Source organism: Lycium barbarum, chromosome 4, assembly GCF_019175385.1.
Source record: "Lycium barbarum isolate Lr01 chromosome 4, ASM1917538v2, whole genome shotgun sequence".
In the NCBI taxonomy this organism is placed as follows: Eukaryota; Viridiplantae; Streptophyta; class Magnoliopsida; order Solanales; family Solanaceae; genus Lycium; species Lycium barbarum.
In genome coordinates, this window is record NC_083340.1 from 29805845 (window position 1) to 29877933 (window position 72089).

The 72089-nt window shown below is 36.4% G+C and overlaps 2 protein-coding genes and 1 pseudogene across 4 annotated transcripts; 1 reads left to right on the forward strand and 2 right to left on the reverse strand.

Moving 5' to 3' along the window:
• Positions 1-11706: 11706 nt before the first annotated feature.
• Positions 11707-20106, reverse strand: LOC132635759 (cytochrome c oxidase subunit 5b-2, mitochondrial-like). Of its 2 annotated transcripts, XR_009580732.1 has the most exons (7): positions 19925-20106; positions 19793-19872; positions 17855-17905; positions 14476-14542; positions 14228-14307; positions 13946-14094; positions 11707-13042 (listed from the first exon to the last, which is right to left on the reverse strand). XR_009580732.1 is itself a non-coding variant. In XM_060352270.1 (6 exons), the coding sequence occupies exons 1-6, from the start codon at positions 20064-20066 to the stop codon at positions 14041-14043; spliced, it is 474 nt and encodes a 157-aa protein (XP_060208253.1). In that variant the 5' UTR covers positions 20067-20106; the 3' UTR covers positions 13410-14040. The 2 variants fall into 2 exon arrangements, 1 of the variants encoding a protein (XP_060208253.1); XM_060352270.1 differs by lacking the exon at positions 11707-13042 and having other exon boundaries at positions 13410-14094.
• Positions 20107-22168: 2062 nt separating this feature from the next.
• On the reverse strand, positions 22169-35734 carry LOC132635761 (ABC transporter F family member 2-like). 2 transcript variants are annotated; one of them, XR_009580733.1, is made up of 6 exons: positions 35041-35730; positions 34148-34194; positions 32549-32709; positions 23189-23399; positions 22692-22802; positions 22169-22594 (listed from the first exon to the last, which is right to left on the reverse strand). XR_009580733.1 is itself a non-coding variant. In XM_060352271.1 (6 exons), the coding sequence occupies exons 3-6, from the start codon at positions 32674-32676 to the stop codon at positions 22590-22592; spliced, it is 444 nt and encodes a 147-aa protein (XP_060208254.1). In that variant the 5' UTR covers positions 32677-32709; positions 34148-34194; positions 35041-35734; the 3' UTR covers positions 22169-22589. The 2 variants fall into 2 exon arrangements, 1 of the variants encoding a protein (XP_060208254.1); XM_060352271.1 differs by having other exon boundaries at positions 22169-22631; positions 22740-22802; positions 35041-35734.
• A 32862-nt stretch (positions 35735-68596) lies between these two features.
• Positions 68597-71186, forward strand: LOC132637355 (RNA polymerase sigma factor sigC-like; annotated as a pseudogene).
• Positions 71187-72089: the final 903 nt, after the last annotated feature.

Consider the following 72089-nt stretch of genomic DNA (forward strand, 5'->3'; position numbering starts at 1 on the left):
AAATATGCGCAATGCCTCGTCGAGTCGCTTCTAGCATAGACCTCCGAGACTTCCACTTCTCATACTCTACTCGATGGATGGATAAAGCCTCGGTAGCCTCAACTTCGTCATGGGCTCGATCCAGATCGGCCTGAGCTTTTTTCAGTTTGATCTCCAGCTCGACCTTCATTTCACTCAGAGTATTGAGAACATAGTTAGAATCTTGGAGCTCGGTCTGAAGTCCATCATTGTCTCGAATAGCAGCATCAATCTCACTATGGAGTCTCTCATTAGCCTGGGCCTGACTTGACTTTTTCTTGGGCAACCTTCAAGGCTTTCTTCTCGAAGGCCCTTTTGGACTCGAGCTGAGTGAAGTGCTCTTTCATGTTTGCTGTCTCGCCCTTAATGGAGTCCAGTTCCCGCCTCAGTTGGGCAATGGTGGCCTCTAGCTCCCCGAGCTTTGTGATGTTTTGGGAGTTCCCCCGGCTGAGTTGCTTATTGTCCTCCTCTTGGACTTTATTATTTTAGACTGAATCTGCAAGGTAATTTTTCAACCGAATGTTCTCCTCCTTGGCTGCTTGAAGTTCGGCTCAGAGGGTTGAAGGATCGATAATTTGACTTACCTGATCTTCTTTTTGCTGAAAAAAAAGTTTGAACTTCTCGGTTTCTCGGCTTTGGGCATCCAACTAGGCCCGTAGATCATCCACCTCTTGTTGAGCTCATAGAAAACCTTCATTCTCGAGCACGACGGACTGCGAAGAAGGAAACAATGTTAGAAATCAACAAGCATTGAAGATTACTCCAAATAAATCAAGTCTGCTAGAAGGGAAAAGGCTTTACTCGGTTGCCGGTTAGCATACTCTCGTTAAGAAGGCATTGCCACGAGAGTCCGGTCATCTTCTCTTTATCAGACTCCGACACAAGAGAACGAAGATAATTGGCCAACCCTACGGGGCGGGATAGAAAGCAGCAGTCTTCAGGGATGGTGACGGTAACCGACCTAGTTCTCCTTGACTCTATACTTGGAGACGGGAAGATATCTACAAGCCGAGAACTCGAGCCAGATTTTGTAGTCCGGGTAGCCCTCTTCGATATTTGTAGAATGGGGAGGTGTCTGAACCCGGAGGCATCCGCCGTTGCAGCGGGGCTATTGGCAGTCCCATCCTTGGAGAACATATGACCAAAACTCCTATTCCCAGGTTCGAGCAGAAGGAGGAAGAGAGGTTGTTTCGGCCCATCTATCCCTTTTGGCCATAGGCTCCGCCTCAGGGGAGGTGTCGACCCCAACCTTGATCTTCTTGATGGCCCTTAAAGAGAGCGGAGCTTGAAGAAATTTTGTTAGGGGGATTGAAGGGTTCTCAGCCCCTCCACATGCGGCAGAACCGATCAGATTGGCTGCGGTGCTCCCCTCCGGTACCGGAGTAGTCTCTTCCTCGGTAGCAGCAGTGATAAAGGGGTCGGAACTAATTCTCGCGACCAAAACATCGTCATCAGTGTGATCCCTCAAACCCCGAACTTCGGATGCACTCGCTGCATCTTTTGAACTTTTCTTCCTTTTATGGCCTCCCGATGATGTTTTCAGGGGCTTGGAAGACCTGAATTTTCTTTTCTTCTTTTCAGCCTCGGCAATAAGCCGATTTTGAAGCGTCGAACTCTAAACCCGGCATGGAGGGTTTATCTGCAGGTGCGAGCCGAAGAGTCGAAGAACCTCTTGGCAAACCTGACTATCGAAGTGGTTAGTTCAGAAAGGAGTTGAACGAAAGGAAATGACGCGAAGCAAAGGAAAAAGAAGAATAACATGATTTTGTGTTGTCCACCTTTCATAGGACAGATCTTTCTATGTCTGCTCTTGGTGCGGATGTTGGCTTATGATACTCTCGATCCACGTAGGAAAGCGGGGCATCGCGTTCGGAACCTATCCGATGGCTGAAACATCAAAAATAGTTAGAGGAATGGTCGAAAGCATTAAAAAAGGGAATAAGCTCTATAAAACTTACGTTTGTCATTCCACTTTTCAGGGAATGGCATGAACTCCGCTGGTATGATATCTGCGGTTCTAACCCGAACAAAACGCTTATACTAGCCTCGATTTCTATTCTCATTGACGCTGGAAAGAATGGGATTCCTCCCACATTTGGCGAGCTTTATTACTTCGCCACGAAAGACCTTCAGGCAGTATAGCCGGATCAGATAGTGCAGGGTAAAATCAGCATTCATGTTGTTGGCCAGAAAGCGGAGGCGGTCACGATCCTCCAAACATTCGGACCAATTTGCGCAAGGCACACATTATATGTCCAACAAATTTCGAGGATGATCGGCTCTATCGGAGGGTCGAGCTTAAAGTAAAAGGGTAGGTGTAGATATTTGAGTACCCCTCTCTGAAATTAGTGATTTCATCATCTACACCGGGGGAAATGATCTCTATAGGGAAATCGTCCCAACCACAGTCAGTTTGGAGTTTGGGGAGGTGTGTCGCTTTGATCGATGAAAGATAACGCCTGACGTCGTAGCCCCTATCAGCCTTTTTTATGACCGTCTCAATGATGAACTCATTATCGAAATTATATTTTGAAGGCATTATGTCCTTAGCCTGGGGTTCGAAGGAGCCAGCTTGAGCTTCAACCTCGGGGCTGGTGACGACCTCGATACCCGGGTGAGGGGAAGAAACCGTGGGAGCATCTTTGGAAGTAGAATCAGTGTTCATTGCCATTTTTTGAAGGTATGAAGATATGAAGGTTTGATGATTTAAGGATCTCTTCGAAGATTTGAAGATCAAATGTGAAGTTATGAAGATTTGAAGATCACAATATGAAGTTATAAAGGTTTGAAGACGAAGATTTGAAGAAAATTTTCCAGGAAACTAAGAAGGCTTTAGAATCTTGAGTGAAGTTTCTTGGAAAATCTTGAAGATTCAGAATTTTCAAAAGAAAATCTAAAGAGAAGTAAGAACAGAGCAAGAAATTCTGAGAGTAAAACAATCGAGTGGTGAAAAGTAAAAAGTAAAAAAATGAGATGTATCAACCTTTTATAAGGAAGGAGATGATAAATTTTGAGACGGTTATCGAGGGGGCGTCCAACCAGGAGAAGACACATGTTCGAAGTCAGAGGGACGTGACATGAAAAGACGTCTCGTTTCCCGCCTGTTTCCAAAGGGAAGCTTTCTAAGGAAGTAACCGAGGTTGTCGTTCCACTTCCCATCATTTCGGCAAACTTCGATCCGAGAAGTGTGGGGACTATCTTTATACGGTGAAAACCGAAGTAAATGTCGTGGCTATCCGGTACGAGGTCGAAGTAAAACGAGATCATTAGCCTCGGGTAAGATCAAAAGGGTCAAGGACCGAAGAGTTGTGAGCTTTTCCAATTAAGCGTCAGAAATCGAGGGAATGCTAATAGGCACAGAAACTCCGAGCCCGAGGGGAAGACACTCGACACAGGTTCAAAGAATCTGTTACGAGCCAGGTCACGCCCTGCCACTTGCGCCATAATTTGCCCTGACATCCGTACGGAGCGCCCTTTTTGTGGATTTTAGGGTTTTCCTAAAGGGTTTTTTTAGGTTTGTACAAAGGTCCATCTACTGTTTACTATAAATAGGGGTGAACCTCCTTCATTTGAGGGCTAGTCTTCCATACACACTAATACTTGTAATTTAAAAATTATATATTGAAGCTTTCTAGTGGTTTGGCTCGAGACAGAGGCGTTTTTTTCAAAAGCAGACCAAATTCACAGAGAAGAATACCTTGATTTCTTAAGTTACTTTCTTTCTTATTCATTGATATATTGCTTATTATCGCGTATTATTCTCACATAAATCACTAATCAAACCACATATCCTATAAACCACGTATAAATTAAATTGTTACCATTTTAAGGGAAAACAAAGGCATATATCTAGTACTGTATTTGTAAATATTTCATACTTATAGTACTTATTTAGATTCTATGCATGACAGCATGAGTAATAAGTGATCAGAAATGTAGGGAAATTTTCTTTTACTTTTCAAAAAGAAAATTGAAACATTTAATTATCTTAATTTCTACATGTTCTAATGGTTAAGCTATGTTTTATTTCATGTTTCCTCTTAATAACTAGGAGATATTGGAACAACTAGTTCGTTTGAGACAATTAAAGCCACGGTCAAAGTGTTAAGGTGAGTTAAAACCTAATCATAACTACTTTTTTCATAACGAGGACGATTTCTATTGAAATATGCATTGCTAAGACAAGGAAAGACGCGTTTTCACATTTTGTAAGAATGTTTTATGTATGTGTGATGATAAGTTCATGCTTGTTTTGAGAAAGTTTTAGCTTCGACTAATGATTTAAGTACTTCAATTAATTGTTAATATATCTATGATATTTTGCATCACATGATTTTGAAGAAATCTGATCTAGAAGATGAAATCCATATATGCTATTAGCTTGAGAGAGAATGTGCAGAAATGAGAAATGATTTCATATCATTGAAGTTAGTTACAAGGAGATATATATACATGAATATACAGCTGTATACAGCTGTCATATACTGCTTCCACTAACTACTACTTGCCACATCATCAACTAACTCTAACTAACTCTAACTAACTTGACTAATTCTCAACTAACTATTCCGGATATAATTAGGTAAGACTAGGTACAAGCTAACATTGTGGAATCTAATCCTACTAACTAATTCCATCATCTGCAATACTCCTCCTCAAACTAGGTGTACTGAAAATGTTCAGGACTCCTAGTTTGGATAGTAATGTGTCGTGTTGAATCTTCCCAAGTGCCTTGGTCAATAGATCAGCTTACTGCTGCTTCTCCTGAACATGCAGTCCTTGAGGCAATTCCATAAACATTTCCTCAGAGAGATCACCTTGCAGGAATGCATTGTAGACATCCATCTAATATATGTCCCAATTTTCAGCTGCTGCAAGTGCAATGATGATTCTGACTGTAACCATCTTTACAACTGGTGAGAAAGTCTCTTGGTAGTCTATCCCTGCAGTCTGGTTATAGCCTTTGGCAACCAGCCTTGCTTTGTACCTCTCAATCTCACCATTAGCTTGGTATTTGATCTTAAACACCCATTTGCATCCAATGGGAGACTTGCCATGAGGCAAAGGCATGAGCTGCCATGTACCATTGTCCTGCAAGGCTTGCAGTTCCTCCTGCATGGCCAAGATGCATTTGTTGTTTTTGACAGCCTCTTCATAGGTCTTAGGTTCCAAGGCAACTGAAGTTTTAGACAGGTAAGCTTGGTAGGATGGTGAAAGTTGATCATAAGACACATAATTGGCCATAGAGTGGGACTGCTGTCTGTCAGAACTCCTGCTAGTGGTAATATAGTCCTTATGCCAGATTGGGGGATGAACAGATCTTGTGGACTTTCTGATGATATGAGGAGGAACCACACGGTCAATCTCAGTAGTAACATCAGGTGAATCAATAGTCATTTGATCAGGAATTCCATCATCTGCAATAGTGTCATCATGGATTGATTTCATCCATTCAGTAGGCATAGAGTCATCTGCAGTATGATCATCATACTGATCATGTGTAGTCACTTGTGGTTGTGCAGTAGATACAGGTAATTGTTCACCCTGCAGGTTAGTGAAAGGGAACACATGTTCCTTAAAAATAACATCTCTACTTACTAAGAACTTCTTGTCTTGCAAGTCATAGAGTAGGTAACCCTTCTGTGTCATAGAGTAACCCATGAGAACACAAACAGTTGTTCTTGGGGAGAATTTGTCATGTTTAATAACTTTGGTTGCATAGCATAGGCAACTTATTGTTCTAAGGTGATCAAGTTTGGGTTTATGTTTGTGAAATACTTCAAATGGAGACTTCCCTTTCAGCACAATTGTAGGAAACTTATTTATTAAGTATACTGCTGATAAAACACATTCACCCTAAAACTTTATAGGAATTCCACCTTGAAACCTGATAGCTCTAGCAACTTCCAAGATATGCCTGTGTTTCCTCTCCACCACTCCATTCTGCTGAGGAGTGTGTGGACAGCTACTTTGGTGTATTATACCCAAGGATTCAAACAACATTTTACTTTCTTGGTTAAAAAACTCACCACCATTATCTGATCTCAACAACTTAACAGAACAAGAGAACTGAGTTTTCACCATAAAAAAGAAATTTCTCAATACAGTAATAACATCTGTTTTTAACCTGAGCAGATACAACCATGTCATCCTTGAACAGTCATCAACAAGAGTAAAAAAATACCTATATCCATTATGAGTGGCAACCTTGTATGGCCCCCAGACATCTAGATGAATCATATCAAATACATGCTTACTTCTAGTAGAACTTATAGGAAAAGCAAGTCTAGTCTGTTTATCTAGGGGACAGACTATACATTCATCACTAGCAACATTATTATGTTTACTACTTGCTAATAATAGTTTTCTGAGCACATTTATTGAAGGATGCCCCAGTCTTCTGTGCCAGATGACTTCTTCCACTTTATTAGTCTCTACTGCTAGCAACTTGACCTCCTCATTCATCAGTGATTTAGAAGCATGTTCCACCAGCAGATATAAACCTCCAGACTCTTTACCAATCCCCTTGACTCTCCCAGTTGAGAGGTCCTGAAAGACACAGAACTCAGGGAAAAAGTTGACAGAACACTTCAGTTGTCTAGTGAGTTGTGATACAGATAATAAGTCATACTTGAAGTTAGGCACAACCAACACATCTCCCAAAATTTCCCCTGTGTTCCATCTATAGCTACCAGTACTAGTTATTGTAGTGCATTGTCCATTAGGTAAGTAAACTTTGTTTCTACTTCCCTCAACCACTTTTGATACATTTAACAATTTATTTATGTTAGAAGTAATATGTTTGGTAGCTCCTGAGTCCACTATCCATCTCTTATTATTAGTATGTGTTGCAAGGGCTATTTCATTGCCAATCTCATTACTACTTTGTGCTTCAAAGGCAGCAATATTGGTACCTGCCATGTTGACTGTCATGTCACCTGCTGTTTCATGAGCTTCATCTTTGCTCAGCAAATTCAGTATCTGATTGTACTGTTCCTTTGTGAAAGCAGGTCCTAGTGCAAATTGATAGTCAGCATCTTGTCCCTGTACAGATTTTGCAACTGCACCAAATGGATCATTGTCTTCAACTGCATTTGCCATTCTAGTGTTGCCCCCTCCATTTCCTGATCTCCCCTTGTATTTGAGATCAGATGGATAACCAATGACTTTGTAGCATGTTTCCTTAGTGTGTTCTTTCTTTCTACACACTTCACACTGTAAGTTGAAGTTTCTCCCTTGCTTATGAAATACTGGTTTTCCTGCATGACTTCCTGTATAGTTTCCTGCATAAAGTGTTGTTGAAGGCTCACTCATATATGCATGTGTCTTTCCTGCATTCTTTGCACCATCTGAGCTAGCTGACTGATGTTCATTCACATGTCCCTTCCCTTTACTAGCATACAAAGTTGTTGAAGAAGATTCTCCCATATCTCCTCCGGAATATGAACCAGCTGTGATTTTTTTACTTTCATCAGCCATGATCATTGAGTAAGCCTTGTTGACTGATGGTAAAGGGATCATCATTAGAATTTGACTATGTGCTTGATTGTATGATTCATTGAGTCCCATCAGAAATGCATACAGTCTCATATACTCCAAATGTCCTGCATACTCTCTAGAGTTGGGACAGCCACATGATGGAGGTGCAATCAATGCATCAAACTCAGCCCAAAGCAATCTCAACCTTGTGAAATAAGCTGAAACAGATGAAGTTCCTTGTGCAATTGTGCATATCTCTCTATGCAACTGGTAACCTCTAGATCCATCAACTTTGTCGAACCTCTCATTTAGATCTGCCCACACAGTTGCTGCATCTAATGCATACATGATCCCACTCATGAGTTCCTTTGAAACTGAATGAACAATACATGATAGGACAAAAGCATTACATTTCTCCCATTGTTCTTCCAAATCACTACTGTAATCACTCTTTTTGCAGGTTCCTTTGACAAATCCAATTTTGCTCTTAGCTCTCAGATTGAGCAGCATCGATCTGCTCCATATTGTATAGTTTTCAACTCATTTGAGCAGAATCGTGGTCAAAGGTATCCTTGGAGTGTCAGAATTATGAAGGTGAAGAGGTTGATTACGGTGCTTCTCTACATCATCCATTGTATCGGTGCTCACCATTGTTCTTCACAGTTTCTGAACACACAAATACACAAACTGTAACTGATCGAATCTGCTTGAATCACTGATTAATTCGCAGCTCTGATACCATGAAGAAATCTGATCTAGAAGATGAAATCCATTTCTGCTATTAGCTTGAGAGAGAATGTGCAGAAATGAGAAATGATTTCATATCATTGAAGTTAGTTACAAGGAGATATATATACAGGAATATACAGCTGTATACAGCTGTCATATACTGCTTCCACTAACTACTACTTGCCACATCTTCAACTAACTCTAACTAACTTGACTAATTCTCAACTAACTATTCCGGATATAATTAGGTAAGACTAGGTACAAGCTAACATTGTGGAATCTAATCCTACTAACTAATTCCATCATCTGCAATAGATTTCCTACGGTTACCTGCCAGAGCATTAATTCAAAGTACTTTCAGACTTGTTGATGTAAAACAGGACCATGTGATATATTTAACATTATTAATAGAGTTCCATCAAACATAAAATCGGTACATACCTCTTGAGCATGAATCAGGCTCCCAAATTGTGGTGAAAAGTAATTGGTATCCGACCTATATATAAGCCATCCATCCGTCGAGCGAACCTTAACTAATATGTGTTGTGTGTACTTTTAACACTGTAACTCAATATTATAAATGACATTAATTAGTGAAATGAAACTGAAAAAAGAATACAAAGTCTTCGGCATTTCCTGGAAACAAACCAGTTGTCCACAAATATAACATAGACAGGAGGAAACGGCCACCGCTGGAAAGAGTACTCAACGGAGCTCACCAATTGCATACATAAAAGTTGCCTCTAACTTACCTGCTTTTGTCACCTACATTCTCAATACATGTCGCACGATGTAACAAGCTCAAACGGGTTAAGTACCTATGAAGGATACTGAAATTCAAGATGTAAAGCAGACAATTCACATAATTAAAACTAAAAGTGTGAAAGCTGAAGCTAAAAACTGGCTTATCTTTGAAGAAATTACTTATCAAAACTTTTCTTTTAAATGAACTTTATCAAGCCGTGCGTACGTGAAGTTCATGTCACATGCATATCTCCCCGACAATCAAATTGTGACCTTATTGTATGTGAAGATCTAACAACACGCATGTGGTAGTGTCGGCCTAATTCCCCTGCAATCATATTATGACCTTACAGTAAGTGAAGACCTGGCAACATATCCTGGGTAGGATCAGCCCATCTCCCCGGCAATCAATTAGCACCAGCTAGTGTAGAGAATCTGACTCTGGCCTCTGGTGGCATTCATGAGGTAGTTTACCCTTGACACTGTGACACTCGTGCTCGGGGAGATTGGCTACTTCTCCCTTCTGAATGTGATCACATTATCCAAATCTGAACTGAATTTAAGTAACAAAAATACTTACATACACAAGAAGTAATTAAATCACTTCTAAAGTTCTGAGCAAACTGATAAGCATATACAAATGACTTTATTCTTCAAGTGATCTATCCTAAAAATGTAAGGCACTAATTTAAGCACTTAAATTCATATGGCCCTTATGATGTTCAAATATGCAGGTTTCAATTCATTTTAGTCTGTTTAATCTATACTTAGTAACTCTTTAACCCCAACATCCTACGTGACATATTTAAGATCATAAGATTTAAAGGGTATTTTGGTACATTAAGCACATCTTTAATTTAAAATCACAAAAGTTAAAAGTCTTTTTTATTCTCTTAAACTCTGTGTTGAGTCAAACTAAGACAAACAAATTAAAACGGGAATATATATTTTGTAATTTTAGATTATTGATATATCTAAAGATATTATTATAAGTAAATTTATAAACTATAAAAAAGGTATATTGAATGAGATAGGATGGTTATCAATCAAGGTAAAAAAATAAGAGACCTTAAGATGTTACTTTTGAGTTTCTTCTTTGCAACCACTGTTTCACACATATGGTGGGAAAGAAATAGTCGAAGATTCAACAAGACGAATAGCAAGGCAATAATCAGAGATATAATCCTACAACTGCACTTGGTAGGACAAAGGCATTGCAGATGATCAGACTGTTTTAGACAGACTAAAATTGGTTTCCAAGTTTTATCAGACTAGATCTGTTCATTCAGTGATTCAGACGAGTCACAATAGCTTATTAGTGGTAAATTTTGAGAACATACCTTAGTCCGAGAGCTAGTTGTACATATCGTTACTGGTTACTTTTTTTTTTTTTTTTTTGACCAAAAAAAAGGTATATTACTGAATGAGATGTGGTATATTACACACTTATATGTGTCAAAAATCATATTATGGATTTTTATTTTATTTTTTAAACCTTTTTTTTTTATTACATATGGGGTAGGGGAAGGGGAAATGGGGAAGGGATTACAATGTGGGGATTCGAACCCTCACCAACAAGGTGACATTTCAGGTAGTCAATCAACTGAGCTACTAGTCAGGATCCTCAGGGATTAAGGGACAAAATATTATGTAATATATGTGTATATACATATATATCATATACGATAATATACTTGTTCATGGATCCGACTATGTCGGAGCTTTTTGAGGTAAACGATTGTTGTGTTTTGATATGCATTTAACTCTGGTACTATCGATGTAAGGAATCTCCTTATTTTTAGCTTTTCATTTATAACAGTTTCCTTACTCTTAGCTTTTAGTTGCACAATTTGTAATATCTAAATTTATTGTATAATTAACTCTTACAGGTCTTGTATTTATGAAAATTTCCAATTCAACTATATAGGCTACGGGATACCATTAGAGTTGGAAACAAGTCAATTAAACATTCAATCATAGTGATCCACTTTGGAAAATATAGAAATACCAAATATTGTGTTTTAATTAAAGTTTTTCCACGATTTACAAAATTTCACGCAAAATATTGGACATCAGCCTGTTATTTAACAAACAATCTCTATATACAGTTTTGTCAAATGGTGATATGGTGGATCACTAATATTTTAAGTTATGTAGAAGGTATGTTTTATTGTTTGAAAATTGTGTCTAAGTTCTATCCTCAAGTGGGTAACTTTCTTTTTCTTTGTGAGATTTGAGTTGTATATAAGCCGTTAATTACTCTTATTTAACTTAAAACCCAAGGGCTAAGGTGATCCTTGCCACAAATATTGTCTTGTCACCCACTACCAATTACCCTCTTAGAGTCCTACAGTGTTGCGCATGTAAAATACCTAGCAGGCTCGCAAGAAAATTTGAAGTCTGACAGCCTTCTTTGTACCTCATACATACCAATGGTAAAAAAGTCTCCATGAATTGCTTGATTGAAGGACAAAAGTGTACAAGAACATTTGAAGTAACTCACACAACATCTAACATGCAAAAACATATCTTAAGCTTTAGAACTTGCTAGAATAGCATCGGAGTTCTTTTATTTGGTCAATTGTTTCCTTCTAGCTACTCCTATCCATTTTTGAAGTCCGGGACTCAATCTCCTTTCCACTGGGGCAGACGCAATGTGGTTCTAACAAATTCAACTGAACCCAATATACTTTTCCGCGAAACATATATACGTAAAAAACAATCGAAATTTCAAAGAATACTAAGTTTTAAGTTTTGATCCAATAATTCCAAAGGTGCAATAAATTCAGTGGCGAGAACATAAATATTGAACTCGTCAAAATTTAAATCCTAAATCTACATCTACGGACTTTATGTTGGACTACCATTGCAAATATGTTGCCGTTTTATTGCCAATATCGCCATAAACAATATCCATGTTAGCTTCCATTAGCTTCTTCATGAGTAAGCTAGCCTTCTCTCGTGCTCTCACCGACCCTCTAACAGAAAGATCAGCTAGCACAGATGAAAACTCAGGCACCCTCAGGGCATCACTTATGCATCTCTCACTTTCGTCGAATAAACGGAGTAGAATATCAGCAGCTCCCTCTTTACTCAACATGCATTTTCCCTTCAAAATTTGCATCATTAATGGCACAATTTGGTCTGTCTCTTTCAAAGCAGTTAGTCCCTCTTCAAACCTTGCAAGCAAGCAGAGGATTGCCAATGATGTTCCAGCAAGATCCTCACAATCAGAATTTTCAACTAACTTGATCAGCACCGGAACTGCCCCTGCTCGGACAGCCACCGTGCAATTCCCGTGAAACAGCACCAGTTCAGCCAATGTGCTCAGGAAGTGATGGGAAGCAGGGCCTCGTGGTCTCGATATAGCCTTTATGAGAACCTCAACGGTTCCAGCCACCCCGAATTTTGCTTTGTTCTTATCTAGCATTGCCAAACTGCAGAGAAGTGAAGCTGCTATCCTACTTGGTTCAGCTGAAGTTGAAGATAGGATAACTGAGTTGAGAAACAGGATTTTGTCCATGTCTGATAGAGACTGCTTGAGATTAGGATTGAGCGAGAGGTTGAAGAGAATGGAGAGCGCGAGAAGTTGTGTAGTAGTTGATGACAAAGACATAGATGATAGGCTCAGCAAGGTAGAAACGGCACCTTCTGCTTGCGCTAACAAGTTCCGGTTTTGAGGGCTCACCTTTGTGATTGAAACCAAGGTTAGCAGAGCTTTCTGCCGATTCTCATGGGATTCAGACTGCAATTCAGAAAGGCATTCAGCAATTGTCCCCCCTGCTCTTGCCATTTTTTCTTCTTTTTTCAGATGATTCAACTCACCGATGGTCTATCGGAAACAATCTCTCAACCTTCTCAACAAAGGGGGAAGGTGTGCCTACACACCATCCTCCCCAGACCCCACTTGAGGGATTACACTGGGTTTGTTGTTATTGTTCTTGCTGTCAGACAATTCAACTCCTTTGTGGACCCCTAAGGGACATCAGGCCTTCAATTTAACTATATAATGACAATTTCGGACGGCCTCCAATCTTTGGATTCTCAACCTACAGGATATTTAACAAAGTTCCTTCGCACAACCAGCCAATACAATCATTAGTCTCTGCTAATACATGGATGGCAATTCTCTAGTATATGGACTTCGATGATAACATAGTTAATTTAATCAGAAGAAATAGTCAGCAACAGAATATGCAGTCTGAATATCACAATACACACCAATCCAAGGACAATAGGCCAACTGATAATTCATAACACACCAATCCAAGGACAAAAGGCCAACTGATAATTCTAACAAGGATGTCAGTAAATGAATCACCAATATACCAACCTCAATCCTAAGGTTTGATGATGCATTGAGTGAGCAGTAAACTACTCTTGGATCCATAGTGTTGTGCTACTTAATAACGATACCAGGGCAAGGTGATTTAAAAAAAAAATTTACTCCTCACCAAATACTAAGTTTCTATAAAGAAAAATTGAGCAGACACATCCTGCGATATACTTAAAAGGATCAAAGACCTGCTTTGACATTTTTACCCTCTTTAAATCAGTTGCTATGGCCCAGAACACCAAAAGCTGTTCATTTAACAAAACGAGCATTAAAATACCACACAAATACAAATATCAAGAAGAGGCTCATAGTTTGCAATTTAACCTATTTCACTTATGTGTTCCTCAGTTGACAATTAAAGCAACAACATTACAGTGATGAAATGGAAATGATTATCACAGCCTTGAAACAAAACATATAGTCAAATGCAAATAGAGAAGGTACTGCAGTAGTATGAGCTAATAAAATATTTGATCTTATAAAAGATGAACATTTGAAGTTGGCATAAAAAATAGCCAATCATTATTCAAGAATAATTCGGGAAGGGTTAAAAGAAAACCCAGCCTCTGGTATGACTAGTCCATTGAAGCAAAAATCAATCTAAATGTAAAATGCTCTAGCTAAAGTTTCAAGGTCAACCTCTTCATGAAGTAAGAAACAATTGTTTCTCCACCCGTTAATATTCTTCTCATCCTCAAATGAGCTTATTCTGACGGCAAAACCCATAACTCAACTTAATGGTCATCTCCATGCCCATCAGGAGGCCCTCCAGGCCCAACAACATCTAGCTGCAGATATCAAATTAAGTAGTTAATATGTGTAAGAACATTTCAGACAAATCCAATATCAGTAAAATGTTTCTTGAACACTTCAGAAGGATGCCTGCATCTGCAGAATGTAGTAAGGTGACCTCTGACCTACCTTGAAGCATTGAGAACACACGGGGTACTCATGAGGCTTCCCTTTCTCCAACCAAAACCAGACCACATCATGCTCGTCTTCTGTAAAACCAAAAAGGCCATAGCAGATTCAGCAAAATGAGGTTTCTCCAGTACATTTATGTTTGTATGCAGAAGAAATGAGAGGGGAAAGAGAACAAGAAGGCTCAAAGGTCCCCCTTATACAAAGCAAAACAAACACCAAAATGAGAAAAAGCGAAGCTAACTGACCTCCTTCACCACCAGGGCATCCAACTATCCTTTTGTCATAGACAGACTTAACAATTGCAGGTGCTTCCTGCAAACCAAAGGAACATGGTTGAGTTATTATTTCCAGGGTAGAAAATGTACTTACAGCATGCTGCTACTGAGTAAAGCTCGAAAGTTGTGCTCCTTAATACGACTTTGAAAAAAAGGTAGTTAAGTATTTAGGCAGTTATTATACTAGATTCCACTTGTACACTTGTGAAGTTGCGATGTTCGAGGAAGTTAGTTACATGAAATAAAAGATTGAGAGCCTAATAATCTAGCCAAAAGAGGTTTTGTCATTTGCAGTAGATCTATTTGTGTGAAAAGGATACAGCACCAGTGAATCACTTACACATACATTGTACGGTAGTCGGTAGCTAGGGAGTTGTAGAATCTGTTCAATATCAAATGAATCTTTCCGGAGAACACAAAGGAGGTCTTTGCAGCTGGTGAGGAAGAAAGACTCAAAAGCCAATTAGAAGAATATGGACTCTACCCCTCTAACAGTATTGAATGCTATGGAACGAGCGGAGCAGAAGATGCTTTGATGGAGATATAACCAAAGTGCATCAGCTGAACTACAATTGCTTGTACTTTTTGTCCGTTTGGTTGAATTTTGGTGGTGTTAATAATACTGTTTTAATCATCTGATTGATTTTGTAAGCATATTTGTAATATGCACCTCCTGAGTGCTTTTCTTTTTGGGCTCATTTGGTTGATCGTTTGGAATAACTAATCTCACCATAAATCCCGCATAAGATGATGCAATGTTTGGTTCGCCACGTAAGGGGGAAAAATCTATCGTTGCATATGTTGGTTGACGGTATTAGATAATATTTGGCATTAGGTTATGTGGGAATCTATGTTATATTTTATGCGCGATAGAATGTGGAACAAAAAATACATGTACTAGAAATGTGGGGGATAAACTATTTAAAGACAAAAATGGTTTTTCAAAGTTAGTGATTCATGTATAACAACCTCCTCATTAGTAACCATTGCATAACAATCCCTTCGTTATTAATCTCGCATAAATAATCTCTGCATTATAATTCTCGTATAACTAGTATGTGAACCAAACCCCCCTTAATGAAATATTTATCCTTTTGCTAAAAGAAAAGAGACCAAGATACTTTCTTTGGTGAGTGTATTGTTTGGGTTAGCAACTCGACTGTTCTATCTGGTACTTGGTACCTCTCATCAACACAGGTACGGGGTTACTCTGTCTATCAAGGCTTAGGCAAATGGGAAGAAACCACTTAGTATTTTCTTCTCTACTGGATCTGCAGCCCGGTCTTCAAGGTGTGCATCTACACTGACCACCAGGTCACAACCTAGGGTGCGAGATTGGGTATCTACCTTGAATTATTGTTGTCCTCAAACTTTTCTAGATACCATAAACAATATTATAGTGATGGAACTGAGGCAGTAGCCATCCTAAGTCAATCACCATCAAAGTCATTACAGAGCTTCTTTTTTCCTATATTTTTTGTATTAACAGTTAATTCTTGGAGGTGAACCTGACTTGCAGAGGCTGAACTGATTAAGGTTCACAGAAAATGTAACACAGCTAGTTCTGGTGTTTCAGAGAAAAAGGAGACCAACGAAAAGTTGTAGCAAGTTATAACTGTTGATATGCAAACTTAAACCACTGGTCACACAAAAATAAAGCTCACGGGGTTTCTTTAGCAACTTGAGGGGATTGGAAAAAGGGGGCTGGTAATCTTTCATGCTATTCATCCCGGTAATAGAAGTGTTGTATATAAAGACGGATAGAACTGTGACAGGGGTGTTACTTGAGGGGCTTCTCTGCAGCAATTGCCAGAACTGTACAATGAGGACTTCACTATCTCTTGTTTGATGATGACACTTTAGTTTTTTTGTGACACAGAAATTTACCAATTTGATTATCTTAGGTGGGTTCTTATTTAAAACCAAGCAGTGTAGGCCTCAAGATCAACCTCAGGAAGTGTGAGATCATTCTGGTGGGTGAAGTGGACAATATTAAGGGGTCGTTTAGAAGACCAGTTGTGGAAGGATTAGTTATGCAGGGGTTAGTTGTACAGGGATTAGATATGCAGGGATTAGTTACAAAGGGATTTGTAATACAGGGATTAATAAAGCAAGGATTATTATATTTCTTGTTGGATGTTTGGTTCGTTGTATTAAAAGTAAGTATACATTGGATAACTTAAAGTATAAGTTTTATTTTTATTTTTTAATTTTGCCTACTATTTATACCCGTGACCTTCTTTAGCTTTTCTTTTATTTGAAAACTGTAGTTACTTTCAAACTATTTAGGTGGAATTTAATAAGTTATTTTGTAGCCATTCTCAAATACATTTGTTACTAAGTTTTGATAATAAAACGAACCTCATCCAAAGATGGACATGCATGCCCATACAAGATGAAATCTCAGTCTAGCACTAATCAATGGAGCATTAAACACCAAACTAGAGCTACAGAAGGTCTTCGTCTTTCTAATTCAGAGAGTTCTGAACTTTTTTTTATTTTTTAAAAAGATATACGTATGAGTCTTGAGGAGAGAGGGTATTTTTGCCATTTAGTAGTTTTAATTCCCGCATTACTAATACACCTATTCTTATTCCACGTTTTACTAAGCATAAAATAAATAAATAATGTGTAGATTCTTGCATAATATATGTGGGTATTATTTTTTTTTTAAAAAGGAGGGAAAATTGCAACTAAACAAAGTACGAAAATTATCTTGAATTCAATGAGGGGAATTAGCTTCCCTATTTCAGGCAACCAAATGATTCCTAAGAGATTAGCAAATGTGCTCAATTGTAGGGTTGGAGCTCTTCCAACTACTTTTCTTAGTTTAGCCTTAGTCACTCCCAACCACTAAGAAGGAAGTAGTATGGAGCCCAGTGATTAAAAGATTTAAGAATAGGCTAGCGAAATACCAAGAGAAATAGAAGTAGAAAGAAGAAGGAAGTATTAAATAGGAGCACTTCGTTGAGCATCCTATGTACTTTATGGCATGGCTTCAAGCACCAGCCAGTGTCACAGTGTAAATTGGAATGGCTCCAAAGGAATTTTCTATGTGACTCAGCAAATCAGGCTAGTGTTCCCCTTGAAATCAAGAGGTTACAACTAAATCGGGTTACTTAGTCTAGACTAACCAACACCTAATTGGTCCATTCTCAAACTTACCCAGGCCATAAGACAAATACTAAATAATCTCGTACAAGTAACGTACAATATAGTCGTGTACATCATTAATCAACTTTAAGAAACATTCATTCCTTGTATTTCTTAATCTTAACCCTCCAGAACACCACAAAGAACAATCTCCAACATATGAAAGATGTAAAATGAAGGTCGATCAAATACTAACCTTGGTACCAAATGGGCCAATTGGATAATTCAACTCCAAAATGTTTCTGCCCTGAATTTAAAACGCAACCAGTCAAATCATCATTAAATATATTAGAAAAATGTGAATACTCAATAACTGATTTAAAGAATCATCAGTTCTATCAAAATAATAGAAGTGCTTAACTAGAAGAACGCAGGTGAAGTAGGTTCGGAGTGGCTAATTGGGTTGTTTAATGTCATCTTTAGGACGCCTAGAATGCCCGAGGAGTGAAGATGGAGTACGATAATTTTGTTGTAGAAAAACAAGGGTGTTATTTAAATTGCAACAACTATAAGGATATCAAGTTACTAAGCCACCTACGAAAGTGTGGGAGAGGGTGGTCGCGGTAAGGGTGAGGAGGGGTGTGCCTATCTCTGAGAACCAATTTGGATTCATGCTGGGCGGTCAACTACAGAAGCCATTAATCTTGAAAGGAGATTGTTGGAGCTGTACAGGGATAGGAAGAGGACTTACACATAGTTGTTCATTGACCTAGAAACAGCATATGATAAAGTTCCTAGGACGGTTCTATGGAGGTGCTTGGAGTCTAGAGGAGCACCTGTGGCGTACATTAGGGAAATTAAGGACATGTATGATGAAGCCAGGAGCTGAGTAAGGACAGTGGTTAGTGACACATAACGCTTCCCGATCATGAGGGGGTTGCACTAGGGATCAGCCCTTAGCCCATTTCTATTTGCCGTAGTGATGGACGAATAAATGCAACATATTCAAGGGATGTGTCGTCGTGTATGTTATTCGCATACGACATAGTATTGATTGACGAGACGCACGGTGGAGTTAACGATAGGCTGGAAGTTTGGAGACCGACGCTAGAATCTAAAAGCTTCAAGTTAAGCCGGACTAAAACTAAGTACTTGGAGTACAAGTTCAGTGACATAAAATATGAAACAGAGGTGGAAGTGAAGATTGATACACAGATCATAGCCAAGAGAGGAAGTTTCAAGTATCTTGGGTCTATAGTCCAAGGAAACTGGGAGATTGACGATGATGTTGCTCATCGTATTGGAACAGGGTGGGTGAAATGAAGGCTCGCATCGGGGGTACTTTGTGATAAGAATGTGTCACCAAGGCTTAAAGGTAAGTTCTTCAGAGTGGTGGTAAGCTCTACACTGTTCAAGAGCGCACACGTTCAGAAGATTAAGGCAGCGGAGATAAGGATGTGTTTGATGGATGTGCGGGCATACGAGGAGAGACTGGATTAGGAACGAAGTTATACATAACAACGTGGAAGATGCCTTTGTGGCGGACAAGATGAGGGAAGCAAAGCTGAGGTGGTACGGGCATGTGAAGAGGAGTTGTGCGGAGGCACATGTAAAGAGGTCAGGTTTTAGGAGAGGTAAGAGGTAGGTCAAAAAAGAATTGCGGGAGGTGATCAGGCATGGCATGACGCATCTTCAGTCTACTGAGGACATGACCCTAGATAGGAAGATTTGGAGGTCGGGTATTAGGATAAAAGGGTAGTAAGTAGCAGTGTATTGTATTACTTTTTTGAGGGAGAGCCAGGAGCTAGTCCCCTCTTCTCAATTACTCCTTATTTAGTAGTCTTACCTAGTATATAGTATTTTTTCCGCAATTTTACCAGTACATGTTACTTTGAGTGCTTTGTTTATCTTGCTATTTTGTTGTCGTTATTTTCCTTTCTATCCTGCTTGGGATTTTTCTTTTCTTTTGAGACAGGGTTTATCGGAAGCAAGCTCTCTACCCCTAGGGGTAAGTCCCCCAAAATCAATCTTCTTTTGCCGTACATAAATTTCACGTTTAATTAAAAATGAGTATAGGCTTCTGAAGCTGATGCTTAAGTTTACATTATACAATAACCAAAATTATATTCAGAATCCAAACCAAATAGTAGAGATAGAAGCAGGTAAAATCCAAACGAAAGACTAGTCCTAATACCTGAAGTTGAGCCTCAAGTTCTTCACGCTCATGTCCAGTAGCAATTGGCATAAAATCTTCAACTCTCTTCGGTAGTAACTCTGTGCTCAATCAAAGGTCAATTAGGTTTTAAATCTAAATTCAAATTATTACCGGGGTCGGAGAAGAGGGTAGTGGGTTGCTGAAACGACGTCGTAGCGGAGGGAGAAGGTGAAGAGTTGAGAGATCGACAAGTAATAACGCCCCATTTGGGGACTCTATGTTGGAGCTGCCATGAAAATACTCTCCTCCACATTGTTCCTTTTTTCACAAGTTGGGAATGGGGGGTATGGCAAGTATAGTGTGTACCTGATACCCTTTTATATTATTAATAAAACAAACAATTATACAAATATAATAATATATTAATTTCTTAAATCGTACACAAAATAACGTTCTTCTACCGAAGCCAGATTTAAGATAATTTAAAATAGAACAATAAACACAAAAAAAAAATTAATTAGAACAAATGTAAATAGCTTTCATATTTAAAGAGTAGATATTTAATTAGTGCATATTATTACTTTTTTCATCTCAATTTATATGACGGTGTTCGATTTCTAGGGTCAAATGAATTATTTGTCGACCATAATTTTTTCATGTCTTATATATATTTTGAATTATTAGTTATTGTAACTTTACTTTTTGCATTATTTATTATTCAAATATGTAAATTTTATTTCAAAATTTAAAAGTTTGAATCTCGAAAAACAAAGTGTCATATAAATTGATATAGAGAGAATTAACATATAGTCATTTACTACGTATTTAAGAGGTATGAAAAATGCATGTCTCAGAAAATATTCATCTTTTTAAAATCAAGGGTATAAATAGATTTTCAGTTTTTGTTCTCTTAAATTTCTTCACATAGTTACATAATGAACTTTTCACTTGTAATAGTTTTTAATAATTATATATATTTAATACAGTTAGTTACAAAATAAACACTTAACGACCTAGTAAAAATAATATTATTCAAGCTAAAACATTTGTGCAGATTTCTATAGTATAAAGGTGTAAGTGCTTGATTTTGAAATACTGCATTTGACTCATGTTATAAGGGTATTTAGCGTAATGTTTTTTTTAAAAAAAAGTCCCCTTTGAATGAGTTATTTTAGTATACATCTGTCCTAATTTATACCGTAGAATTTAAAAAACAAATAAGACTTTTAAAATTTATGTTCTAAAAAAAAATCATATTAAATATTTGTGTGACAGACAAACGTTAAATTTCTTCTAAGGTATTATTATTTTTTGTACAAATTAATAATGAAATGTGCCACATACAATGAGTAATTAATAGCTCAATAAATGTCTCTTATCTTTAAGGAACTATTTTACACCTACTCAACGAGAGAAAACGGCATAAATTTAATGGAACCTCCTGTTTGGAATTATTTTTGGTCTCTGGTATATTTTTCGGTGAAATTTCTATCATTTTGGTTTACTTGTAGTGTCTACTAGAGTGTTTGGTATAGCACGTTCGGAGAGTAGACGAAAAATTTCGATATTTTACATTAATCTTCTTCATAATTCTCATTAAATCTAGCAAGTATATGATTTATTAAATATTTGACGCAAATAAAAAAGGCTCATTTTTAACAAACTTGAAGGACAAAACTACTCATTAACACATTCAAAGTACGATTTTAAACTTATCAAACATAAGGGACCATTTTTGTTATTTTTCAACTCGACAAAAGAAAATATTACATGATAGAGAGAGACATGCAATCCTACCTCCAGAAATTTGGTATTAATGTTACTTACAAATGTTATTTTAGTTATATACTTCTTTTTACAAGAGATCACTAAAAATAACACATGAGATCGATAAATAAGGCACATGAAATAGAAAATCACATTTTCTTCTATTCAAATTGTAAGTGATCATCACAGATCTTTTTCTCCGTAATGAAGGTTGGACAATTCCAATCTTTCACGAACTTTGGCATTACATTCACTTTTTTGTAAAAATTTATCTGCGCGCACCACGTATTTACACCAAGTCAATAAATGCATGACACGTGTTGAACACCTATCACTTAATCATACTTCATTAATGTATATTTTCAGTTTATTAAATCACTAAACTATAGTAAATTACACAGAATTAATGTAAACACCCAATGCAGATGAGTATTTACCTTTTTTTTCTTTGCAGCGAAGTGCATCACATACAAACAAATGCAAAAACTAGAAAGCAACAGACAAGGAGCACTCGTCCTTTTATAATTTTGAAATTTAAAAAAAAAGAAATAGAAATAAAGTTTTTATTAACGAGATGATATCCTAACTTTGAGTGCCCATAGTTGTTCCTAATAAATGATCACTTAAAATTGATGGAATTACTTAGTAAATTCACATATATGTTTTCCATAAAACCCCTTAATTGCCATGTCATGTAGGCATTTTAATTAATCATGACACGTTTTAATCGATAAATACACAAGATCAAATCATGACAAATATGTCTTTGGTTTTATAAAAGGAAAAATAAAACGATTAAAACATTCACATGGACAAATGACAACTATGATCACTTCTATCAAAACAACAAAATGAAGATCGTGTGAAAAACTTAAATGCATCGCTGCTTTTCTGCCTCCATCTGTTGCCTACTGTTAAATTGTCATTTTCATGCATATACAGTAGGGGTCCTACTCCATGAAGTAACTAATAATAGTTCGTCCACTTCAGAAATGATCAACCTTTGTTATAACTGTTTATGATGATTGCAGTAGTTTCTTGTAATCATGGAATGTCCCGTCGAAAGGGGTCACCCTGCCCACAGAGACGGTCCAGAGTTGATCAACACTACCTGATGTTAAATGTAGATAACACGTAGCAGCAGCATTAAAGATCAGCAAAAACAAAATACCGTTATGTTTCCATTTAGCCAAGAACATTGACAGAAGTCTCATAGTACCATCAGTACGCCTCCTTGGAACAAGACAAGACCTTGTATCAGGGCCTCCACAGCGTCCAGATCCTACATAGAGCTCAAATTAAAAATTCGCATATATCGCTAATCTACCAAAAGCAAGCAAGAATATGTTCCCACTAGAACAAAGTGTATAATGCAATCACATTTGCAAAAGCTTTGGATAAACATCATACTGACTACTAGTAAATCATTTGTTTTAGCTGTTGAGGTGAAATGAAATGCATGTAACAAAACAATGAGACTAAGCATCCTTCCTAAAACCCACACACTAGCTACGAATATGGCCTGTTTGTGTGCCAGATCTACGGCTGAAAGCTTCCACTTTTTAGTACCAACAAAAATATGTCCAGAACGAATGAAAAGAATCACAATCACAGATGTACAAAAGAAGATGGTTAATAAGAAACAAAAACAGGTAAAATATGGCTTACCAAGTGATCTGATGGCTCATCAAGAAGCAATATGTGAGGCTTTTTGAAAGTTATCTTTGCAAATGCAATTCTGCTTTTTTGGCCACCTAAGATGCCATAGATCAACACATACTGAGTGAGGAAGGCAACGAAATTCAGTTTGGAGGGAGGAAGGCATACTGAGTGGACATCAATGGCTGCATTGCGAAAGCAAGTAACAATCTTCCCGAAGCTGTAAAAGTTCCAAAATGAGTATTGCAAAATATACTCAACTAAAGGCATCAATGTTTTCCAGTCAGATATCATCATAGCTTGGCAACACTAGAAAATCATGCCAACATATTGAATATCATGTATGACCAAGAAGGAGAGCAAACACTTGCAATGCTCCTAGATGTAAAGTGTTCCATACTCCCAAGAGAATAAGATCATACCCGTAAAACCAAAGACAGTCTCTATGTAACGAATGAACACAGCTTTCCACCCTACTTGCAGCTGCATGGTTTGAAAAACTATGTTTTAGAAATGTTACACCTCTCATTTTCATACGTTGAGTTTCGCCGAATGCTAATTGTCCTAGCCTTGGGAAGCAGGATAAAATAATTCGAGGTCATGGGGATAGATATGTCCATCTTGGGTATATAATGGAGAGAAACCATGTTTAGTAAGCCTTGGGAAGGTTTAAGACTCGTCGGATCATCGGAGTTAAGTTTCGGTGGAAGTTGGGTAAAATGTCACATTATGGCGCACTTTGCGGCGCAACATGCAAGCAGCAAACACGCTTTGCGGCCACGCAGTTGCACAGCAAAGTGGGACAGTGAAAATTGGTGTTGTGCGCGGTCTGCGACACAACATGCGGCTCACAAAGCACGCTTTGCGTCTAGCAAAGCTCGCCGCATGTTGTGTCGGTCCAGAATTTTCTGGACCACTATATATATAGATCAAACTCTACCCAAAAATCATATTTTCACCATTTTTGGTCATAGAAACCTCTAGAATATTCTCTCCACTCCTCATCCACAAGAAATCAAAGGAAAGCCAAGATCAACCACTTCAAATCCATGAAAACAAGTGTGTGAAACTTAGTAAAAGTTCATCTACTTCAAGAAAACCCAAGGGAAGTGAAATAGGATTTTGGTGCTAGAAGAGCATTTCCATTCAAGGCTTGTTCATCCATCATCCAAGGTAAGTTTCATGACCATACCGTGTTGTTTAAGATATTGGAAGGCTAAGAAACTTGAATTGTAGAAAGACATAGAAAATGGGTCATAAATGATTAAATAATGTCATTGTTGAATAGTGGTTGGGATGAATGATGAACGTTGGTATGTTGTGATCGTGAATACGTTATAAATGACATTTAGACTATGGAATAGGTATTATATGTGAGGAAACGCGATAATGAGCTATAACCATAATTGTGGAGGATTGAAGAGAAATGGTGAATTGTGGTAAATGTAGATAAATGATGATTGTTGGTTGCAATATTGTGAATGTTGATATGAACGTTGGGAGCTGATATAGAACATGGGAAAAGTAGTATAAACAAAGGAAATGCTGCCCAATTTTCTCTAGCGTTAGTAAGTCCGTTCTTATAATTGTTAGCTAATGTCGATACGAATTCTCTTGAAGGTAGAACGTGGGCATTAAAGGAGAACAAGCAAACGATAAATTAGCTAAACGTAAAAGGTATGTGTGGATAGTCCTTTCTTTCTATGGCATGAATTTGATGGTATGATTGTTCCTTCTTCTCTATCAATCCTCTATATCGCGGAAAACTAATAGCCCATGTTCATGAATAGCCATATGAGATGAGAGATATGTTATGAGTCCAATGATGATAAGCTTGAGTCTAAAGACTCTAGAGTTCATGTTATGATGTTCCTATAACGCTAATGATGTTGTATACACTCGCTAATGATGTTGTATACACTCACCTCATCCATTATTCCTTTCGAGGTGACGCAGAATACCATTAAGTTAAGTATGTCATGTATTGTAGACACTCACCTTATGTATTGTCCCTTCAAGGTGAGGCAGAGTACCATAAAGTCGATGATGTTATGATTTGTAGACACTCACCTTACGTATTACTTCCTTCAAGGTGAGGCAGGATGTTTGTGAATGCTCCATAATGGAATCGGGGGATCACGACCTTACGTCACCCCGATAAAGTATAGTTGTCCTTGAGTCTTCGTGTATGTATTGTGATGAGCATACTATGATGAGTAGATTATGATGAGCATATTATGATGAGCATATGATGATGATATTACACCGTACCTATATGGTCGGGAAGATATACACACCACTATAGTGGGCAGCTTATACCCCAGACGCGGGAGGCCTGGACGCAGGTTGCTTATTATTACACCGTACCTACATGGACGGGCAGCTTATACTTATACATTTATGTCTATATGATATGATGACGAGTATGAGTAAGATAGTATGATTTATTTCTTTTATGATTCACAGTCAGTTACAGATTGCTCCTCATTTGATACCTCCTCATTTCATTGATGTTTCATTATTGTTTATGCCTCTCATACTCAGTACAATGTTCGTACTGACGTCCGTTTTCTCTGGACGCTGTGTTCATGCCCACAGGTAGACAGGGAGGTGAGCTTGATCCGGACTCGCAGGAGCCAGTAGCTGATTAGAGAGCACTCCATTGTTCCGGAGGTGCTTATGATTATTCTTTTGTGTATATTCATGTATATGTATTTTTGGGCATCACGGGGTCTTGTCCCGTCCTTATGTCTAGCACTCTCGTAGAGGCTCATAGATACGCAGTGTGGGTCATATGGTCTCACGAAATTGTTATTACGTATATATATTATTTTGATGGCCGAGAGGCTTATGTATATAAAAGTAAGTATGTTCTAAAATGAAAGATGATTTTCTTATGAATTGAGTATAAATTTGATAAAAGGGTATATAATGAGTATGATGAGTAACAGAACGAGCGGTGCTCGGTGGGTAGCCCCGGGTACCCGTCGCGACCCCTAGTCGGGTCGTGACAAGAAACTTCCCAAAGGACAAGCCCCAAGCAGCATCAGACATCACTACTCTTCAAGTTGCTGGAGGAAAGCCCTTATTATCACGTGGACATAAGACACCAGTGCCACATCCATATTTTTCCTTCCTTTTCACCAGGCAAGAGAATATTCAGCAGCTTCTTAATAGAAATAGTTAAGAGTACCCTGTCCGTGAGTATAACACTGAACATGAGCTTCTGAAGGCATATCACATGAACGGCACCTGTAACTCTGAGAATACATATTGAAAGAAAAAAAAGTGAAGATCCTTTCAGTCACCTTAACCGTATCGTAATGTTTCTAGCATAAGCAAAGGGAGGGGAGAGTTTACTTGATCAAACAAATGGTCTCGTAGAAAATGACCCAATGGCTTATCGAAGTTCCCATAGCATTTAATACGAAAGAGATGAGATCTTTCAGAGACAGTTCCTTTCCGAACACATCGGGATGACAAGGAGACCAAAATGCTTTGATTGTCAGATGGAGATGGAGCAAACTCTTTCGAAGAACCCAATTTAACAGGAGTGTTTTTCCCATCTAGTTGCAAATGAATTTGGTTCACATCCATAGCATTGCAATCATTTTGAACATTCTATGAGAACATGCCTTGATCAACTTCCTGTGAAGGACCGAAACTAGTGGAAAGGAACTTGTATCCTTGGCATCATGGACATCGTGGGCTACTGATGCCTTTGCCCCAGAACACTCCATCATATGCAAGCGCAACAATTTTACCACAGTAAAACCAAATAACTGTTCTTGCGACTAATTTTTGTTTCATGGAATTATGCAAATACGGAAAAAGCTGGATTTCTGTTGAGCCTCAATTTCCCCCCTTCCTTTTTGCTATGTTTACTGGATACCCTTCACTAGTTCTTCCCTTTATTTATTTTTCTATGTAAAATGGAATGAAACTTCCACTTCAAGAAAATATTATAACTTCTAGTTCAGACCAACCTCAAGCAGACACTACTACATACAACAGACATTCAAGGGAAGGAGAAGCTTGTTCAACTTTTTACCAGGGCAAACCTTGACCTCAAACCTCAACCAGTTACTACTGCTCACAAAATAACATACACAATTATATTTCTGAAAGCTCATTAGTACATATCAGTTAACAAAGTACCCGACTGAAACGTGACAAGATAAGTAAAAGCACAGTCGATTTACAAGCACCACATGCTGGGTTGTCCTGACTCATAGTCTGCGTTTTAACATGTAGACATTACTTTCATTAGGAACTGTTTAACTTGTTTAAGCAAATAGACAAGCTCAGTTTCACTACCAACTGAAGTGTAACTCTCACAAGTCTTTTTTGGTAACTAAATGTATTATTTACCAACTGAGAAATTCTGTACAAGTCATAAAGATTCTAAAACCAGGACACAGTCCCCAGTTTCACTGATCAAAGGCAACAACTAAGACTATTGTATCAGTTAGCTACAAAGAGAAAGCTAATGGTAAAAATCAAGTTTTTGAACTCTTCTAGCTAATCTAGGCTTCAAACTGGCATGAACAACAACATCCTGTATAATCTTCCTGATTAAGACATCCTGAGGTCGACTTTTAAGTTGGAACACACTGGTTCCTCTCTTTCCACAAGGTGTATATGCGGCAAGAGAGGACTATTTTGCACATCTCCTGAGCAACAGTCCTACCATTGGTATTTGACACTTGACAGCATCTATGCAAGCTCTTTTGTCCATCTCTTGCAGCTCCTGTTATATCCCTGCCAAGTTAGGAGCTTACCCCATACAACAATTGAGTCGTCACATAGGAAAAACAAGTGGTCAATGCTTTCACCCACATTTTCACACAGAGGACACAACATATCACTGATCAGCCCTCATTTCATCAGTATATCCTCTGTGTATAATCTTCCCAGAATAACTAAGTATAGAATGAAATTCCACTTTGGTGCTCCACTATTGTTACATAGAATGACTTCTGAACTCTCACAAGTCATTAGCTACAAATTGTGATTCACCTGAGTGCATGGAGCCTTCATTGTTGTGTCCTTTATTCGTTTGCAAAAGGACAAACTAGGCTCTCAACGTAGAAGTTCGCATCAACACCGAATTTAAAGTTGGCGAGCTCTAGATACCTGATCGAGTCATCCTTTGGACTGTATATCATGAATCTTGATCCAAAAACAAGCAGAACTTCACCTTTATTTGACTTGCAAAAAAGAGGAGTCCAACTATACTTAGAAATATCATGAGAAAAATTGATGGTATATATTTTTGCCCAAGACTCTTTGACCCCATATTCCTTCATAACCCACACATCGGCGGAAGTGTTCTCATTGTCATTAAACATGCAAAGATCACTTCCCAACACTCCAAGTTTCACACAAAAATCTCTTTTTCCATAGCAAGGCTTCTCCAACTTTCCCCATTTCTCGTCAGCCAAATAAAAATAAATTATGTCCCCAAAAGAAATGATGTCCCCCTCATTACCCCAAGGATGACTATCAAAATTAACCCAATGAAGCTTCCTATTGACCAACTTAGCCAAACCAGATTGTCTCCTCCCAGCCTGGAAATCATCAACTATTTTCCAAGAGTCACTCTTTAAACTATATATTTCAACCTTAAGATCATTGTTAGTAGTAGTATACATCCGTAGTATTTTATAATCATCATGAAGCTTATCATATCCAAAACCATACACTTTCTGACCATACCTCTCTACAGCTTATGCAGTAACTTTCTTGAACTTCCTGATAGATGGATTCCATAGCAAATATTCATTTACATTAAGTTTAAGACAAATCAACACATTGACTGAATCCAAAATCTGAAAATTTTCTTTCAGGGACAATCCAAATCAAATGGTTCTACGACAGACTCATTAAGTAAAGACCGAACTGAACAGACATTATGATTTTTTGAAGAATTTTCCCATCTAGTTGCAAATGAATTTGGTTCACATCCATAGCATTGCTATCATTTTGAACATTCTATGAGAACACACCTTGATCAACTTCTTGTGAAGGACCGGAACTAGTGGAAAGGAACTTGTATCCTTGGGCATCTTGGACATCGTTGGCTACTGATGCCTTTGCCCCAGAACACTCCATCATATGCAAGCGCAGCAATTTTACCACAGTAAAACCAAATAACTGTTCTTCCGACTAATTTTTGTTTCATGGAATTATGCAAATAAGGAAAAAGCTGGATTTCTGTTGCGCCTCAATTTTTCCCCTTCCTTTTTGCTATGTTTACTGGATACCCTTCACTCGTTCTTCCCTTTATTTATTTTTCTATGCCAAATGGAATGAAACTTCCACTTCAAGAAAATATTATAACTTCTAGTTCAGACCAACCTCAAGCAGACACTACTACATACAACAGACATTCAAGGGAAGGAGAAGCTTGTTCAACCTTTTACCAGGGCAAACCTTGACCTCAAACCTCAACCAGTTACTACTGCTCACAAAATAACATGCACAATTATATTTCTGAAAGCTCATTAGTACTTATCAGTTAACAAAGCACCGACTGATACGTGGCAAGTAAAAGCACGGTCAATTTAGAAGCACCACATGCTGGGTTGTGCTGACACATAGTCTGCGTTTTAACTTGTAGCAAACATTACTTTCATTAGGAACTGTTTAACTTGTTTAAGCAAATATACAAGCTCAGTTTCACTACCAACTGAAGTGGAACTCTCACAAGTCTATTTTGGTAACTAAATGTATTATTTACCAACTGAGAAATTCTGTACAAGTCATAATGATTTTAAAACCGGGACATAGTCCCCAGTTTCAGTGATTAAAGGCAACAACTAAAACTATTGCATCAGTTAGCTACAAAGAGAAAACTAATGGTAAAAAATAAAGTTGTTGAACTCTGCTAGCTAATCTAGGCTTCAAACTGGCACGAATAACAACATCCTGTATGATCTTCCTGATTAGGACATCCTGATGTCGACTTTTAAGTTGGAACACTCCCTGGTTCCTCTCTTGCCACAAGGTGTATATGCAGCAAGAGAGGACTATTCTGAACATCTCCTGAGCAACAGTCCTACCATTGGTATTTGACACTTGACAGCATCTATGCAAGCTCTTTTGTCCATATCCTGCAGCTCCTATTATATCCCTGCCAAAGTAGGAGCTTACCCCATACAGCAATTGAGGCGTCACTTAGGAAAAACAAATGGTCAATGCTTTCACCCACATTCTTACACAGAGGACATAACATATCACTGATCAGCCCTCATTTCATCAGTATATCCTCTGTGTATAATCATCCCAGAATAACTAAGTATAGAATGAAATTCCACTTTGGTGCTCCACTATTGTTACATAGAATGACTTCTGAACTCTCACAAGTCATTAGCTACAAATTGTGATTCACCTGAGTGCATGGAGCCTTCATTGTTGTGTCCTTTATTCGTTTGCAAAAGGACAAACTAGGCTCTCAACGTAGAAGTTTGCATCAACACCGAATTTAAAGTTGGCGAGCTCTAGATACCTGATCGAGTCATCCTTTGGACTGTATATCATGAATCATGATCCAAAAACAAGCAGAACTTCACCTTTATTTGACTTGCAAAAAAGAGGAGTCCAACTATACTTAGAAATATCATGAGAAAAATTGATGGTATATATTTTTGCCCAAGACTCTTTGACCCCATATTCCTTCATAACCCACACATCGGCGGAAGTGTTCTCATTGTCATTAAACATGCAAAGATCACTTCCCAACACTCCAAGTTTCACACAAAAATCTCTTTTTCCATAGCAAGGCTTCTCCAACTTTCCCCATTTCTCGTCAGCCAAATAAAAATAAATTATGTCCCCAAAAGAAATGATGTCCCCCTCATTACCCCAAGGATGACTATAAAAATTAACCCAATGAAGCTTCCCATTGACCAACTTAGCCATACCAGACTGTCTCCTCCCAGCCTGGAAATCATCAACTATTTTCCAAGAGTCACTCTTTAAACTATATATTTCAACCTTAAGATCATTGTTAGTAGTAGTATACATCCGTAGTATTTTATAATCATCATGAAGCTTATCATATCCAAAACCATACACTTTCTGACCATACCTCTCTACAGCTTATGCAGTAACTTTCTTGAACTTCCTTATAGATGGATTCCATATAAAAAATGGTTCTACCCCAACCCTAAGACAAATTAACCCATTGACCGAACCCACAATCTGAAATTTGTCTTTTAGGGGACAATCCAAATCAGATGCTTCCATGACAGACTCATTAAGTAAAGACCTAACTGAACATACGTTAAGATTTTTTTTGTTAGGTCGATAAAGACTCGAGATAAGCCTGTGGTGGGTGTAATCCTTGTTATCAGCTGATAAACTGAGATGGGTGTTGATAAATTGAGGGCTAGATATTAAATCAAGCCAAGATTTTGAGACAGACCTGAATCAAAAGAGGATTTTTACAGGAAGTCTTAGGAGGATATCATTGATGAGTTCAAATGGAAGGGTGATCAAGATTGAGTCTTGAGGATCATTTTCCATTTGGGCTTTACTGGATTTGGATTCTCCACACGTGAAGTAGGAAACAATTCGGAGATTTACATGGTCCTACTAGTTATATTTTTATTATACTCTCTTCGTTTTAATTTATGTGAGCCTATTTAACTAAGCATGAAATTTAAAAAAGAAGAGATGACTTTTAAATTTATGGTCCTAAATGAGTCACATATATTTTGTGTGGTTATAAATCATTACATAAATCAAGAAGCAGCAAAAGATGGAAAATCAAGAAGCAGCAAAAGATGTACAGTATATGCTTTCTAAGAGAACTCATTGACCAATTATCGGCTACCAAAAAAAAAAAGGACTTTAAAAATCAATCTTGATGGAGACCCAGAATAAGATATCAGCAATATGAATATTGTATAGTCATAATTCGAATTGGGTCCACTGGAAAATGTTTTGAGTTTTAAGTGGACAGAGAAAGAAGGATCAAGAAAGCAGAGAATGGATGAGTGCTCTTTTTTTGATACTAAAAAGTGCCAACTCAGAGGCAATAAGTTTTGTTAATCTTGATGAATTTTATAGTAACTCATTTATGTCATGACAAAAGTTACTGTTTTCTTCCTTTTCTTAATTAGTGTCACACCCTAATATCCCTAGGGTGTGATGGGCACCCGATCCCATATCCGGAGCCGAGCGAACCCACAGATTCTTATTACAAACATAATTTCTTCGGACTCCGAAAATCAAATAAAAGTAAAATACATATTGAGCTTTCGAAATCTTTCTTTTATCGTTCTCAAAATTAAACAGAATCCGTAATTATATAAAATTTATTACATAACACAAAATGACATATCGGTTGATGGAGCCGCTTACAGATTGACGACCAATACCCACGACGCTGTCTGCAAAGTCTCTAACTTCGAACAAAACATCATAACATAATACTCTGACCTGGCAACACTCCAGGAACAAAACGGAGCTTGCCAACTTCGCTGGAACATCTTCTGTAATATTTTCCACTTATCTGGGTGTACCTGCGTGGCATGAAACGCAGCCCCCCGAAGAAAGGGGGTCAGTACGGAATATGTACTGAGCATGTAAGGCATGGAATACAGAAAAGAGAATCATAACTGAAACAATGAATTACCAGAATCAAGTATGACCCTTTTAGAACATCAAAGTACTTGCCTCTTCAAATGAAAATCATGCAAATCCATGTCATATATCATATGTACAGATAACGTGTCCCGGCCCTCCCGTGAGGGACTCGGTGGATGAGATAGTACATGTTCACATCATATGTCATATATGCGTAACGTGTCCCGGCCCTCAAGTGAGGGACTCGGTGGATAGAATCATGCATGTCAACATCGTATATCACATATGCATAACGTGTCCCGGCCCTCGAACGAAGGACTCGGTGGATGAAATCATGCATGTCAATGTCATATATCATGTTTACATATAACGTGTCCCGACCCTCTATTGAGGGACTCGGTAGATACATATAACGTGTCCCGGCCCTCCCTTGCGGGTCTCGGTGAATAAATCATCATATGCGATCCTGGCCACCATCCCCATATCATCATAACATCATATACATATAACGTGTCCCGGCCCGCAAGTGAGAGGGACTCGATGAACAATGCAGTGGAATACGCACGAGAACATGTCCTGGCCCGGGCTCAGTGAAATCCAAACTGAAACTTGCACGAACAGAGTAGTGCGAAACCATATGCACACAAATCAAGACCCGATATATACGTACACTTACCGACATCTGACGGCTCGGAAACAAGTTTCGGGTCAATCCGACTTCGTATGAGAAAGTTACAAACGTTTGAAGTACAGAACGTTCTATAAGAATTTTAGAGCAAACCTAAGATCTTTTCCGAAGATTAGGGACATTATAACTTGCAAAATTCTTTCAGAAACAAAGTTGTTATACTTATCTCGTTACTCAATCGTATAACAAACTGGATCATATCAGACATGCTTATATCAGAAGTGAATTAGAATCGTAGGCAGACTCGGAAACATATTAAATAGAGCTTCAGAAACAAATCTCTTCCGGATACCATATGGATCAAATCAAATATAACCTTTAGAATCATATGTACATATCAAAATATATTAAAGACTCATACCAGAATACTCATATCAGGATACTCACCTCAGGATACTCGTATCAGAATACTTATATCAGAGTATTTATATCAGAACACTTATATCAAAACACTTATATCGAAATACATATATCAAAATACTTGTGTCAGAATACTTGTATCAAAATAATTATATCAGAATACATATATCCATAAGTAAATAAGAATCATGAACTTATATCAAGAAGGGGATTAAGATCACAATCAAATTCGGAATCACCGAACAGATTTATCCCAAGAGCATATCACATCATACCTTACTTGGCTCTAGGACATGCCAAAGAAAGAAAGGGTAAGCCTTACATACCTGTGCCACGCCTTATTAGCTACGCTTATTTGTCCAAGCTTGCTAGTCTACATACAAAAGAATTCACATAATCATTAATCCATTGTCATCTACTTGTCTTAGCTTCTCAAATAAATTCACTTATATTCTGCCGAAATTTCGGCAGCACCTCCCCTGTAAATGTACCATCCCCGAGAATCTAACTCGATCAATTTTAATCAACAACAATCCGGGAATTCAACCCGGCCAACCATCACACTAACAATTTCAACAATCAACCCAAGATACATTCTAACATTAGCAATCTTCGTCACACAATCCAACTACACTTCATTCACATTTAATTCGATTCGCATAACATTCAAAATGACTCCATCGATACACTACTTCACCCGGCGCCTTACAAATGGAATAAGAACAATAACAACACATTTCCTTTTCTTCCAAATTCCACAAGAACACTAGCAATCTATATTTCAACAACATCATTCATTCTTATAATTATAAAAAAAATCATACTAATATCACATTAACTTCTTCCATAATCCGCCAACAATTACAACTTCATTCCAAGTCATGCAACCTTCATTTTTCCGTCATGAAATTCACAATACAACAACTAAAATATTAAATAGAATCAATTCACTACAACTTGCCAAATCACCTCTCATTCGGCCACTACAACTACATGCATATTTTCATGAATTTTCCATTCATTTCTATACATTACAACAACAACCAACATACTACACAAAATTAGTCCATCTTTCCTATACAACAAGGCATATCCACGACCAACACCAAACATATACACGGCCACTTACAACATCCATATTTTCATGACTTTTATTCATCTCTACATACTACAACATGCACAAACATCCATAACATATAAAAGGAGATTGAATTCTTACCTCTTCCACTTATCTTCTCTCTTGGCTAAAGTTGTGAACTTGCAACAAAGAGAGGGATTCTTGCTTTAACAATTTTACCATGTTAAAGAGGACCTTCTAATTGGTAGGAATGCTAGGAGAAATAATTTTTTTTGGTCAAAATTTCAAGGGAGCAATTTTGCTCCTCCATGGCCGAATGGCCTTAGTGGTTTTTCTCCTTCTTCAAGTTTGTTTTTCATCTTTCTAAAGATGAAGACAAACATGTCTTATTTATCCTTTTCTTCCACCATTAATCTATATTTATTTTTAAGCCCCTCAAGTATAAGAATATAAACACATGGCCTTATTCTTTTTTTTTCTCCAAAATTCTAGAATTCTCTATGGATGAGAAAAGATGATGAATTTGTCATCTTCTTAGTTGCATATATTAATTCCCATGTGGGCTTAGCCCAAGCACCTTGGCCGGCCACCTTGGCTATTTTTCAAGCCCAAACCTCTCTTTTCCTTCTTTTTTTTTTTTCATCCCAAGCCCATTTTATTCCATGACAAATGTTTGTTGTTCATGAAAACTATTTTCCAAATTTTCAAATTTGCCCTTGGCCTTTCTCAATGTTTCCGCATCGATATTTTCATAGACAACTTGTGTGCTAAACGAGATCAAGAACTTAGCCTTGCTCCTAATTTCCCGCGATTATCTTGAATTATCCGAATGTACAAAATGCGGGATGTAACATCCTCCCCCCCCCCCCCCCCTTTAGAACATTCGTCCTCGAATGTTCAACTGACCTTATGGGGTGTTGCAATACTTCGGGAGGGTCCCTCTCATAGTTATTCCTTCCTTCGTGCCCATTCCTTATCTTTCACCTTACTTTCTTCATAATCGAATTGCTCGGTCTTTACATGAGTCTTCATTTCATCTACAATATTGCAGTCCAGTTGCACTTATGGTAACTTATGATCCGAGTTCATTCGACTTCTTAGTTCACAACATCTTTGAGTCCTTACTACAACCTTTTCTTTATTTCCTTCTCTCACATTGTTTTTTGACACAAGTATACTTGTCTTTGATGCCTTCGTATTGGCGCTCGTTTCAGCCATCGTTATTCTTTGTGCACTTAGCTTGTAGACCTTTCTTGCTTCGTTTGTTACCTCGTAAGGCATATCACTATGTACTTAGGTACGACGCCTGTTGCCCGATAGGAGGGATTCAAATTATAACATAAACATGTCATAGTTCATGTTGGCAGAAAGCATTCTCTTAGGGTGCCTTTCATCCTTTAAGTCTGATATAATATATTTCTCCCCCCCCCCCCCCCCCCCCCTTTATAAAGGGCTCCTGATACGCCAACAGTTCTTTTGTGAAATTTTCGCTTATACCTTACTTCTCGTCTTTTCTTCCAATTCTATGCATATCATATCGAAACTTCTTATCCAAGTTTTTCTTTTACCCTCTGTCCACATTTCCATACTCTTTCATTCGCTATTAATCTTTTCACTCATTTAGCTCACTTACTCGTAGGTCTTCTTAACTATACGTTAGTGTTATAGTTGTGCATTCATATTCTTCGAGTGTCTTACCACTTTTGTTCTTCGCACAAAAACCTTACTGTTTACACTCCCTTAATCCTTTCCACGTACCTTCTTTTGAATCTTCATCCAAATAGTCTCATGCTTTACCGATAATTTCTCTCGGGGATTTCTTACCTTTCACTTTCTTCCAACACTTTAATCCCCTTGTTTTCCATTTACTCACACTCTTTCTTTTCCACATATTGTTGTGTTAAAACGTCCAATCTTAACCAATAGAGAAAATAACAACAACTTATCTTGTAACACTTGCACCATTTATTATTCTTTTGTTATTACTTGGAGTTCGGTATCCTTATTCAATTGGGCCTTCCATATCGCAGTACCGGTCGCTGGGACACACGTGTCCACTAATACAATCACAGATAAGGTATCATACATATCCATATATATACATGTAATTACTATCAACTATCCCACAGAATACTTCCAACCGTCATTCAAGCCTATCCTAATTCCAGAGCTGTGGAGTACTTTCTGTCTCTTTTCTAGTCTAGCCTGTCGCGTGCTATGTGGCTTATTATAATCTCCAACCATCCCGTATACGCTAATTTCCCTTTAGGTTACTCTATCTTTTCATTTGTCTCTTACGGCCAAATCTTTAGGATTTCTTGCATACTTCCCAGGGGGTCACCCATCCTAAAATTTCTCCCATCTTAGCACGCTTAACCTCGAAACTTTGATGAAATACAGTGTTATATCCCGCATTTTCAGAACATGAGCGTGACACGTGCTTCCTAAAAAAAAATTGACAATCATGTTGTTGCTACATAATTTAAACTCACGTTGATAGTGTTGTATTCAGTATTTTTGAACGTCGGATTATTTGTAAGCTGAGGTGGGGCCCACACGTCAAGAATTTTTTTTGGAACATGTGACAAGTTATATGAATCACATATGTAAAGTTAAACACAACTCATGAAGGACCCTTGGGCCAAATCAAAGTGGAAGCCCTCCAAACGAATATTTTTAAGAAAACGTTTTCGGGTGATCTAACTTTGAGGGGAAAAAACGGTATTATAAGTTTGTAATTTGGAAAAATACCAAGAAATAGAAGTTGTAGATAATTGAATTAGCTTTCCAACCATAGGTCGTGGATTACCAGGTGACGTCGGTACAAGGAGATATGAACGTTTTAAGGTCTAAAGGTCAGTGGGCTAGGCCCAACTCGGGACCAACCGGGTTGGCCCAAAAAAAAAAAAGAAAATTTAGGCCCAAAAGTGAGGGTGGCCGGCCATACCTGGCCCAACCCATGTCACTTAATTAATTTTCCATGTGATAAATAAGACTAGAGGGGATCATTAGCCTTAGAAACTTCAAGAAAATTTGAGAAAGAGAAAAACAACAAAAAGAAGGGAAAAAACTTGAAGGCCATACGGCCATGGCTTGCAAATTTTTGCCCTTTGAAATCTTGCTCCAAAAATTATTTTCTTGTGGTATTCCTACTAATTCAAGGGTCCTCTACAACGTGGTATAGTTGTTTCGGAAGATAGACCGCTTGTTTCGTCAATTTAACACTTTGGACAAGTGAAGAAGATAAGAAGAAAAAGGTAAGATTTCACACCTTTTGTCTTGGAAGAAATATATATAGATGTTGTGGAATGTAGAAAGGAGAAGAATTCATGAAAATATGGAAGTTGCATGATGAATATATATATATATATATATATATATATATATATATATATATATATATATATATATATATATATATATATATATATAGCCATGGGTATGTAAGTGTGTAGAAGGATGAACCAATTTTATTTGTTATGTTAATTGTGTTGTTGAAGCCTTGTAATGGAAATGGAAGGAAATGGTTCAAGTTGGTATGGAAAATTGTTGAAAATGATTATAGGAAATTATGTGATTTTAATGTAGTTTTTATGTAATTATGGAAGTGAAGTCTAAATGTGAATTATTATGTTAGTTGGTGGATTTGGAGGGATGTAAGTCCATATTAGCATGAAAGGTTGGTTGTTAAGTTGTTATGGGAAGTTTTGTGATTTTATGGTAGATTTATGTAATTATGAAAATAAAATTGTTAAGGTGAAAATTATGATTATTGTTAATGAAATTGGAGGACGAAAATGTGTTATGAATATTCATGTCGAAGATTAGAGGTTCCGGGTGAATTATGGTTTTGGTGAAATTTTTGTATATTTTGTGAATATTTTGTAAAATGATATGAAATGCTTCCAAATTGAATTGGAATGATTTTGATTAGTAATGAATATGAAAACATTGATGTTGGTTGGAAATGTGAAGTTAGATTGGAAGTTGTCGCATTATATAGAGAAGAATACTAATCATGCTAGAATGCGTTTTAATTCGATTGTTGATGTTGTTGGTATGGTTGTTGACATTTGGAGCCGAGTTAAATCTCGGAGATGCCTTATGTATAGGGGAGATGCTGCCCAAATTTCTGTAGACAAGTATTGGTTAAGATTGAACTCTTAAAGCCTTATGACTAATATTTGGTAAATGTGACCAATTGTAGATTTTGGACGAAACGGGATTTGAATTTAGACAAACGTAAAAGGCGAATAAGGTATGTAAAGCTGTCCCTTTCCTTCTCTTGGCATGTCCTAGGTGTACTAGGGTTGGATTTGAGCCTCGGGGAGTATTCTGTTCATAGAAATCCGAGTTTGAAAATGTCCCTTTTTCATTCAATAGAATTGAATCCTATATGCATGTTTTGTTGAAAGAATTGTGTAAGCTTTCACAAATTGCCTAGAAAGTTAGGGAATTTCCCTAGGACCTCCATGGGTGACTCTATAGGCTTAATATACGTACTTTGAGCCCATCGCTTCAGTTGACCCGAGGTGGCCCCACTATGCCCGATTTGTCCCGTATTGTATTATTGTTTTATCTTCGAGTAATATTAAAGGAATGTTTTAACCATTCTTCTAACTACTAAATAATAATTGTTTTAAATATTCCCTTGAGTCTTATAAACTATTTTGGAACATGGAAACGATCCCAGAAAGATGATTTCTGCGTAACTTGTTATGACCTCCGAAACACACTTACTATGATTATGTCCGATGTCATCATTACGATTTGTCATTCGATATGTCCTATTGAGTCTCTGTAAATGTATTATGTTTTATATTGCATTTAGTTTCTCACTACTCCACTCGTGGATGCCTCAATGCTGCTTTCACTGAGCCCGGGCCAGGATATATTATCACGCGTATTCCACTGCATTGTTCGCCGTGCCTCGATGTGAGGGGACAGGTATACATGTACATGGGTTGTGGAGTATGCTGTGCCATGTACACACATTCTAATATATGATAATATGATATGATATGGTCATCTGATATGTTTGATATGTGCACATTCTGATATGATATGATATGATATGTTACGGAGCTATTCCCTACTCTGGAGTATGCTGTGTTGTGGCACCAGTGACGGGGTGGCGACCACGTTCTGTTCACCGAGTCCCATAATGGGGGTCGGATATGGCATATGCTCTGACATGTATTATCTCTGTTTTGTGAGTAAGCATTTTGACATTCCGGTTACTGTACTTATATTCTGTACCCTCTGTTCAGATTATGATTCTGTTTATTGTACTTTATGTTTTACATACTCGATACATATTCCGTACTGACCCCCTTTCTTCGGGGGCTGCATTTCATGCAGCGCAGGTACACCCAGATGATGTGAAGTTGTTATAGAGGGTGTTTCAGCAGAGTTGGCAAGCTCCATTTGCTCCTGGAGCGCTGCCGAGTCAGAGTTTGTATGTATGCTTTCTGGATTGATGTTAGAGACTTTGCAGACAGAGTCGTGGGTATAGTATGTCAGTTGTGTAAGCGGCTTCATCAGCCGATATGCCCTTCTGTATTATGTGTTAAATTTTGTATAATCACATATTTTGTTTGATTTGGAAAGCACCGGGAAAGAATATTTTAAGAATTTATTATGTATTTTATCTTTATTTGATTTAAAAGCCTAATAAGATTTTGTATGTCCCAAAGGTCTGTGGGTTCGCTCGGCTCCGGATATGGGGCCGGGTGCCCATCACACCCTAGTGGAATTGGGGTGTGACATACAGTGCCTTAATGCGGATATAATCGCATCCTCTTCCTCGCATGACCTTTATTATGTGATTTGGGGCTAGTCGAGGTCTTACAGATTCCGATACATTCTCGTAACACGTCCTTCTTTGTATAATTACTATTTTACCCCTTCCAATCCTCAATATTCACCTTTCGTCCTGGATTCCCAGATTCCCGATGGTACAAATATACTCTCATCCCCATTACGTATGCATACTCGGTTATCAACCAATTCGGACTTCCACTCACCGTTCTGATACCATAATCTACGGCAAAACCGATTGTCGGCTTTCTCTAGATCCTCCAGCAGATCCTGTCCTTACTAGACCTCGGATGTTATCCATTTTAATCCTTCAGACCACTAATCGTTTTTCTCACAACCATTCTTCAGATCAGGCCGAATTTGTAACCTTTCTGAAACATCGCATCTTGCTTATCGTCTATGTACGATATTCCTTTCCCACGCTCCTCCTGTTAGGTGTTCCAGATCAAATATCCTGATTTTGGAAAGCATTCTGACCGGGTGTCCTTTACCATTCCTTCTATCCAGAATTTGTACATAGCATATATCGACAATATCTCACAGAACATACGGCTATATATCGCATTTTAGCCATCCGGAATCGTCAATTGCAGGCAACAGAACAAGGATATCAAGACGTACCATTATGACTTTTCATATCATCACTTACCTCCTTCCATCGTATGTAAGGCTTACATATGGGATTTCATTTCTTATGACTCGGCTCTATCGCACGATCTATGATAGAGAGAAGGCCAACAATCCCTAGATGCCCCGTAGCCTCCTGTTTATAAATGTGGCGCGCTTCACACCATAAACAGGACTCAACCGGACACGACTTTGCAGACAACCCCTAGGACAGATCTGCTCTGATACCACTTTGTCACACCCTAATATCCCTAGGGTGTGATGGGCACCCGACCCCATATCCGGAGCCGAGCGAACCCACAGATTCTTATTACAAACATAATTTCTTCGGACTCCGAAAATCAAATAAAAGTAAAATACATATTGAGCTTTCGAAATCTTTCTTTTATCGTTCTCAAAATTAAACAGAATCCGTAATTATATAAAATTTATTACATAACACAGAATGACATATCGACTGATGGAGCCGCTTACAGATTGACGACCAATACACACGACGCTGTCTGCAAAGTCTCTAACTTCGAACAAAACATCATAACATAATACTCTGAGATCTTTTCCGAAGATTAGGGACATTATGACTTGCAAAATTCTTTCAGAAACAAAGCTCTTATACTTATCTCGTTACTCAATCGTATAACAAACTGGATCATATTAGACATGCTTATATCAGAAGTGAATTAGAATCGTAGGCAGACTCGGAAACATATTAAATAGAGCTTCAGAAACAAATCTCTTCCGGATACCATATGGATCAAATCAAATATAACCTTTAGAATCATATGTACATATCAAAATATATTAAAGACTCATACCAGAATACTCATATCAGGATACTCACCTCAGGATACTCGTATCAGAATACTTATATCAGAATATTTATATCAGAACACTTATATCAAAACACTTATATCAAAACACTTATATCGAAATACATATATCAAAATACTTGTGTCAGAATACTTGTATCAAAATACTTATATCAGAATACATATATCCATAAGTAAATAAGAATCATGAACTTATATCAAGAAGGGGATTAAGATGACAATCAAATTCGGAATCACCGAACAGATTTACCCCAAGAGCATATCACATCATACCTTACTTGGCTCTAGGACATACCAAAGAAAGAAAGGGTAAGCCTTACATACCTGTGCCACGCCTTATTAGCTACGCTTATTTGTCCAAGCTTGCTAGTCTACATACAAAAGAATTCACATAATCATTAATCCATTGTCATCTACTTGTCTTAGCTTCTCAAATAAATTCACTTATATTCTGCCGAAATTTCGGCAGCACCTCCCCTGTAAATGTACCATCCCCGAGAATCTAACTCGGCCAATTTTAATCAACAACAATCCGGGAATTCAACCCGGCCAACCATCACACTAACAATTTCAACAATCAACCCAAGATACATTCTAACATTAGCAATCTTCGTCACACAATCCAACTACACTTCATTCACATTTAATTCGATTCGCATAACATTCAAAATGACTCCATCGATACACTACTTCACCCGGCGCCTTACAAATGGAATAAGAACAATAACAACACATTTCCTTTTCTTCCAAATTCCACAAGAACACTAGCAATCTATATTTCAACAACATCATTCATTCTTATAATTATAAAAAAAAATCATACTAATATCACATTAACTTCTTCCATAATCCGCCAACAATTACAACTTCATTCCAAGTCATGCAACCTTCATTTTTCCGTCATGAAATTCACAATACAACAACTAAAATATTAAATAGAATCAATTCACTAAAACTTGCCAAATCACCTCTCATTCGGCCACAACAACTACATGCATATTTTCATGAATTTTCCATTCATTTCTATACATTACAACAACAACGAACATACTACACAAAATTAGTCCATCTTTCCTATACAACAAGGCATATCCACGACCAACACCAAACATATACACGGCCACTTACAACATCCATATTTTCATGACTTTTATTCATCTCTACATACTACAACATGCACAAACATCCATAACATATAAAAGGAGATTGAATTCTTACCTCTTCCACTTATCTTCTCTCTTGGCTAAAGTTGTGAACTTGCAACAAAGAGAGGGATTCTTGCTTTAACAATTTTACCATGTTAAAGAGGACCTTCTAATTGGTAGGAATGCTAGGAGAAATAATTTTTTTTGGTCAAAATTTCAAGGGAGCAATTAAGCTCCTCCATGGCAGAATGGCCTTAGTGGTTTTTCTCCTTCTTCAAGTTTGTTTTTCATCTTTCTAAAGATGAAGACAAACATGTCTTATTTATCCTTTTCTTCCACCATTAATCTATATTTATTTTTAAGCCCATCAAGTATAAGAATATAAACACATGGCCTTATTCTTTTTTTCTCTCCAAAATTCTAGAATTCTCTATGGATGAGAAAAGATGATTAATTTGTCATCTTCTTAGTTGCATATATTAATTCCCATGTGGGCTTAGCCCAAGCACCTTGGCCGGTCACCTTGGCTATTTTTCAAGCCCAAACCTCTTTTTTTTTTTTTTCATCCCAAGCCCATTTTATTCCATGACAAATTTTTATAGTTCATGAAAACTATTTTCCAAATTTCCAAATTTGCCCTTGGCCTTTCTCAATGTTTCCGCATCGATATTTTCAAAGACAACTTGTGTGCTAAACGAGATCAAGAACTTAGCCTTGCTCTTAATTTCCCGCGATTATCTTGAATTATCCGAATGTACAAAATGCGGGATGTAACAATTAGTTTCATTTCCTTTGCACCTTAAAATGTTTACAGTTTCAATTTTCTTTCAACACAAATTTGTTGTTTCTGGTGCTAATAAGCTTCTGGAGTAGTATTTATAGTAATTAGAAAGTGAAAAGTTGAAGGATTAGTTGGGTTGTCACTTTGCAGTCATTGTCTTTGCACATGCATGACAGATCCAATGAAGTGAACCTCCAATTTAGTGAAGTGATTAGTGGTTGTATTTGTCTTTGGGCTTTCCTAATAAAGTTTCACTGTCAAGGTCCAAAATTTGCACGATTGGCCTTATTCGGGGGTCGTCTTTAATTTTCGTGACTCTATTTGTCTTTGGGCTTTCCTAATAAAGTTTCAATGTCAATGTCCAAAATTTGCACCATTGACCTTTAGGTGGTCTTTGATTTTGTCATTCGCGGAATATCCCAAGATTCTTAGTTCGAACTCTAGCTCAGAAACCAGAACCTCGGGGTATTTTGGCCCTTTTTTTAAAATGACGGCCAAAAATTAAAGACCAGCAATTTGAGGACCAAAAATTAAAGATCAGTGCATTTGAACGGCAATCCGCACAAAAAAATGAACCATAATAAACATTTTTTTCGCAGATTGCCCTTCTTTTGGGGTGGTTTTTAATTTCTGTCCTTCGCCTAATACCTCGAGGTTCTGGGTTCAAACCCCAACTCAGTAAAAGAAGGAATTTCGCAAGGCAGAAGTTTGGATTCACAAGGCAGAATTTTGTCTTCAAAACCCTGTCTTATTTTGCCTGAAGGTTTGCCCAAAACTCTACCTTAAGATAGAGTTTGTTAAGGCGTAGTTTGCTTACAAAACTCTACCTTAAGGCATAGTTTGCAGGCAAACTCTGCCTTAAGGTAGAGTTTTGCAGGCAAACTATGCCCGATGGGGCAGAGTTTGTAGGCACCTCTGCCTAGTGATTTTTTTTTTTTAATTTACGCCTTAGCAGGGTTTCAAATTCGGAACCTTAAACATAAAAGTTAAATACTTTCATTTTGATGAATAAAAATTAAAGACCACCCAAAATAAGGGCATTACTGCGAATTGCCCCATAATAAACCCCTGGATCTTAGGAGTAGTACTAGTCCAACCCACTTTGACATGGTCCTAATAGGCTAAGGGGTCGTTTGGTAGATTGACTCATTAGTCTCGGGATTATAATCCCGGGACTAATTTATCCCATTTATTGGGATTATTTTATACCATCTAAAAGATGGTATAAAATAATTCCAGTATAAGTGGGATAAGAAGGTAGAAGCTGGGATATTCCAGCACTAATTTTTATATCATGTTTGGTATAAGGTATAAATTTATTCCAGCATAAATTTATACCGTCTACCAAACATGATATAAAAATTAGTGCTGGGATATCCCAGCTTATACCTTAAACCAAACGACCCCTAATAGTACAAAAAGATGGAAAACTCACACAAATACAATTTTTTAAAATGGTAGTTAAAAAGATTACAACTACTTTATAAAAATTACATAAATACAACTTATTCAAAAATTTAACTTTTTAATTACAAAAATACAACTTCTTACATTCCTAAAATATCAATAATACTCAATTTTAAGAGTTACTACCATTAATGCATATATTCACTTTTTACTTTCTCTTTCTTTCAGACCGTTTAAAAAAAAAAAAAATCTTTCGTTTCATCCTCTTTTTATTTTTTTTATTTTTTATTTTCACTTGATGAATGCAATTATTTTTTTGTGACTTAAGGAAATTTATTTAAATATATTAACATTAAGAAACGTACATGAAAAGATATGGTATAAGAAAGTACATGAAAATATAGTTGATATGGTATATAATATATGAAAATATACCTGATATAGTATATGGTATATGGAGATATGGTATATAGTATAAGAAAAGTACATGAAAATATACCTGGGTATGGTATATGGTATATAATATATCGATGCACTCATGCACATATATGCATAAATGTAGTATGTAGTATATTATTTTTAATATATGTTATATTAACACTATCTATTTTTGAAGGCTAAGTTCAAGTGGAAAGTGGAAAAACCTTCAAAAGACGACTTAAAAGTACATGTTTAGTATATATGGTATATGTATATTGTTTATGTCAAGTATACTTAACATTATTGCCTTCATCATATTAATAATTATATTATTAATGGTAGGTAGGAAAAGAGAATTTGTAGGGACAAATAAAGGAAAAAATGTAACCTGTATAAATTGGTTACCTTATTTATACTAAATTGACCATATCTAAAGATTTATGTATATTATTTATGTCAATTATACTTAATATTATTGCCTTCATCGTATTATCAATTATATTATTAATGATAGGTAGGAAAGGAGCATTTGTAGGGACAAATAAAGGAAAAAATATAACCTGTATAAATTGGTTACCATATTTATACTAAATTGACCATATCTAACCCCACCAACCCATACCACACCAACCCCCACACCTTCCCAAATTTTCTATTTCATATATTTTATTTTACTTTTATAAAAAATGAAAAAAAAATTCTTATTCACTGCCACCCAATCACCAGCCACCCCACATGTGTTGCGTAGTTCAGTCGGTCAGTTGCCTTAGCTTTGTACTTGAGGTTGACCTGGCAGCTTCATTTTGGTGTTTTAATTATTTTTTTTCGCGCCTCATCTACTAAGGGATACATGTCCAGGTTCAAACCACTAACCTCTTGGAAGTTCGATATTATTAAAATACTAAACTAGTCAGGCTAGAGTAGCTTTAATAATATTTGGCAACAAATAATATATTTTTAAATTTAAGTTCCTGCTTTCATAGTTATTCTACTATTTCTTTTTCCCCCCCTCTCCTTTCATCTTTGTTCAAATCAAATGAATGATGAATCTTTTTAGTGATTGTTTGGTGCATTATATACATATAAAAAGGAAAAATATTTAATATTATTTTTAGTGAGATGAATACTTATCGAGAAGAGTTATAGTCATATATAGGAGTTGTGTTTTATTTATATTGTATTCTTTTTTTTTAATATGACTTTATAGTGTGTTTTATTTATGTATTCTCAGTTTAAAACATTACACCGATTATGAAAAATTCTGCGTGCGCCATTGTGTCTTAGTGAGTACCTAATAAGTTACTTCAATTTGTTGCTTTGCGGCATAACCTATTTCCGCAACCAACATGAAAGCAGATAAGGCTTAAAGTGTATGTTGTTCTACTTTAAAATCAAAAGTTTATAATACGAAAAAGCGAGATGAAAAGATCTGTTATGATGATGATTGCACCAGTGGCGGATCCAGAATTTTCGCTCATGCTCGCTTCTTTTAATATAAAGTTACTATGAATAACATAGTATAAGTGCACAATTATTTAAGCGTGATAATTTAAAGAGTTAATGAGAAAATTACTATTAATATTATCATTAGACAAAAAATAAAAATAAAAAAACTTTTAACTTTCTGAGAAAAAAGTAAATCAGCTTGAAGGATTTCTTAGCAAAATTGGCAAAATCTCTCAAGAAAAAATAAGAGAAGTGATTGGACAATGATTTTTTTTCTCTTTCTATGTTCACAAGAAATTACATAAATGTTAAAGGAATTTATAAACTAAATGTAAGGTAATCAAAAGATAGTTACAAAGAAGAACAGAACTCTATAATGAAAAGGAGGGGGAAAATAGGAAATGAACGAAAATGACTCTGAGTTATTATAGAAAAGAAACGTCACACCTGGGAATCGAACCCTTAAACGTCACACCTGGGAATCGAACCCTTGACTAAGACCGAAGATAGGCCCTTCAAGCCAACCATCCGGCCAGAGCACCCAACAGGGTTTTTGTTCATTGGCTGCTGCCACATATATGTATCTTTTTTTTTTACCAGTTCTATATAGACATATGTATAATTTACGTTGGGTTAATGGGTGCTCGAGCACCGGTAGATTGTATGTGGGTCCGCCCCTGGATTGCACGGAGCTTTTGAATTGTTTATGAGAAGATGCATATGTATAGAGCATAGGTCTACCATAATTATATAGGGGTAATTATAAAAATTAACTTAATTTTAAACAAATTATGAAATAATGAATGAGTTTCAAACTATAACTATGAAAGTGACTAATTGTCAAAATCGTTCAACCAGGGCATTTTTTATTGTCGACTTCTTTTTTTCCAAATGTTATTATGATTAGAGATAAGGGTTAAAAACACACCCCAACTATCACTGTTTTTTGAGTTTCATACCTAAACTATCACTATCTAGTTTACAAAACACACCTCAAATTATTCTTGAATGGCATGTGATCTACACTCTCCATTTTATATAAAAATATTGTCAAGTGTTGTCCACGTGGATTAATAATGTCACAATGGCACCTACATGGAAATTTTAAAAAACAATATTTGTTTTAAAAAACAAACTGAAATATAATAATTTTTGTAAAAAATATCAGAAATTTGTCAAAAGTTATAGAAAATAAAATATAGTTTAAAAAATGGAAAAGTTATTTTAAAAATAAATAAATAAGAAAACTGATTTTTTAGTTTTCTTAAAAAAAAAAATCAACTGTTCCATTTTTTACATCATTGTTTTTTGCTGATTTTCTAAAATTTTTGATATTTTTTACAAAAAATATTATTTTTTCATATTTTTTTTTAAAATCCAATTTTTTTTTAAATGGTGATTTTTTTTAAAAAAATAATGCAGTTTTTTATAAAACATATGTAGTTTTTTTTTATAAAAAAATATTATTATTTTAATTTTCATGTAGGTGCTACCATAGCAATACTTATGCCATGTGGACAATTTTCTTGAAAGAATTTCAGCTTCACTTACCTTTTGGAGAGTGAGTTCACACATTTAGTTCAGGTGTGTTTTGCAAACTAGATAGTGATAGTTTAGGTAGGTTTTTCAACCTTATGATAGTTTAGATATGAAACTAAAAAAAAAGTGATAGTTAGGATGTGTTTTTTACGCTTATCTCTTATGATTATCATTGAGCCTCGACCAATTCCTACTCGCAAAAATTTGTTCTCCTAATATCTTGAATTTTTCATAATATTCTTTATTCATTGATGGTAACTATTTTTTTATCCTTGAAGTTTTTCACTTAATCTTAGTCCTAAAAGTGTTTGTTATTGATGGATAGAAATTATTCATGTAATTTCACATGAAAATAATAGTATTAAAAAATAAAACATGAATATTTATATCATATTCTCGCATATTTTCTAACAAATTTTGCAAGAAGAAGAAACTACGGAAAAGAAAGAAAAGAAGCTAAAAGACAAGAATGGGAAATTTCTTCTCAATTGTAAGGACACCAATGAGCAAGACATAAAAATTAATCTTGGTTTCTTTCTCCTCTGTTCTTTTTGCCTTTGTAGGAATAATATGTTTCTTTTTAATTTATTTATTGTTGGTGAATATACCACAAATTATTACAGTTGAAAATAAAATGAACAAAATGAAGAGAAACAAAATAAAGATTTTTCAGACTGAGACGCGGATATCTCGCTTTCTTTAAGGAGATTCAAGCCCACTACGGCATAATCTTCACTGGTCCAGCAGTAATACTTTGACTTGTCCCCTCCAGGATATAAAAATCCTTCAACATGGTGTGACTCAAACAACTCCGGACTAGTTGAAGAGTCCAAAGCTCCACCAAAAGAACACCTTCCTTCAACTAAATAAAACTCTCTTTTATCCTCACTTTCTCAAGAACTCTCCAATGTTTTTCTACACACCACAAGGTTAGGATGATCTCTATTAAAAAATTCATCCTTGAATTGAATTGGATGAAAGGTGGGAAGTGGGGGAGAATAAAGAGTTGGGGGTTATAAGAGTTACAATGCGAATACTAGTCACATTCATTCAAAGTGAGAAATGACAGCCACTTTCCATTTCATGGCCACTAACGTGTAGGAGTAATTAGACACTTTAATAATATTATTATGTAATATTAAAATGCTCCAAAAAGAACAACAATCCCTCACTCATTTTAATATTATAATAAGAGAGTTTATCAGCTGAAGGGAGACTATTATGCATAATGAAGGTATGCTCAGCATTGAACCTTCATTTAGTAAAACAATAATCTTTACTCCAGAATCAGTATTATGCTCCGCATTGAACTATGACTGCTTAGGGGAAATAAAGTATCACTGCTTACACATAATAATCAAGGTATTGTCATAAGCTTTATTAGCCAGCACATTATGGCCTTGTGCTATCCCGGTTTTCATGAATGCTTTTGGGAATAAGCCCAATTCTCATAGGAAGCGGCCTAGCTCCACACTCATATTAGGTGAAATTCTGTCAAGGATGCTCCTGTAACTTTAACACCCCTCATACGAGCTATAGGTTTTCATTAAGAGTTCATAGACTCAACCTCCACAAATCATTACAAGAAAATGCACTCACATTGTCACACCCCAACCTTGGTAAGGCGTGACTGGCACTCGGCACTCTACGGGACCCGAGCGAACCAAATTGTAACTCACGTTTTTTGTATCTCGAAAGGAAATATAAGACCAAGGTACTATAAGCCATAGGGGCACAAGCCCAAAAGATAACATGCTTACGTCTTCAAACTAATCTCAAGTGCATGTGCCGGTAAGGCTATCCATAATAATGATACAACATAGTATAAGTCGAGATAACTATAAGATATCTAACTGTGCATATCTGTCTACGAGCCTCTATAGGAGTACATGACATAAAGTGGTCGGAACATGGCCCCGCCATACCCATGCAAATGCATATGCAGCCATGCTAACTCACAGGGCTACTCTGGAGCAAGTGGAGTGCCACGACTCTGTCTGCTGAGCTGGTATCCTTACTGAAAGATCCGTCAAGCTGTATCTCAAGACCTGCGGGCATGAAACGCAGCGCCCTCAGCAAAGGGACGTCAGTACGAGCAATGTACTGAGTATGCAAGGCGGAAAGTGCAACAAAAATAGCCATATACTAAAGATGAGAAGAATAAGAATCAATATGGCATTTCTGAACTACCGATGGAAATCTAGCATATGTATACATACCTCTTCATCTTCTTGTGATCTTTACTAGGTCTGTATACCCTACCATAGTCCTGGTTACCTTATCATCAAACGTTATTTGAACATGTGTTGCGGCGTGCAACCCAATCCATATATGATACATGTCTCTCTCTATACTCTCGCATGCTTAACCATATCTATGTACAATACTATGTCTTTATCTTACTAATCATCCTATACTAACTGCCTAACTGATCAGTGGTAACTGCCCGACCGGCTGCAGTCCGGTGGCAATAACTGCCCGTTCGATTATCGGCCGACGGTAGAGCGCAACTGCTCGACTGATCAGCGGTAACTGCCTGACAGGCCGTAGCACGGTGGTAGCTGCCCGACTGGCTGCAATCCAGTGGTAAATATATACATCTGCCCAACTGGTCGTAGACCACTGGTAATTATAATCAACATCATAACTAAACTTCTACAAGTAATCTCTATGCACTTCCCGTGGTCATCACTTAACCCGTAGGGTCTACATAATCACATAAGACTTATAAGCACAACTCAAGCCATTAGTACTTCTTCCAACTTGACTAGACTGTAACCAAATCCTAAGATACAACATGAACCTCTCTTCGAACATTAAATACCTCATTAGGGATCCTTCACTAGTACTCTATTCATGTCCCACAAAACATTCCTTAAGACACCTTCCTAAACTCGTTGGATTATTGGTATTATGGAACTACCGTCATCGCTATATCTCACCTTGAAGGAACAAGTATCATAAGGTGAGATCAATCACAATGAATAATTCCAAAGGTCATGAATAAGCTCAATAATATCATAAGGATCACGAGATTCATAGATTTCTAGCATTTGTGGAAGCAAGGATATTATGGATATGGCACAAAGGTTTATAACAAAAGAATCATGCCTTTAGAAAGAAAGGGTTTAGCCTTAACATACCCGGAATCTTGCCCCTTGACCTTCCCACTTATCTCCTGACTTGTAATCTACATATAAAATCGTTCATACTATTATTAGGCTCACCATCATACACTTGTCTTAAGCCTTTAATTAAAATCCCTTTAGAATCTGCCGAAATTTGGGCAACATCTCCCCTGTTTATATTCCTAACCCGAAATCTCAATTCAGCAACCAACAACAATATCAACATCAATAACAATATTATCAACACCAAAATATTCCATAAACATCTCACACGATGTTTTATCCAATTTCTCGACCCATAAATTCATTATACGCTCATTTAGTAACTTTTCCTCCGTAGATAAGCTTAAATCAATACTAATAAGGAAAGATTCATACCTTTCACCCGCTAGAATTGCAATATCTTCGATTATCACCTTGAATCCAAGTCAAGTTTCGCCGCAATTCGATATTATAATCGCAGCCATGTGTTGTCCAAACTTAAATTCGGGGATTTCACTTAGTTTGCGTTAAAATCTAGTGGACGGGAGTTGGGAGAGTTTTCTAGAGAATTTGGGAAATATTTGGAATGTTCTTGGCTGAAAAATGAGGTTTGAGATCTGATTTGATCCTTAAATAGTGGGTCAAATTCGGGTCGGGTCACTGTAGCAGTTACTGTAGCAGCTCTGTTACTGTAGCAGCGTTTCTGCTTCGTCAGTCTAAATTGCAACGTCCATAATTCTCTACTCCGATGTCATATCGATGAGCGGTTTGTTGTGTTGGAAACTAGACTCGACGAACTTAATTTTAGGCTTTTGCTTTGTTTCAAAACTTCTCATATACTAAAAGATATTCTTTCTCAAAGTTGGCCCAAAATTTGCCCTTCATATTTTTCACAAAATTCAAGGTCTCACTAGCTTATTTCTTCAACTCCATTTGGTCATGAGACTTCCCAGTACTCCTCATATATCACTTTATCAATAAGTATACCTAATAATTATGCCATTCCTCAAACCCGAAAGACGGCTCATCTTGATCATAATTCCACGTACTTGTACTTAAACTTAGCGAACGTTCATCTGAAAGTACGGGGTGTACACACATCATAGGGAGGGAATAAATAAAATAGTGCATTTTCACAAGAAGTCATCATATGATTCGTTTTTCCCATTGAACCTGGTTAGGATCTCTAGTCTCAGGTTGGGTTTCCTCATACATGACTCAGTAATTTTATTGGCTTCAATCCCATCCCCCTTGATGTGCCTCAAACCCTTTCTCTTACAAAGGCCTTTGTCTATAAATCTGCAAGATTATCACAAGATTTAACACAATCAATATTTATGCTATACCACTTTTCACAAATGATCTCACAGTAAAATATTTCTCCTTTTGGGTCTGGATTTTACCGTCAGAATAATGGTTTTATACTCTACTAATAGTATTGGTGCTTTCACAATAAATCAAAATTAGAGGAATTGGTTTCTCAAAATAAGATATTTGATATAATAAATCTTTAAACCAATTCACTTTTTCACTAGTTGAAGCTAAAGCAATTAGTGCAGCCTCCATGGTAGAGTTAGCAATAATAATTTTTATTTCTAACACATAGCACCAAATTTTCTCATATGTATAAAAAAATCCTTGAGTACACCAGGATGTTTCTTTTCATAAACAAACCACAAATTTTCTTACCAAGTAAATATACCTGGTTTGCTTGTACCTGCTAAGTACTTTTACTACATTCACAATATCAGACCAAGTGCAATCAGTCACATATCTCATTTGTTTTAGCATACTCCTTTTTTATTTATCATAATTTTTCCACTTTGAATTGAAAATAAATAAACACTTAATCAAAAGGATTTGTAACACATGAATAATCCACAAATTGTACTTCACAATTTTCTCAACATAATGTGATTAGTCATGTTACAAAGGCAACATAAATGCTTTATTGTGGCTTTAATGGAACCATTTCAAAACTGTAGACATATTCAGAAATATAGGAGAAGGTTGGGGATGGAAGAGGCAATTGCTAACTCAAATGGTAAGATATGTGTTTTCAGAGATTCTGCAATCCAATGGGAAGTTCTTATGAACACTGATCAGTAGATAACTCTGAAAGTGCATCATCAAGACCTTGACACAGATATTATTTCTACCTTTGTATATGCTAAGTGTGATGCAGGTGAAAGGCTTGATTTATGGGACCATTTATATCATTTAGCAAGTGATATGGGACTTCGTTGGATGGTAGGAGGGGACTTCAATGTTATCTTATCTGAACAAGAAAAATTGGGTGGTTTACCAGTTACTCTGAATGAATGTGAAGATTTTGTTTTTTGTATAAACTCTTGTGAATTGTTTGATTTGGGCTTTAAAGGGAGTCCTTTACATGGTGGAATGGCAGGGCAGCTGAAGATTGTATTTTTAAGAGGCTTGATAGAGTGATAATAAATCAACAATTCTAGAATTTATTTTCTAACATAGAGGTGGATCATCTATCCAAAAGAGGATCTGATCACACACCTTTATTGCTATCATGTGGAGATGGGAATGTTATTACCAGCAAACCTTTTAGGTTTCTGAATTTTTGAAAAAAAAACATGAGTTATTTAAGGACTTGATAGCTCAGAATTGGAATATTACTGTTGATGAGGCTCCATACTTGAATTTTAAGCTAAAATTAAAAAAGATTAAAGGGGTTCTTTCAAAATGGAGCAGGGAGACTTTTGGGGATATTTTCCAGCAGCTTGCAATAAGAGAAGAAATAGTGAAGTTAAAAGAGGCTTTGTTTGAAGAGGATCCCAGTATTGTGAACAGAATTGTGCTTCAGAAGGCTCAAGCAGAACTGAAACAATATCTACATTTCGAGGAGCAATATTGGCAACAGAAGGCGGGATTCTCATAGTACACTGAAGGAGACATAAACACTACTTTTTCCATAACTATGTTAATGGGAAGAGGATGAACTTAATGATTAAAGGTATTAATGATGAGAATGGGAGTTGGTTGGACTCTATGGTACAAATATCAGAGGAAGCTGTGAGATTTTTCAGAATCAATTCACTTAGGAGGAGGAAACAACTGATTTTGATATGCTTAAATATGTCCCTACCATGAATAATCATGAGCAGAACATGATGTTGGGTTGCTATCCATCACATGAAGAAGTTAAATAGGCTGGTTTTGCTCTTAATGGGGATAGTGCTAGTGGACCTGATGGATTTACAGGATTATTCTATCAACATTGTTGGGAGATTATTGGGTTTGATGTACATTCAACGATTTTATCTTTTTTTTTTATGGATCTGGACTTCCTAAAGCAATCACTCATACTAATCTTGTGCTTATTCCCAAAAATCACCCTGTTCAGTCATTTTCTGATATGAGGCCTATTAGTTTATCAAACTTCATAAATAAGGTGACATCAAGGATTATTCATGGGAGAATGGAGAAATTGATACCAGATTTGCTTTCTTCAAATCAATCTGGATTTATGAAAGGAAGAAGCATCTTTGAAAGCATTCTGCTTACTCAAGAGATTGTTTCAGTTATCATAATTAGGGGGAAGCTTGCTAATGTGGTTCTTAAACTGGACATGGCTAAAGCCTATGATAGGGTTTCCTGGAAATATCTATTGCATGCCTTAAGGAGAATAGGATTTGCAGAACATTTCATTAATCTCATTTGGGGATTGATTTCTAATAATTGGTATTCTATACTGCTTAATGGGCAAGCTAATGGCTTCTTTAAGTCTTCCAAAGGGGTCAAACAAAGGGATCTTTTGTCTTCAACCTTGTTCCTTATTGCAGTGAGGTTCTATCTAGAAATCTGAATTTTATTTGATGATCAAAGATACATTGGGTATGGCATGCCAAAATGGTCTAATCCACTTAACCATTTGGCTTATGCTGATGATACAATAATCTTTGCATCAGCTCACCCTTATTCTTTACAAAGATTTATAACAGTGTTGAAGGATTATGAGAAGATTTCTGGCTAGCTTATAAATAAAGATAAGAGTTCATTTTACATGTATGCTAAAGTTGAAAATGAGATCATTCAGTCAGTGGGAGCTATCACTGGTTTCTCAAGGGGGGCAATTTCCCTTTACTTACCTTGGATGCCCCATTTTTCATGTAGAAAAAAGGAGTACTATTCAGATCTCATTAAGAAGGTGAAGGCAAGACTGGACTCATGGAAAGGGAAACTACTTTCCTTTGGAGGTAAATCAGTTCTAATAAAAAGGGTCCTGCAAACTATGCCAGTGCATGTATTATCAGTTCTAGCACCTCTTAAATGTGTGTTAAATGAGCTCCATAAGATCTTTGCCAAATACTTTTGGAGCAATAAGGCTGAAGGCAGAAGTAGGCACTGGATAGCTTGGAAGGAAGTTTGCTTGCCTACAATGGAGGGTGGTCTGGGCTTTAAATCATTGTTTGATGTTTCCAATGTTTTATTTGCAAAACTATGGTGGAGGTTCAGAATTACAAACTCTTTATGGGCTAATTATATGTGGAATAAGTACTGTAAGAAGGAGATACCTTTACTGGTTCAGTAGAAAGGAGGAACTCAGGTTTGGAAAAAGATGCTTGAAATTAGGGAACAGGTGGAGCATGAAATTTGGTGGGAAATTAAAGCAGGGTCCACTAATGTATGGTATGAAAACTGGACAAAGTTGGCGGCTTTATATCATGTGGTTCCAGCTGATTTCCCTATAAATGAGAACTTGGTAGATTTGCTGAATTAGTGGAGGATGGAGATTGGAAGCACCAGATGTTACAACAATTTTTTCCATCTGAGATTGTGGAACATATCAGGGAGGATATCTATATTGATCACTTACAAGGGACTTGAGATAGACCATGGTAGATGCCAAGTAGCACAGACAAGTTTACTGTAAATAGTGCTTGGGGCATGATGAGGCATAGAAGGGAAGAACATGAAGAGTATAAGTACGTGTGGATAAAGGGAATTCCTTTTAAGATTTCTTGTTTTGTATAGAGACTATGAAAACATATCATCCCTACAGATGATAATTTAAGAAGATTAAGGGTTCCTAGTGTTTCTAGATGTTATTGCTGTGAAAACCCTGGCATTGAAACTATGCAACATATATTTCTAGGTAGCAGATTTGCAGAAGAAGTTTGGAGGGTATTTTTACAGGCTGCAGGTATTCAAGGAAATATGGTACAAATGCACCAAGTTTTTAGATATTGTTGAAAGGCAGATTGTGGGGAAAAATTAACACCAATAGTACAAGCAATTCTAGCTATGATAACTTGGGAACTATGGAAGAGGAGGAATTCCATTAAACATGGGGTAATGGTCAGTTTTAGAAGGGTGGTACATGAGGTGAATAATAGTTTATTTTATCTTGCCAAGATAAGATATCCATGGTTACATAATATTCCCTTTCTATGGCCTGAACTAGTAGTTTTCCTAGAGAATTGTAATCCAAGGATTATTATCAAAGTGGTGTATTGGAAATTACCTCCAGATAGATGATTTAAGTGTAACACTGATGGGGCATCAAGAGGTAGTCCTGGTGCTAGTTCCTATGGGTTTTGCATTAGAAGCTGGCAAGGAGATCTTATTTATGCTCAATGTGAGGAAATTGGAGAGACAACAAATGTTGTATCTGAAGCAAGAGCAATCATGGAGGGGATGAAATATTGCATTGACAATGACATACACCCTCTAATTCTGGAGACTGATTCTATTGTACCATATGTTAAGAGAATAAGAAAAATGAAGGAGAATTGTAATGTGATGATTCAACATGTATACAGAGAAGGAAACACCCTTGCAGACTTTTTAACTAACTTTTCTTTTGATTTTGCAGGTACTTTAAAGTTCTATTATTTTTCTGAACTGCCTTGTGCAGGGAGGAAAATTCTCAACTTGGATAAACATCAACTGCCTAATCTAAGGATAAGGAATGAAAGGAATTGAAGCTACTAATGGACTGCAAATCTATATGTGTGACTCAGGTATTGGCATTTCTTCAATGTATGGTATTAGCTTTGCTCATTCTATTGAAGAGATATCAATACCAGAGAAGCAATTAGAACTGCATATCCATAAGTAGCAATCAGAGGGAGTATAGAGCTGAAGACTTATGTGCATATCATTCTAAAGAATTTTACAGTTTAGAATAGTAAGATCTATGTTATTTAGTTCACTTTGATTCTGGAGGCATACTCCATATGATGTGTTTGACAAGTCTCTGGTGAGAGGTTTGAGGGACATATAATTGGCATCAATCAAAGATTCAAGTGCTACTAACACAAACCATGCTACATCTAACTGTTTAGGGACTTTGGAAGCCTGATTAATCAGTCTTATACTGAGGGAATCAGATCGAATATAAGTCCTTCAACATCAACATTTACAGAGTCGGGCTAGAAGATTGACAATAAAGGGATACACGGAGAAGACATCCAACACTGACATTCACAGGCCATAATTTTTAGAAAGGCAAAGGGGAAAAAGACGATCTAAGACTGAAGAACAACAAAGTATTTACTTGAGCTAAAACCCTGAAGATGAAGCCTTGATGACTGGAAAGAGAAAGTCCAGCGGATCTGGTCAGAGAAAGCATTGGAAGCTCATCGGTTTGGGGTCTTGTCTGAAGCTGCAAGAAATGTTCTAGATCTGTCCAAAATGTTGTATACATTTGGTTTTGTTGTTTTATGTACTTGACTTTTACTATTAATAAAATAACCACCTCATGCAGTGGTAGGTTAAATAAAAAAATAAAAAGAAAACCCTTTCCCATATGAACTAGACAATTAAATCCGAACTAGATATGAATTAATTAAATATCAAACATCAAATTCTAGATAACTTTGGATTAATAATCTTGGTTTAATTCCAACATAGCCTCCCTTAAACCAAGATCTTCAAACTTGAGTGTGCCATGAACAATATCATATCTTGTAGAAGTCAACCACCTTTGATTCTCGAATAATTTCCTGAAGTATTTAGCATTGACAAACTTGCATGTGCCATCTTTAGTCAGCTTCTGTTTTCAAAAATAATTTGAGTTTCTCCATCTTCAAAATATCATGTGTACATTTTTTCTTCTTCTTGTATCCTTTAATAACTAGTCTTGATTTAAAATCATCTACTTCTTCAATTGAAATTTATTTGGTCTTGTGTGCCCATTCGACTCTAGTTGACCTTTCAATGGGTGGTAGAGCAGTATCATCAATAAATAATTTTTCACGCTCCTCGAAATATGCAATCTCAAACAATTGTTCAAAATGGATTGCATCTTCAATATTCATAATCATGCTCGTAAATTGTGGATCTAGACCCTTCGTTATTTGTTCTTCAATTTTGGACAGATCATCAAAAACTTGCTCTTGGTGAACCCGTTTGCTTCTTTCATCACTCGATTCATCTTTAATACTTTCAAACAATTTTTCTTGTGTGATAATGGAGGTTATTTCTATTTCTTTTTCAATATCCCCACCTTGTATAGACCAATCATGTCTATTATATATCTCATTACTTAAAATACTAGTAGCCTCTACTGAAAGAGCATCAATTCCAGCCAAATTATCATTTTTAACCATCTCAGAAATTACTAATAAATCAATTTGGATACCATTGGAGTCTGCTTTGCAATCAAAGACATCTATACTACAAAAAAAATGACCTCTACATTCTCCTCTTTTCTCCATTATTTCTGCCGAATTTAATATCTCTTTTTTTTCTTTTGGTTGAGCATCCTTTTCTTGTAAAGCCTCCTCTACTATCTCATATGTTTCTTGATTCAGGGACATCTCAGATGTCACCAATTCGTCTTCTAGATCATCAAGTCTCAAAGGATCCCGGGTAGCCTCAAGAACTGTTTTCTTGGTGTGAAGCTCTAATCTTAAAGACTGCAATTTATCTTCAACAACTTTAACTTCTTCCAATACTTCTCCATTGGTTTTCATATCATTAGCAATTTCTGTAATTCTTGTAAAAAATTCTTTGACAAATTCCGTTGGTTTCATCTAGGCCATCTCATACTGTCTCCAAAGCTCTTGAAGTTTCTCTCTCTTCACGTCTGTAGCACGTCTATGTGATTTCACCAAAAATTTCCAAGCTTCTTTTCCTGATTTTGCATGCAAATATTTGTTTTATACATGCAGTTGGACTTTGCTATTGAGGTAGTAGAATGCCTTATAATTCAATTGCATATTTTTCTACAATTATTTAGGTGCTTCACCAGTCAATTTTGTGTTTTATGAGGTTTCCACCAACCCTTTATCAATAATGGACTGTAGTCCAACAACATTGAAAAAATTCTTTTTCTGTTGATACCAACTTTTAAAATTGTTTCTGCCATCAAACACAAAAACGGGACAATAGAAATATCGAATATCCATATTATTTTATATGTGTTGGACCTCACACGAGGCGTTGATCAGATCTCACATAGGCTCTGATACCAATTTGAAGAAAATAAAAATACTCAAAGAAATAATATAAGCACTAGGGGTGGGCGTTCGGTTGTTCGGTTCGGTTTTTTCAAAGTTCGGTTCGGTATTTCGGTTTCGGTTTTTTTTTTAAGTGGAAACCGAACACCGCACTGAATTAGTTCGGTTCGGTTCGGTTTCGATTTTCTAATTCGATTTTTTGGCATTGGTTAAGCAATAGTCACCCGTTACCAAATGATTCATGATCAACACATCAAAAATGTCTTTAGTACCAGCACTAGCTAGCAACAGCAGTAGCAGGCAGCAGCAGCTAGCACTAACACTAGCCAGCACCAGCCACCAGCACCAGCAGCCACAGCCGCAGCAGCAACTGCAGCCAGCGCCAGCAACTGCAGCAGTAGCAGTAGCAGCAGCCAGCAACTGCAGCAACTGAAACTTGGAGGAAGAAATTGATAGACAAGGAAGTTCTTTCTCTCAGACAAATCAGAATCTTAAATTTCAAACAGTATTATTCATCTCAGTGCCTTGAGATACTTTTAAATTGATATTGATATATATTATATATTGATATAAACAAATATTATATTAACTATTCGGTTAAACCGAAAAACCGAAATTCCGAAACTGAACACCGAATTTGCTATTTAAAAAAATCGGAACCGAACCGAAACACCGAAAATCGAAAAATCGAATTCATTCGGTTCGGTTCGATTTTTCAGTTTTCGGTATTTATGCTCACCCCTAATAAGCACAAGTGAAAGACCCAACAAAGACTATATTGAAGAAATTTATCAAACTAGAGAGAAGGTAGGAGACTTTACTGAATAACTCAAAATTCTTAAATCTCACTACAATAAAAATATGTGACAAAGTATCCCTATTTATGGTACTAGAAAACCATCATAGACTAGGACTAGAAAATTCATTCCAATATGAACTAGACAACTAAATCCGAACTAGATATGAATTAAATAAAAACAAATATCAAATCCTAAATAACTTTGGATTAATGATCTTGGTTTAATTCCAACGGACCTTATTTCAGCAATTCTGTTTTGAGCTTCATAAAAGAATTGCTTGCTAAGATATGTCTTTTGGTTTTTTCGTACAGTTATGCCATTCTAGGAAACAGTTGAAGTGTGGGAGTGGTTTCTCCACTGCTTCATATCTCTTCATCAACCCCTCATGATTATGATTATGCTATTATCTGAAGCTACACCCGTACAAGTTTTGCTGGATTAAGATTTGCAGCCAACCCATATTTTCTCTGAACATAATGGTCTAGTAGAAGGATACACTATAGAAAAGCAGTGCTGACACGTTGATGCAGAGGAACAACTCAAATAGCATTTAAGATATTACACTAAATCATGAAGGAGACATGACGTTTGAAAAGCTAGCGTCAAGTGGGTGTACATCTCAACTCACTTAAAATGTATTCCTTAATCGACTCATGATGCTCAACACGCTCTACAGTTAAGTTGAGGCTCCCCTTATCATATCTCTCTGGAATGTGCCACGGTTGAATCGTGATTACCATTGAGGACACAATTTTGAAATTGATCTTCTTATATTTTCTTATGAAAGTGTGGCCACAGTTGGTCACCATGGCCACAATTGACCATTGACTGTTGAGCCATCTCCTTCCTCTCCATTTTGGAATATGTCATGCATGGTTGAACCGCAAGCATGCTTGAGGCACAATTTTTGAAACTCCTTCCAGCTTCATACTTAGCCAAACTTATCTAAAAGTTATGTCCTTAGACCCTTTACTTGGGTACTCTCAACTGGTGTTCAACTTATGTCCAAGCATCCCTATTGACTAATTACATTCAAGGTTAAATATCGCGTCGTTAGCTCGAATTAATCATGAAAATTTACAGAATTTTACAGCAAAAACCAAAGAACTCAAAAACTAATGCACCAAAATATTGAATTACTGAAAACTAAATCACAAATTTTTTAGTACTCCATAGATATTTCGTACTGGAGTTCGATTTTCTATATAAAAAAAAAAATATATATATATATATATATATATATATATATATATATATATAATATATATATATATCAGACTTCTGTGGTAGTTTCTATTTCGCAGTGGAAGAAAAAAAAAGGTTTAAAGTTAATTAGGGAGAAGACGTCGCCAAACATAAAAAGGAAAAGAAAATAATTCTACACGTATAGACTAAAGTAGTCATGCTGATCTAAAACCAACATTTAATTGTTTCTAATACTAATTTTTCTGCATATATAGTTACAGTAATCTAGTTGTACTAAAGTAATTGACTGCTATCTCCTTTTGGAATTAAATTTCCTCCACACTGTAAATGCATCTATATAGTTTCTTATTAGTAATTACAATTACAACTTCAATGCATACTAGATTGTTGTACTGCTAAGCTAAATGAACAAAGATTTTACTGACGTTCTAACCACGAGATGTGAGCATCAGTACTTTCCTACTATACATCTGGTCGGCGGCGTTGTATGTTGTGTTGTATGGAGATTTGTAGGGTGTTTTTGACTCCGGGTTCCCTCGTATGGACTTTATTTAAAAGGAATATTTTTATGATTTTTTGATGGAATAAAATATTTATTCGCCTGTATTTATTTGGAGAATTCCCCGGTTAAGAAAATACTATACTGTAGCACAAAATATGAATTATATATCGAAGATATATACTAACATGCATAGTGATATTTTCCAATTAATTAAGGAATATAATATTTTTTCAACTTAATCTTTGTTGGGATATATTACGGGTTTGTCTTGGCTAGTACCTGTTAGGCTTGTTAGATACCTGTCGTGGCCTTTCGAGTTTCCAAGCACAATACGAACAAGGGTTGTGATGGGATGGATAGAAATATTTCTCCGCCCTTAATTAGAAGTTAGAGGTTTTGGATTCGAGCTTTAGGTATGAAAAAAATTATGTTAAGAAACATTTTTGCTTAAATAGGTCTTGTTACAGTTCGCTTTTACGCGGGTAAGGCATAAAAGTTACTACGAGGCTGTTGGTGCTCTAATTGGATTTTAGTATTTTTTTTAGAATCGCCACCTAATTTATTATGTAAAACTAAGAAAACCGGGTTTAAAGATTTTTTCAAAAATAAGTAAAAATATTTTGGACCAAAGTTCGAGGTAATGGTTTTGCTGATCCCCTAGGGAAGGTTTTACGCACCCTAGTATTAAAGATATGTAGAATACGGTTTACCTACGAGCTTCAATGTGTGATTAATGTACTTATTTGTTCACAAATGTTTAATTTTCCGCAAAAGATGTCATTTTTATATCATATCATAATTTCAAGAAAAAATTCGGCAAAAAATCCCCTTATAAAAAGGAGTTTTTGGTTTTTAAAAATCCTCGTAAGTGTTCAACTCACTTTGTTGCCGGATTAGGACACACTCGGAATTTTTCCCGAGTAGAGTCACTACTATTCTAGTCCTAACAAAATGGGTTTGGTACCTATGGGTTTTTATACGTATATATGAAAATATGGAGTATATCTCTGTTTTTGTACTTATATATATATACATATCTATATATAAAAAATATAGGTTATTTATGAAAAATTCAGTTTTGTTTCTTTTTTATTTGAAGCCATAGGTTAATAGTATTTTAAGTCCAAATCCATCTTATCCTCGTACTTGGTTCAAAATGCATTTCAGTCCAATAAAGTTTTGGGCTTTTCGCCCAACAGTCGAAGATGTTTTTAAGTTCGAAAAACAGTCTGCTTTCCACCAGCCCAATCTTTCTCAAATCTCAAATTTATAGTGTCCAAACCATTTTCCAGAATTTTACTCAAATGTTTAAAATATCTTAAAGCCTGTCGCCATCAGAATGAACCTCAAGCCACTTTTCACTTTTTTTCTTCCAAAAATTCATTTCTTATTTCAACATCAAAAATGCAAATGATCAAAGCCAACGGGCTGAAGGCCCAAAAATCATTTTTTGCTTCTTTTAAAGTAAACTTGTTGCCAGATTTTTCTTGCCAAAGGTCCAAATTTTCCACTTAGCCATTTGAGAAAAATCAATTACCTTGTCCAAAAAATAAGAGTTAATTTTTTAACTCTTAGCAAAATCAGATTAAATTCCAATTTTAGTCGTGCAAAAATTTGAATTAACCGAGTTTGAAAATGTTTTGAGCGATTTCCTAAAATACTAAACGTTAATTTCCTAAGTTCTATTATTCACGTGTTTGATACATATACAACATATATATACATGCCAAAAACAAAAAAGAGAAAGAAAGTAGACTTTCAAAACTGATGGGCCTACCCAAGCCCATCAGTGCCATTTTCACCCATTGGCTGGGCCTTCTAACACATATTTGCTTCCCTTTCCATTCCTTAGCAGACTCGATCAAAGAGAAGGAGATTGGGCCTTAGGCCCAACAAGTATTGATGCAAGAAAAGGCCAGAAGGGCCCAAGATTTGTTCTCGTGAAACATACAAGAAGACTAGGATTAGTATTTTGCCCAACTAAGGATGCTAAGTCACAAAAATAATTTGTATTCTAGTCAAAGAAGTGCATAAACTAAACAAGTAGATCACTAAGTGGTAACATATTTTTTGGCAGAAAACAGTGCAAGGCCCAAATGATAAAGCAAATCCCAAAGCCCACATGGGCTATTAACCAGATTCAGAAAGAGAGGAAAAACATCCAACCCAAGTAAAAGTTTTGTTTAAAATACTAGAGGAGGCCTATTAATTAAAACAGTCGGCCCAAGAGACTCTGACACAAATATAGGCTTATATTCACGAGTGACATGAGTGATATTCCTTAAGTATACTTAATATATCCACTCCTATACACCTGTGAGGGTATAGAGGTGAATGTACTCTGTATACTTTGGTATATCACCTAGTTTACATGGAAGAAAACTAGTGCATTGAGAGGAGATGACGAGAAATAAACTATTCCAAGTACTTTTTAACTTATATAAGCCAATAGTAACAGATTCAGAGCCTAGAAATAAAGGGTAAATATAACAGACACATAAGGCTACTTCCCTAAGCAAAAAAAAAAAAAAAAGAATAATGCTAATCAAACAAACATCCACCACCATCAGCCAACATACCATGGGTTTACACACCCATGGAGAGATTAGAACAACCCAAAAGAGAAAGCTCTTACCCTCTCGTTCCTGATGACACACAAGATCCAAGGGGTTTCCAGGAACCCCAGGCATGGTAGACACTAGGGATGGTTTGAGCTTCATCCCTAAGTATTATTTTGCCTCTCCACTTATGTGTTAGGCTCATAGTACTATGGGAGATGAAATGTACATACAATGGTGTCAACAAACAACCTCCTAATATATATATCTAGGTGTATATTTAACAGACTTGGTTATCTTATCATGGACACTAATATCCTATTAAATTCAAAAGGCCATGACTAATGAAATGCTTAAACACTTCTATTAGACAGTCATAACAGAGCAAGATATAAGTCATAGTTATATGAATATAGAATCAGTATACATAATGGCATTAACACTTGATCAATTCAAGGAGGCATTCCCCAAGCAAGTAGCACAAAACATACAAATGAACTTAAGTAATGACTGACTGGCCTCCAAAGAGAAACAATTAGTAGCCATCAAGTGTTACACATCTAATTATCAAGCAAGCAGCAGTTTCCCAAAATTAGCTTGTATCCAAGGAAGCCAAATTTTCAACCAAACTTACACTTGGCAATGTTAAAGAGCAATAAGACTTCTACCTTCATTTAACAGACCTTAATGCACTCAGATAAGCTGCCCAGATATCTACTCTTAGTAATCTTTGAGGTGAAACAACAAAGTATAGCCTAAACCAATATTTCATGAAGGACAAGTACTTGATTTTACCTTAGTGAATAGGTGAAACTATTTAAGCTAAAACAAAGTGAATAAACAAGCCACCTAGCAAGTTATCAATTACTCAAGTTAGACTATCTTAAATTCAACACAGCAGATGAATTTCGCCAAAAAAAAAAGAGGTTTGACCGTTCTCCAACAGCTCAAAATGTTTCAGTTTTAAAGTCTCATAGACCAATTACAAATTGAGCATTTTCTGCCAAACAAAGATTCCTAACACAAGAGGACCACTAGGAATTCCAAAGCAAATTCAAAATTCAAACAGATCATCTTTCAACCAAAAAGTGTTTAACAATTTTAACAAGAAAAATGCAACCTGGCACGAGATCCAAACAAAGAAAACTGACCAAGTAAGTTAAGACTGAGTGTTCCACTCTTAAACAGTGTCTCAAATGAAAGAAAATGGACTTAGTTTTAAACATGATTATTTACTAGTCTTTGAAAACCTTTTTGAAAACAGAACTCAACCAAAAAAGCAGGAAGTATTGCATATTCATTTAGCTTCAAGTTGTTGAATAGATCATGTAAAAGCACAAAGCTGAATTCAGATAGGGAAAATAGTGGTTGTTCATGAGACAAGCTGAATCAAATATCAAACAGAACTGGTTTTTAAACATGACAAAAGACTCCAAACATTAACTGAGACTCATTAAAAACCAAGGATGATGAACTTTACAAGCATGTTGTGACCAAATAACTTTAAAACTATAAAAAATGTTTAAACTTACCTATTACCTTTTCCTAATCACTTAGTTAAGTAGTAAACCTTACTCTCATTTAAATATCATGTGACAGTATCAAACTCCTCCTTTTAAATGAATGATTTGAAATCAAATGTACTCCAGAGTCACAAACATCCATCATGCCACTCAACCACAAAAGGAAACAATATGCATAGACTAAAAAGGGCTAATGATACTCCTCAGATTCCCTTAAACTCAGACTGACCTGCCCTTTCAGGCTCATAAACTAACAAGTAACTAGGATTCAATACCACAAAATATTTTCACACTCAGTAGTTATATTAAAAGCAAACTAGGACACTAACAGACCAATCATGTCCTGTCACTCTTTTTTTTTTTTTTTTATACAAGTAACTCAAACTGGTTAAGTACCATAGATTCCTTTTCAAAGCAGACTCACTCCCATAAAAAAACAAACAAATTATAAGCCAAGCCATCACTATACCTATAAACTAGCATGATCAATATCCAAACACACACACCTGATGGGCTTGCCACAATATATGAGCCCGGAACCAAGTAGGTGAAAATAAAATCAAGCAGACTCTACGTTATATCACATATGACTGATCAGGGTTAAACAGACATAATAAAAAGACTCACAACACATAGGTCATACTTCAAACCATCATAAACTAGAAGCAGCATGGCTTAGCAGGAAAAACTCAAACTACTAGTCATGAAGAAATTAAACACATACTTAGTAGGTTATTCACCTAAACTAATTCATAATCAATCAAATAACACATCAGTGAGTTCTTAAAGTCTATATAATTAATCTTCTAAGTGCACACAAGACTAAACCATCACAAATTTAAGTAAACAAGATTAAGTTAATACAAAACTAGCATTATAAGACTAAAAACATCACAAATAACCCAAACATCAAGCCAAAAAAGCATTAGAATACATAAATGACTGAAATGAACTTAAAAGAAATAACTAAGGAAAGAAGAGCGCCTCTTTAATGCGTAGCCCTAGTCGAGTATTGAATCTGGAAGTTCTTATACTCCTTTCAACTCACACTTAGCCACATAATAAAGAAACAAGACTTAAAATTTTAACTTAAGGCTCGAAAGCAAAGTTTGAAAGCAAAAATTGCCAAAACTATAGAGATTCGAGTTCTTTTTTAGTGAATATATGTATATTCCTAGCCAAAAGTCCTCTCTTATTTGCAAAGTTGGAATTCTATTTAGAGAACCCCTAAATCATAAAACCCTAAGTCCAAACGATGTGGGACTTCTAAAATTTCCAACAGCATGCCATCATAAACAACATCAATGGCTAAGAAAAAGCAAATGAACAGATAAATGGTTAGATTTAACCCAAAATGAGTCGATCCTCTCGATTCCTCATGAACCAATAGCAAACAAGGATTCAAATTCACAAACAATCAAAAAACAATTAAGGATTCATAGAGTGTTACCGTTGAATCGTCTAAAAAGCAAAGGAAAGTAGCGAAATATACCGCGTTTGGACAATACTTGATAAGAAAAATGTAAAACATTAAATGCGTTGCTCAATATGGTCACACCAGACCTGATAAAGCATGGTACACCTGCAAACTTGCCGCAAATGGTAAGGATGACATAGTGGTGGGTCCACCGCCCCATGACGGCGCTAGGGTTCCCAAGAGAAAGAGGGAAAGGGGAAGGGGCGAGGGTTGTTAGGCTGAAAAATAAAAGAAAGGGGCCTTTGCTCCTCTTTAATTGATCATTGGGCCGGGTCTGGCCCTTGTTGGGCTGGACTCGGCCAACTTTTTAAAAAAGAAAGAAGGCCCAACTTTTCATATATATATATATATATATATGTGTGTGTGTGTGTGTGTGTGTGTGTGTGTGTGTGTGTGTGTATGTATAAAGTAAAAAATGTGCATGGTTGATTACTAAAGCATTTTAATTAAAACTAATTAATTAATTAATTTAAAACATTGCTGATTTCAGGAACTTGATTATTTCAAATATGACCTTTATTTGACTAATCAGTTAATTATTTCAATTGTAGCCGTAATTAACACATCATAAGCAATTTACAAATATAACCACAATTAGTTATCTAAACCAATTATGATTAATTTAAAATTTATCAATATGATTTGATTATGCAGAAATTGAAATTTGAGAGGAAAAAAGATTATTTATTTTAATTAATCATTTTCCTTGAAAATAGAGTGAAATACTTAACAATTGACAATTTGATAATTTAACAATTAAGTAAATAATTGCTGTAAATTATTTTCTCTTGGTTAATTTTAGCAAAAACATCATAATTGTAAAATACTTATATTAATTTATAATATTATAGAAATTACTTTATCAAACAAAAAAATGGTAAAATATTATCTAAATAATTTTTTAAAATTACTTTGACTTCTAAAAACACATATTTCACACTGTTTAATATTCAAGGACTCTGGGCAATCAAAACAAGTTATGGAAGGTCAAAAATTAGCTGTCACCGGGTCTTACGAGGCGCAAATCTGAATTTGTCGGGATCCTACTATGGATACCAAACACGGTGAAACACAAAAAAATAAACAAAAAGTTAGGGCACAACAAGAGCAAATTAATTAAGGAACTACTCTTTTCTTTTTTCTGGAACTAGATATTCCTTCAACCTGGTCCGACATACCTCTGAACTAACCAGACCTGAACATGCCATTTTAATTGTATATAGTTTATCTGCATCTTTGGTTAGAAAATCTTATTGTTTGTGATAAATATGAGCCAAATTATTGTGTAATGGCTCCTTAATAAAAAACAGAGTTAGTGAAGGATACCCCAAAAATAATTCACTCATAATGCATAAATCTCAACCAATCTCTCAATGTTTTCCTCACAACGAAAATAGTTAGCAACGCGAAACCTACTTTGGCTAGAAACAAGAAAACCTACTACAAAACCTATTAAGACAATAAATAATGAAACTAGAAAATATCAAACCCTAAATAATTTTAGGTTTTCTACTCCATCTTTGAATTAGTCTTCAACAATTAATTGAGTCAATTTTTCATTTTTTTTTATCGACGAGACTTCTTTATTAATGACACCTCATCTTCGTATACAGTCAAAGGAAGGGAGGCTTTATACGATACAGCTCGGTCTCTCAAACCTTTTATCAATGGGGACTGTGAACCTTCACAAAGCGATCCTTTCAGAGTGCCGACTTGCTTATCTGACCCCCAATTACAGACACACTCTTGTGTTAGAAGTAACCCAGTCTTAAGGAGTATAGTTTTTGCCAGTTAGTCTGTTCTCTGATTTGCATGTCATTGCTGACTTGTGCTCTCTCTTAACAGATGCGCATCGGCAGAGGGTCCCCTAGCAATTTATATAGAGATATTGGTAGCCATAAGATTGGGACATCACCTGAAGAGGAGAAACCAACATATTTAGACGCAACCAGATCTCTTCACTTTAGTTTACTGATGAAAAATCTGGATCTGCTGGAAAGCATGTTTGCTGATTCAGAGATGTCAAGATTAGAAAGAGCTATTCCGTGAAAATAGTAAAACTTGGAGCTTTAGAGCTCTTTCGTACTTGACTCTCAAGGACACATCATTCTTCTACTTTTCCTAAAGTGCTTGACGTGCCAAGGGAGCCTATTGAAGAAGTTGACAAAGACGACCTTGTTGGAAATGGAATGGATAAGGTTGTCGTACGTTCTAGGAAAAAGCAATAGCGGAAGTCAAGAAGAAACAGAGAATCCAGAAATGCCAATGACATTATTACAGTGCAGGAAGTATTGATTGATTGACATTTTTAAAAACATCCAGGAAGATTTTGCAACAGCCAAGGTTTTATTCTAGGAAAAGAAACACATACCTCTAGGAATAAAAGACAGAAAATAGCTAAGAATGAGGCAGAAATGTCAAGAGGTGTTAAGGCTGTCTCCAGTTTTTATTAATTGATATTGTATTACAGTTCTTAAAAATTCTTGCTATAAAACAGTTAGTGGCAGAGCTGGAAAGAATCAGGTCAATCCTTGAAGAAGAAATTGGTCGAGTAGTTACTTTCAGCAGTTAGGCAGAAGGGTTGAACAGAAGTAGTTGCAGCAGCGCTTGCATTTTGATTGGTACCGCAGGGATGAGCTTCTCAAAAGTACACGGTCCTAAAATAAGCGCAATTATTTTTGTACTACGCTTGGTGGTAAAGCACAAATTCTCGCGATCAGATAAGTGTTTGAACTGTAGCTCCAATATCGTAGTAGATTGCAATCCCAAGAGTTACAACTCCTAAGCAAATTGTATGAAATATTATTACTCTGGATTGCAGGAAATGTCGTTTGTCATTTTGCATATAGGATATGGAATTTTGAAACTTCTTTACAATTTTCTACTTCAAGTTAACGGTTACATTCTATTTATAGTTACTGTCTATTCTTTCTAAAATGAGAACTTTATTGCATTTTCCTTTTTCTTTTACGAAAAGGATAGGCTTCTGACCCACATTGTAAACAATCTACAATTTCTACACACATAAAATAACTCAAAACCATAGTTATTTAGGAACGCGTTTTTTATTCGGGAAATCATACAAGGGCATCCTTTACTTAGTACAAGACAGTCGGTCCGCATACTGATAGGCAACAAAATTCAGCTAGAAAGACACAACTTATTGGATAATAGATTAATAAACATCATCCAAAGATTATATTAAAGTTCCAGTAAGAGGGATCAATGTTAAAATAAATCATTACCAACTTTATTCTTGATTGTTCTCTTCTCTATAATGTTCAAGCAATTCTAGAGAATTCAAATAATAACTCTAGAATGAGAATTCTAGAGTGATTCTAGAATGAGGATTCTAGAAGTAGTTCTAGAAAAAAGATTGTTAGGAATATTCTAGAGACAGTTGTAAATATCTTTCACTAGATCTTTCCACCACCACCTATAAATAGAGGTGGTTATTTAAGTTGTAAGCAAGCAAGCAATAAAGCAACAAGTGATAAGTGAGAAGTACGAAGTGTGAGAGCTAGTAAGAAATAGTAGAGAGAAACAAAGAGAGTTGCTAGAGTG

Bases quoted from the DNA above. Each gene is read 5' to 3' on its own strand.
- LOC132635761 (XM_060352271.1), bottom strand. From the start codon at position 32,676: ATGTTCCAGCGAAGTTGGCAAGCTCCGTTTTGTTCCTGGAGTGTTGCC. The intron at 23,400-32,548 runs GTAAGCGGCTCC...GAACTTTTACAG, and splicing joins TGGGTATTGGTCGTCAATCT to CTTCGGGAAGATTGTTACTT. The intron at 22,803-23,188 runs GTAAGCCATATT...AGCTCTATGTAG, and splicing joins ATGAGCCATCAGATCACTTG to GATCTGGACGCTGTGGAGGC.
- LOC132635759 (XM_060352270.1), bottom strand. From the start codon at position 20,066: ATGTGGAGGAGAGTATTTTCATGGCAGCTCCAACATAGAGTCCCCAAA. The intron at 19,873-19,924 runs GTAATAATTTGA...GATTGAGCACAG, and splicing joins TACCCTCTTCTCCGACCCCG to AGTTACTACCGAAGAGAGTT. The intron at 14,095-14,227 runs GTAGGTCAGAGG...TGATATCTGCAG, and splicing joins TGTGTTCTCAATGCTTCAAG to CTAGATGTTGTTGGGCCTGG.